Source organism: Salvia splendens, chromosome 15 (assembly GCF_004379255.2).
Source record: "Salvia splendens isolate huo1 chromosome 15, SspV2, whole genome shotgun sequence".
Taxonomy (NCBI): domain Eukaryota; kingdom Viridiplantae; phylum Streptophyta; class Magnoliopsida; order Lamiales; family Lamiaceae; genus Salvia; species Salvia splendens.
Window position 1 is genome coordinate 11,512,463 of NC_056046.1, and position 60,274 is coordinate 11,572,736.

A 60,274-nucleotide genomic window follows, 5' to 3' on the forward strand; every position below is an offset into this window, starting at 1 on the left:
GGTTGCGAGGGGTTTTACTCAGGAACATGGGATCGATTATGATGAGGTTTTTTCACCTGTAGTTAAGCACACTTCAATAAGGATTCTGCTGGCCATAGTAGCAAGAAGTGATTGGGAATTGGAGCAACTAGATGTGAAAACAGCCTTCTTACATGGTGAATTGAAGGAGACTATCTACATGGCTCAACCCAAGGGTTTTGTGAAACCTGGAGATGAAGATAAGGTTTGCCTATTGAAGAAGAGTATATATGGCTTGAAACAGGCTAGCCGGCAATGGCATATAAAATTCAGTCAACACATGGTTAAGAGTGGTTTTCTGAGATCACTTTATGATGATTGTGTTTACATCAAAAGTGTAGGTGGAGTCTCTGTGGCTTACTTGCTGTTATACGTTGATGATATGTTGTTGGCTGGGATCAATACAGAGGAGGTCCAGAAAGTTAAGCATAATCTCAGTGAAGTCTTTGAGATGAAAGATCTGGGGCCGGCTAGAAGAATCCTGGGAATGTCCATAGAAAGGAATAGAGGCAGCAAGCAGATATATCTGACTCAGTCTGATTATGTACTGAGATTACTGAGAAAGTTCAAGATGGACAATGCTAGAGGAGTGGCAGTGCCAATGGGTCATCAATACAAGCTGACAGCAGAACAGGGGCCAAGGAGTGATGATGAAGTAAGGGAGTTGCAGAATATACCGTATGCAAATATTATTGGCAGCATAATGTATGCCATGATATGCACACGCCCTGATGTAGCTCAAGCCATATCAGTCACAAGCAGGTACATGAGCAACTATGGAAGAGAACATTGGTCCGCACTAAAGTGGCTAATGAGATATCTGAAGGGAGCCAGTAGTTGTGGGATTTTATTTGATGGAGGAAGTCAGTGCAAAGGAGATGCTCTAATAGGGTGGAGTGACTCTGATTTTGCGGGAAACTTGGACACAAGGAGATCCCAATCAGGTTATCTATTCACTTTATATGGCTCGGTGATAAGCTGGAAGAGCAGCCTCCAATCAGTAGTTGCTTTGTCAACAACGGAGGCCGAGTTCATGGCATTGACATCCGCAGTAAAGGAGGGTTTGTGGCTGAAAGGAATATTGAGGGATTTTGGTGTGATTCAAGAAACAGTGAGCATAGGGTGTGACAATAACAGTGCACTTTGCTTATCCAAGCACCAAGTGTATCATGAACGGAGTAAACACATTGACGTGCGTTTACATTTTATTCGGGAAAGAATTGAAGATGGAGAAGTAAAGGTCTTCAAGGTTGATACGGCTGAGAATCCGGCCGACATGTTAACTAAGCCGATTCCAAAGGCGAAGTTAGAGCTGTGTATGGAGTTGGTGAACCTCAGGAGTGACAAACTCATAATTTAGGATGGTGTTGTGGGTAATGAGATGGTGATTTTGATGATTTAAGGTGTTTAATTTAGGTTTTTATCCACACATACACTAATTAGTGTTTTGACGAGTTTGTCGAGTGTTTGGAGCTAAAACAGGTGAAAATGACTTGAAAACGAGCTTGAAGGAAGAATCGCCCACTATATTATTCAAGTCATCCGCGCTTCAATGCGCGACTTTCGTATAATAGCCATAACTCTCTCATCCGGACTCCGATGGGGGCGTGCAAGATACTCACGCGAAGCCCTTTCGAAGACGAAGACAATGCTTTTGGAGGATTTCAGAGGAAACGCCCGACCGGGTGATTTTTATGGGAAAACGCCCGACCGGGCGTTTTAGTCGCGAACTCCAGAAAGTTCGCCCGACCGGGCGTTTTGGCGACTTAAAATCGCCCGACCGGGCGATGTGTTCTGCGAGGCTTTACGTCTGTATTTCCACCCCGGGTATAAAAGAGACCGAGGGTTTTCGTCTCCCACATCTCAGAGCCCCAATCCTCCTCCCTCTACACATTCTTCCACTCCATCTCTCACACATAACTCATCCATCTTCCATTGGAGCGGAGCTCTGCAGATCCAGGCAAGAAACGATTGAAGATTGAAGATTCAACCTTGGGTTCTATCGATTTCTTTCATATCTAGTGCTATTATTCTTGTTTTTACTACTTGTCTATGAGTAGTTAAACATCATTTGTAGATTTGTTTGGTGAAAATTATTATGAATATGTTTTGATTGATTGAATTGAACCTTTTCCTAGCTCTTGTGATTATTTTGCTTGTTCTTGTGCTTTTATTGTTCTTTTGTCTGGCCAACTTTAGAACTATGTTCGTTAACTAGATTAATCGAGAGATAGCTAGTTTTACGTGGTAAAAGGAACGAGTACAACACATAGGTTTATCTGCACTCGAGAGAGGGGACCCTTTGTGAGGGCTTGAGTCTTAGGAACCATAAGGAGTTAGAATCTAATCTATTGGAAGGAGACTTTGATAGTTAGAGTCTAATCTACTGGATAAGTGCACTAGAGAGAGGGCTTATCTTAGAATCACGACTTTCCTAATAATCCTGGAGACACTTATAGGTAAAGGTTTTGTGAGATCAATCATCACTAGGTCGTAGTAGTCGTATCCTAAAACTCTACATTCTTTAGCCTGCTTTGTCTATTTTATTTTATTTTTATATTTGTTCATATTTATGTCTAGTTTATAAAATCAAAAACAAAATTCTCCGTGTCTCTAAATAGTATATGACGCTTAGTATATGATAGCCAGTTGCAATCTTATTCCCTGTGTTCGATATCCGGTACTGACCTTTAGCTATACTAGATCTACCCTGTATGCTTGCAGGTATTTTTAGTGCTAATAAATAGTGCAGTCAAGGAGTAAGTTAGATGTGAAGCAGCCGAATCATCAAGGTGGAGATTGTAAGATTGATGATGAATCGCTGCATCAGGAAGGTGAAACAAAGCAGAAAGCTGAAACTCTTCAGCAGCCGTCCGATTGCGCACAATAGAGGAAATTAAATCATGGCCGTTCGATTCATTTCGACCGTTGGAGAACTGTAGCTTTAAATAGTCAGTTGATGAGTTTGTTGTAGTTAGTTCAGCTCATTTTGTAATTCTCTCTCGATTCTTCAATAAAGTTTTCTCTCAAGTTCTCACGCACGATTCAGTCCAAACACACGCACAAATCAGCTCATAAAGCTAACATATTTATCATTGATTGTGAGTAAAATGTTTGTTAACAATCGAAGTATATTTTACATTCACAGCTATTAATATCTAATTCCTTACCTAATCAGAAGAATTTTAGGGCTTGAGCAAAACTAGGTGTACCCACAACATATATTTGGGCCTCTACGGTCCAATATTATGGGCTTCAAATGGGCCTATATGACTTCAGGAAAACTATGCTAGATTAATTTTGTCTGTGTGATTAGATCTTTTTTTATAGTCAAAAAGAGAAATGACTCAAGTAACTAGGGACAATCCAAAATGAAATACGACTCAAATAACGTGGGACTGAGGGAGTATGCTTTTATATAGAAATTTGAAAAGTATGAGCACAGCATATGATACTACCAAATACGGATATTGCATGCATAGCATTATCTACTTTAAGCACAAATGATTATCAGATAATACTACTATTTTCTAAAATAAGTGTAGATAAAATCTCCCCACTTATCCAAATTGAAATTCTTTTGCCAAAGTTGTATAAATTGAGCTAGGCATAAATTTATTGTTGTTGACCAAAACATTATAGGATTCCACATTTGCTATGATTCAGGTTTGGTGCCATAAGATGGTTGGCTTTGAAATAATTAAATAAGACAAAATCACCTCTCAAGTGGCAAGTCAGCTAGTAAATTACTGCTAACTAGTCAAAACATTATTATTATAATATAATAATAATAATAATAATAATAAAAGAAAACCATCAACGTTAATAATAATAATAATAATAATAAAAGAAAACCATCAACGTCAGCAATGAATTATCAATGGTCTAGATATTTCAATACAATAGCGTATGTTTTTCGCACTTAAAAAAAATAGGGAAAGGTTTCAAAAAAAACTAAGACGGCGGACTTGCAAGACATAATTCTGCAGACATGGCTACATACACATAATCTCCATCAATTCAAATCAACACGCTTAACTCGATGGTTAAAGTTGGATTTTCAGCTTCATTTTGAAGTCTTTAAGTGAATCTCATCTTCATCAATTTAATGAGTAGTAAATTCTAAAAAAGAATGTAAATTAAAAAAGATAAAAAAAAAGTAAATTCCAAAAAAAGAACGGTAAATTTTTAGATTGAAGATGGTATAAAACATATCAAATAGTACCGTTCATGTTTGAGCATGCGTTTTTTATTAGAATCGTGCTTAGTCAAACGACTTTGACTAATAATAAATGTGACATAGCATTTAATTTTGTGAAATTAAATGCAATAGCATCGATCTGCTTTCCGAGTAGATGACCGTAGTATATTCATTTTCTCAAATCCGATTCCCGGTGAGTGAGAAATAATATATTAAAGTTGGTCACAATAAAGCTAGAAATTAGCTATAAGAAAAACTAAGAGATTAATTAATTGAGGGTTAATTATCCCACATCAGGGATGATAAACTTCTTTGATGAAGTATTTAATAAGATGAATTATTATGTGTAATAATTATCGTGGAATAAGGAAGGTGATAGAACCCACACGCGCGCGCCGCCGCCGCGACCCGTACATCGGTCGTCGGGTGCCTTGTGCTTTGGCAATTGGTCTTTGGGCTATTCTTTGGAGCTGGTCGTTGATCGGGGTTCAAGCCCTACATATTCTTTTTAGACCAACTCAAATTCCAAGCTGTCCCCGATGGACCCCGATGCATAACGGGAGACCAAAGGTCCCCGATGGTCCATGGTGTATCTCGTCGTGTAGTGTGTCCAGATGCATCGTGTCTCTTCAACTCCCAACGGCTAGTGCAACAGTCAGTAACCCCCGGCGGTTGCGGTCAATGGCCTACATATTCTTTTTAGACCAACTCAAATTCCAAGCTGTCCCCGATGGACCCCGATGCATAACGGGAGACAAAAGGTCCCCGATGGTCCATTGTGTATCCCATCGTGTAGTATGTCCAGATGCATCGTGTCTCTTCAGCTCCCAACGGCTAGTGCAACAGTCAGTAACCCCCGGCGGTTGCGGTCAATGGCCTTGATGACTGACATTATGTCTTTTGACTCCACCAACCCCTGCGGGTGGACTTGGCCTATAAATAGGCATGCATCCCTGCAATCTACACATAACAAACTTAAGCATTCTTGCATACACGCTCTCTCCCTCTCTGCATAATATTCCCGTCGAAGCTCTGCCCTCGCCTACTCCCGTTCGCCAGAGCTCTGCTACTAGCGGTGCTGCTACTTCAGAAATGGAGCCGTTTTATATTTGGGAACGACACATCAAACCGAGAGCACTAACGGGGCGTATCTGGTCTTGCGAAAAGAGGACTCCTCGACTCGGCTTACCGTTTTCCATAAGTTTTTCCGTGTAATTTTTCAGTTGTTTCCGTGTATTTTTTTCTCCTTGTTTTTCTGTGTGATTTTCGCCCCGCAAGTTTGTATCTTCGTATATAAATACTATAGTTATTTCTCTTTTTCATTCTATTTATCTTTGGTTGAAGTTGCTCTAAGGTAATTGAAGTGGAGAGATAATGATAAGATGCCCGAAAGTAACATCTATTTTTTATTCTTAGATTATATTTTTCTGTGGAATATATTTAAAAGTGGTTCAATTTTTTAAAAAAATTATAACCCTATCATAATTAAAAATTTAACAATTATATCTACCCATCACAATTGCAATTTATTTACGATTAAAAACACAGGTAGAGAGAGAGAAATAGTAATGAGTTTTAGTTTGATTTGAAATGGTAAAGAAGGGGACAAGAGCTATCTGGGAAAATCCTGAAATTCGATTCAGTTTACTTTAAAAAGTGTGCTATGAACATATCCATCGCACTTACCACACTCGCTATCACATTACAATAATATTTTCGGGCCCCCAATTAAACAATGTGAACTCAACCACATCAAACTGGAGACTGGAGTACACTGAATCCAGAATTGGGTAGCTGTTTCCTTGCTAATATTTTACTTGTGTTGAGAAGAAAGCAGATGAGGTGGTCAAAGATGAAACCTTGGGTAGTTTGAGTTTGCGTGGGGTAATATTTTAAGGGAGGGAGGGAGGGCAGAGAACGTGCTTTGTTTTGTCTGGCTCTTCTTGAAAATTATGTTCACGCTTCAAGAGAAAATCTATGCATGATTAGGTCCCTTATTCTTTGGTTGTTTTTAGAGAGAGAAGGGGGTTTCTTTTTTTCTTTGGAATTTGGGGAGGGTTTCGTCTTTTGAGGTCTGCAACAAGGCCATGCTTTGCTCCTCCATCATGGCATTGTGATTTGTGAAAAGAAATAATATTAAACTCTTTCTTTGAACAAAATTCCTACAACTTTAGGCTCTTCTAGTTCTGGGGTTTGTTCAAATCTCCTCTTGGTGTAAAATGCGGATGGTGCTTGTACCACACCACAATATTGATGTAATGATTCACCTTGAGCCGACGAAAGGCCTCTTCTTTAAATTGTTGTTGCAGGAACAGGCTAGTCTTGAAAAGTTGTAGCAAAAAAGCTCATGAGTGTGTGTACTTGCGTGTCTTTTCTTGAACTCTTAGACTCCCTTTGTATTTGGGGGAGGGTGAGGATTCTTAGTTGAAGTGAAAAATAAAAGGGGGGGTTTTGGAAGATGAGTGAGAAAAGGCAAGGGTGCCACACAGTGGCTGTGAGAGTGAATGAAGCAGCTGGTACTAAGACTAAGAGAAAGCATTCTGCTCTTCTGAGTTACTGTTCGAACCGTGGGGTTTTGGGAATCTTGATCTTGCTAATGTTATTTTTGAGCAAGAATATTTATGATCATATGGATGATGAGCAGCAGAAGAGAAGGAAGGAAGTTCTTGTAGGCATGTGTGATCAGAGGGCTAGGATGTTGCAAGATCAATTTAGTGTCAGCGTTAATCATGTTCATGCCCTTGCCATCCTCGTCTCCACTTTTCACTTTTACAAGAATCCCTCTGCAATTGATCAGGTTTGTGGTATTCAACACTTTCTTTACCATAGAATTTACAAGAATCTTTCTGTAAGGACTTTGGTTTGTGTTATAAATATGAAATTTGATTTCGTTGATATATTATGGCATTGCCTATGTTGGTTGTTTATCTTGCCTCGGTTATTTGTTATATCTAGTGTAACTGACCTAGGTCTTCGTAATGCTTCGAGTGAGTTACTTTATTAGTTGAGAGTTGAAACATAGTAAAACTCAGTTTGATCTCACACTTTGTTTCTAATTTTGAATTCGTTGCTTGTATATGAGAAAAATTATGACGGTGGTAAATGCAGGAAACCTTTGCCGAATACACAGCTAGAACAGCTTTTGAGAGGCCTTTATTGAGTGGGGTGGCCTATGCTCAGAGGATTCTTAATTCAGAGAGGGAAGAATTTGAGAGGCGGCATGGATGGACCATTAGAACAATGGAGGAAGAAGAACCTTCCCCGATTAGGGATGAGTATGCTCCAGTAATATTCTCTCAAGAAACTGTTTCCTACATTGAATCACTTGATATGATGTCAGGGGAGGTAATTGAATACATTTTTTGATGATATAGTTTTTGGTTATGGCTTGTGAGGATTTTCATCTTCTGACTACTAGTTCCTTTTGTCAACACAGGAAGACCGTGAAAACATACTGAGGGCTCGAGCTACTGGTAAAGCAGTACTTACTAGCCCATTTAGGTTGCTAAACTCGCATCATCTTGGGGTTGTTTTGACCTTTCCGGTTTACGATTCCAAGCTCCCCCCTAATCCCACTGTGGAAGAGCGGATTGAAGCAACGACAGGGTAAGCAGTTGCTCTGTCTATTTGAATTGACAAATGCAGCACTCTTTCATGTTCTCCTAGTGAATATTTATACTACTATGTACTGTTCCATTTAGATTCTTTTCCTTAATTCCATGTGTGTTGTAACTAAACGGATTACATTTGCATCCCTTTCAGATTCGAATACCATCTAAAGTAGCTTGTTTTCAGCTATCTTTTATAGTACTGAAGTAAATATTGTGAGGTATATAATAAGCTAAGGAGTTATAATTATTGAACAATAAAAACAACAATTTCTTAAAACTTGTACAGCTGTCTTCTTTATGAATCACACTTGCATCCCATTGTAAGTTTCAGTTTCCGGTACCATCAGAAGTCACATTGTGTTAGCTACAGCTCTTCTATAATAAACCTGATGTAATTACTATGTCTTTGATGAAAAATTGAAATCACAATTATTTAACAGCGGGAATCATACTTTCTTGACTCTTCTAGATTTGTCAAATTAGTGTTTCTTGTGTACCTCTACATTTACCAATCTGTAATAAAATATGATATGGAATTCAATTCATGCATGTCCAAGTATGCAATAGAAATAGTGACTCATGATTTGTTTTATTTTTTGTAGATTTATTGATTGAAGTCTGTGTAAGCACTTTCACTGAGTTTGGAGACCAATATCTCAATATCTAGTTCTCCTCTCTGAATAGAGATAGTAGGAAAGCATGATTCTTATTTCTGCTTCATTTGAGGTTCCTCATATCATACTAGTTTCTAATCTAACTACAATGCAAACAGTGTTTGCTCCGTGCCTTGCATTCCTTAACTGGTGTTAATCCAACACTAATTTCATTTAGGTACCTAGGCGGGGCCTTTGATGTCGAGTCCCTTGTTGAGAATTTGCTTGGGCAACTTTCTGGGAACCAGGGGATTGCTGTTAATGTATACGATGTTACCAACTCTTCTGATCCTCTGATCATGTATGGCCATCAATCTCTAGAAAGTGATATGTCACTTAAGCACATGAGCAGGCTCGACTTCGGAGACCCATTCCGCAGGCATGAGATGATATGTGGGTATGTGCTCAAAACCCTTAAGTCATTTCTTAGTAAGTTGATTGTACAGAAAGATATAAACAGAAATGAAACTTGATTCTTCTTATTTGTAGGTACCTTCAGGAAGCTCCAACATCGTGGATTGCGCTAACAACATCATTCTTTGTTTTCGTGATTGGCATATTAGTTGCATATATGATATATAGCGCCGCAATCCACATTGTTAAAGTTGAAGATGATTTTGATAAAATGGAGAAACTGAAAGCTCGAGCAGAAGCGGCAGATGTAGCCAAATCGCAGGTTTTTCATTCAGTACTTGCTCTTCAAATTATGTCAATCTGCTGCTTCTCGATCTTAATTGGCTTTATTTAATTTTCTATATTTTTGCAGTTTTTGGCTACTGTGTCTCACGAAATAAGAACACCTATGAATGGAATCCTAGGTATATTGTTGTCTTCTGAATTCTGATTCATAATGTTAATCTCATTTTTGACCGGTAATTGGGATAAGTAACTCAGTTTTTGCCATTGCAGGAATGCTACAGTTGCTATTAGACACGGAGCTGAGTTCAACACAAAAGGACTATGCTCAAACAGCTGAAGCTTGTGGAGAAACACTGATAACCTTGATAAATGAAGTGCTTGACGCATCGAAGATTGAAGCTCGCAAGTTGGAGCTTGAGGCTGTTCCATTTGACCTTAGGACAATTTTGGATGATGTTTTGTCCTTGTTCTCTGAGAAATCTAGGCAAAAGGGTGTCGAGGTTAGTCTGGAAATTTGTTAGAGTCGAATTTATTGCCTCTCTTTTCTTTACTTTCGTCTTCTTCAGCATCTTATTTGTTTAGAACTTTTCCATGCAAAATTATGTTATTAACTGGAGAGTGCAGTTGAGTGTTTTTGTATCAGATATAGTACCCGAAGTTGTTGTCGGGGACCCCGGAAGATTTAGACAGGTCATTACCAATCTTGTTGGGAACTCAGTAAAAGTAAGTGTCATGATCAAAGCTTCTAACTTCCACTCACTGTGTATTTGAATTCTCAGTCTTGAAAAGTTTGTTTTTTTTATGAACAAAAAATAAAATTAAAAGCCATCTCTGTTGAGCTGAAATGGCCCTTTTGCTCATGTTCTTTATTTAAATATTTTGACAGTTCACTGAGCAAGGGCATATCTTTGTTCAAGTCCTCTTGGCTGCACAAGCAAAATCTGTTATGGATGTGAAGACTGAAAGCTGCACGAATGGAGAATCTGAGTGCAAAGTGCAATCTTTTGTTCGGCAGTTCAATACCCTTAGCGGCAGACAAGCTGCCGATGATAGGAGCAGCTGGGAAACGTATAAATATTTAGATAACGAATCCAGTGATGCTTCGAGAATTGTGATGAACTGTGATGCTTCTCATAGTGTTGCCTTGATGGTATGTGTCGAAGACACCGGAATTGGTATCCCTGAACAAGCACAAAAGCGGGTGTTCACGCCTTTTATGCAGGCAGACAGTTCTACTTCTAGAAATTACGGAGGAACGGGCATTGGGCTGAGCATTAGTAATTGTCTTGTAGAGCTAATGGGCGGTCAAATGGACTTCAAAAGCCGTCCCCAAATAGGGAGCACCTTCTTTTTCACTGTTGAGTTTCTAAGCTTTAAGAATAGTTTAGTTATAGATCTGAAGAAATCTTTTCTTGATGATCTGCCTAATGAGTTTAAAGGGATAAAAGTACTTATAGTTGATGGCAAACCTGTTAGAGCAGCTGTTACAAAGTACCACTTGAAGCGACTCGGCATTAAGCCTCAAACTGTGTGTAGCATCGCAAAGGCAGTTGCCGTTTTCGGAAAAAATGGCTTCCTGGTTTCTAGGTAAGCACTTGTATTACTTGTTTTTCTAGTAGGGTATTCGCTAAATATCACTATATATCCTTTGTTTTGGCTATGAATCTTCTTGCTGTGTGTACATCTCTCTGTTTTCCGACGAGGATAACCTAGCAATCTAAGTTGTTGTTTCCTTTGTTTTGTGGGGCAGAGATGAAAGGCCGCCAGATGTATTACTAGTTGAGAAGGATTGCTGGATTTCCGGTGAAGAAGATGACACGATGCTGTTATTGAGCTGGAGAAAAAATGGTCACTCATATAAGCTACCAAAGATGGTCCTTCTTGCAACCAACATTACAGCTGCCGAGTGTGAGAAAGCAAAGGCGGCTGGATTTGAAGATAGCGTCCTCATGAAACCTCTGAGAGCGAGTATGGTGGCTGTGTGCTTGCAGCAGGTATTGGGGATCAGCTGGAAAAGCCAGCACGGAAAAGATACACTGAACAAAAGTATCGGTAAATCTGGCTTGCTATCTGGAAAGAAGTTGTTGGTGGTCGACGATAATGTGGTGAACCGCAGAGTTGCTGCCGGTGTCCTAAAAAAATTTGGTGCAGAAGTGCACTGTGTTGCGAGTGGCCAAGAGGCTCTGAAATTGCTTCAAATACCACACGAGTTCAGTGCCTGCTTCATGGATATTCAGATGCCTGAAATGGACGGGTGCGTGTCGCTGTCTCTCCTATGCTACGAGCATGGAACATGTATATCTAACATCTTGCTTCCTCGTGCTGCAGGTTTCAGGCGACTACTCTTATTCGGGAGATGGAGCATAGTGCCAATACACAAGCAAACAGAGTGAAGGGTGAGTGGCATATCCCGATATTGGCGATGACTGCTGATGTTATACATGCCACACTGGAGAAATGCTTGAAGATCGGCATGGATGGATACGTGTCTAAACCTTTCCAGGAGAAGAGTCTGTACGAGGCTGTGGCAAAGTTCTTCGAACCAAAAGCAGCAGTAAATGCTTCTTGATTCATCTATCCGACAGTGCCAGTGATTTTTTTTCCTTACTGTGTCGCCAGTGGATTCGCTGAATGGCAGGTAAGGGCAGTCGCCTTGACTCCGTTGGCAAGGCGTGGTTGTATGTATATTGATTAGGGAAGATGTAAATGTTTGAGGGGGTTCCACGAAATGTGAGTCTTGTCTAGGTAACGAAGTCTCTGTAGAAAATCATCATTTATGTATGTTATTGTGTTGTAGTAGAATTTAAGTATGTAAGCGATAGTTGTTGCCATTCATAATCATAACCTCTTTCATCTTCATTATTAGACCATCCACAATAGGCGCCCAGCGACCGCCCAGCCGAGCGCCGGCGCTGGGCGGTTCGCTGGGCGGTCTATTGCAGCCGCCCAGCGGCTGAGTGGAGAGAGAAACCGCGCAGCGCTGGGCGGTTATGTGGCGCTGGGCGGTCGGCTGGGCGGTCCGTTCGGCGCTATTGCAGCGCCCGGATCGCCCAGCGCACCGCTTAGCGCGAAAAAATAATTTTTTTTTTCGAAACACTATATATACGCGCTTTGTTCGTCATTTTCATTCGCACGACTTGTTTTAACGAGTATTCTCTCTATCTTAATTTCTGTTCAAGATCAACAACGCAAAATGAGTAATGCTGGTGGTAGTAGTGGTGGTAGCTGAGGGGATGCTGAGGAGTACGAACGTCGAATGGCCGAGGCGTTGGACGCCTATACGACCAACGCGATAAACCAATGGATGGAAAGGGCCTTGCAGCCGGCGATACCTCGACCTCCCCCAGTGGTCCACCGCCGCAGTGTGATTGATCGGGATCACGTAGCTGCACATCAGCGCCTATACGAAGACTACTTCGCACAGGAGCCTCGGTTCAACGCCAACCTTTTCAGGCGTCGTTTTAGGATGACCAGGAACCTGTTTATGCGTATTGTCAACGCTTTGGAGTCTCGATATCTGTATTTCCGCTTCAGACACGATGCGTCTGGCAGACCCGGCCACACACCTATTGAAAAGTGCACTGCGGCAATCCGGCAGTTGGCCTACGGAGGCGCGGCAGACATGTGGGACGAGTATCTCCACATCGGTGAGACGACTGCCTTGCAATGTCTGAAGAATTTCTGTCTGGGAGTGATAGAAGTATTCGGTGATCATTATCTGCGAAAGCCTACCCCCGAAGACTGCCAAGATCTGTTGCGGATGCACGGGAGTCAACATGGGTTCCCGGGTATGTTAGGCAGCATAGATTGTATGCATTGGGACTGGAAGAACTGTCCCGCAGCCTGGAAGGGGTTCTACACGTCCGGCTACAAGGGAAAGAATCCCACGATGATCCTGGAGGCCGTAGCTGATTACCGGCTTTGGATTTGGCACGCGTATTTTGGGATAGCTGGTCCGAACAACGACTTCAACGTCCTCAACTCGTCGCCACTTTTCAACGAGCAGTGTCAGGGCGTCGGTCTGGCCATCAGTTTTGTCGCCAACGACAACCAACATGATATGGGCTACTACTTGGCGGATGGGATATACCCTAGGTGGCCCGTCTTTGTGAAGACGATCCGATGCCCAGGAGATGCGAAGAAGGCCTACTTTGCGGCACGGCAGGAGTCGGCGCGCAAGGACGTGGAGCGCGCATTTGGTGTGCTCCAGTCTCGATGGGCGGCAATTAAGGGTCCAACTCGTTTGTGGGATGTCCAATGCATTGCTGATATCATGTACGCATGTATTATCATGCACAACATGATTGTCGAAGATGAAGGTGGCGAACTGACCAATTGGGTCAACGACGATAATGAAGCCGGTCCAAGCCACGGCGTGGCCGCCCCCAACGTACGGAGTGGGGTACCTCACGATGAAGCCGGCCTCTTACAAGCACACGCCGACATGCGCCAAACGGCGGCTCATATTCGACTCCAAAAGGATTTAATTGAAGAGTTATGAGCACGGAGGATTGACCGCCATTAGTTTTTTTTAATTATGTAATTTTTTTTAATTAATGTACTTTTTTATATTTTATTAATATTAGTGAATTTTCTCGTTTTTGTGTCGTAAATTTAATTCCGTATATTGTGTGATTTTTAATTATTTCATTTTGTATATATTTGTTAATAATGATGTGGATAGTATGTGGCTGGGCTATGGCTGGGCTATTGCTGGGCTATTTGCTTGTTTTGATGATGTGGCAGGAGGATTTTTAGTGCTGATGATGTGGTAGTGGCTGGGCTATGGCTGGGCTATTCCTATTGTGGATGGCCTTAGACCATCCACAATAACCGCCCAGCGACCGCCCAGCCGAGCGCCGGCGCTGGGCGGTTCGCTGGGCGGTCTATTGCAGCCGCCCAGCCGCTGACTGGAGAGAGAAACCGCGCAGCGCTGGGCGGTCGGCTGGGCGGTCCTTTCGGCGCTATTGCAGCTCCCGGATCGCCCAGCGCACCGCCCAGCGATAAAATTAAATTTTTTTTTTCCGAAACACTATATATACGCGCTTTGCTCGTCATTTTCATTCGCACCACTTGTTTTAACGAGTACTCTCTCTATCTTTCTTTCTGTTCAAGATCAACAACGGGAAATGTATCTCAACAACGAGCCTAGTTCCGGGAGTAGCGGGTCACAAACTCCGTCGATCCCTGTGGGAAGTGGATGGGGTCAGGTGCCCGGGTACTACAACATGTACCCATGGCAGCAGATGATGCCCGGGGCCCCAATGGGGGGAGTCCGCCGGGTTTGTACACCAACGCACTCCGCATGATGAGCAGTGGCCAAACGGAGGATGACTGCAGGAGAATAGCGGAGAAAGCCTTCCCACTGAAGGGTTTATACAAGGACTTCACCTACTGGAACTGCTATCTTGTACTGAGCGAGTCCGAGAAGTTCCGAGTAGGTGTCGACTCTGGCTGGCCGAAGAAGCAACGACTGAACTACACCGGCGATTACAGCGGCAGCAGCGGAGGTTCCCACGACCTCCCCGAGACGACGCAGGAGTTCCCCACGCCGCGTTCGGTCGGTGGCCGACCTCGCCCGATTGGGCGCAAGCGCGCTCAGCAGGCGGCGAGAGGGAACGCCGGAGCTTCCCAGGAGGTCCAGTCGGCATCCCCCCTTGGCCAATCCACCCAGGAGCTCAAATTCTTCGCTCGCGCCCAAACGCGCGCTCAGTTGATCAAGACGATGGCCGAATGGCGGGTGGCGACGGATCCCGTGGAGAAGAGCGTGCTTCAAACCTTGCTCATGAGCCTGCAGGACGAGTTGGAGGCTATACGGAGGGAGACCGGTGGCGGCGGCGGCGGCGTAGGCGGCGGAGGTGACGGCGATGGTGGCGGCGGCGATGGTGGCGACGGAGGCGACGACGACGGAGACGAGGAGTGAATTGTCACTCTTTTTTATTAATGTATTTTTTTTTTAAATTAATGTACTTTTTTTAAATTATTGTACTTTTTAAAATTTTAATAGTATTATTAAACTTTTCCCGTATATGTCTCGTAAATTAAATTTCGTATATTGTGTGATTGTTAATTATGTCATTTTATATAATTGTTATTAGTGATATGGCTATTGATGTGGCTGGGCTATTTATGATGTGGCTAGGCTATGGCTGGGCTATTTATGATGTGGCAGGAGGATTTTTAGTGCTGATGATGTGGCAGTGGCTGGGCTATGGCTGGGCTATTGCTGGGCTATTCCTATTGTGGATGGCCTTATAACCTCCCGGTCTGTATGTATGTATTTTGGACAAATGCATTAATTTATACAGTTCACTCAGAAAAGGAAAAGTGATAATCAAATCCGTACATGATTAGGTCTTTAATACAGAAAGCTGAAAGGGACAAACCTTAGTCCAATATACAGCTTATGACAGCTAGAAAGCCATACTTAAGTACTACAGAGAGACAATACTATAAGATATAACTAACCTAGCAAATATTACACTGCTAAATTTGACGTGGAAACAACTATATTACACGCAAAAGCAGACAATTGAAGGACATACAGAATAATTAGACTTTTTCTCTAAATCATGGAACTTTACTTGCAGGTAGACACTTCCACGAAATTCATTTTCATGGCCAATCCCATAAGCTATACAAACAACGAACCACGAGATCAAGAAAAGGGTCGATTATTAGACACTCTCCGCTGTCTAGCGGTGTGTGGCACCTAAAAGAGCCAGAAGGAATGTTCTGTAATGACTTGATGTTTCTGAGTGCACTGCATCGTTGAGCGACTTCCCGTATTTCTTTTGGTACTCTGCCTTTATATACTGCAGATCAATCTCAGCTCTTGTCACTATCACTCTGGTAATAGTTGTATCATCACTTCCCATACCCTTCATTGCCTTGTGCAGCATCTGTATTTCAAAGTGAAACTTGCAGTCATTACACATTCATCATGAATCATGATGACATATGGCAAATCCTGGAGAGAATATAATTAAGACGGATCGTAGTTTACCTTTGCAAAATACTTCCCAGGGTTTTCAGCACACTGTAATACAGTCAAGAGACCAAGCTCAAAGTTCCCAGACGTTTCACTTTTTATGGCCTGCAGAATGAGTCATAGATGTTTATTCACCCAACAGACAGTTTCTACACGCAAGAATTACAGTCTTTAAAGGAGAGAGTACCTTTTTAAGCGAGCTTCCATACATGCTATGATAAGCAGAAGAAACAGCAGCCAATTGCGCCCGGCTTCGTTCAGCAAAAATGCGTATGAAAGTGTCCTCATCAGTTCCAAGCTTCTTCTCACCAGCTTTAAAGAGAGACTTAGCATCATGCTCTGCTGTTGCCCTGTCTACCTCCGGACCTTCATAACGAGGAGCACTAGCATATGCAAGTAGCAACTGTAGTGTAGAGCAGGGAAGGACATAAGCAAGGATTTTAAGATGAAACTCTTTGTCATGAATATATTCATAGATTGTGAATATTTTTTTCACATCTTTGTATTATTATGTGCTACACTTGTATGCATATGTTGACCATTATTTTGCTGACTAATGAGCATTTCCCATTTGATAATTTTTTTTTGTTTGTCAGTATAGCTGATGAGTCTACAATTCTTTTAGAAAAATTAAAACAAAACGAAAATTGTGCCAAATTTAAGCAAGTCTTGTGAGAATGAATCAAAAGAAAAGTAGACAAGGAATTTGATGGAATAAAACCGGGAGGCATCTTAGATAAGACTCAGTCACTCAGTGGTTTATTGACAGAAACAGCCAAGCATACTCAAAACAAAAACAGAGAAAAGTGTCAAGTGAAAGTGAAACACCATTTTATCCATCTGGATTTCGTTGACGTGTTAATATGTGCATCTTATGTGTGTGTGTGTGTGTGTGTGTGTGTGTGTGTGTGTGTGAGGGAGAGAGAGAGAGAGAGACTGGACCTTTTTTAGATCACCGGTTGCTTGGAATTCAATATCATGCTCAAGGTAAGCATGAAACTTGGCATGGTAGATTTGTTTGAAATGTTGTATTTGTGTTGAAGTACGCGAACAAATGACTTCAGTAGCAGCTTTCAGGTCAACGAAATCACCAGTCAAAGCTTTCCTTACTACCGTTGCATCACGTACAGCTGGATCGGGCATCCAAAGCAAAATCGCTCTCTGATAACATTTCGAAATACAAACATGTAGATTGGTTATAAAATATAAGCTGTTGGAAAGACAATTCTATAAGTTTGTGTTAGTGATAGCTTATGAATGGAGAAAAAAGTATGGATAATCCCCCTTTGTACCTCAATATCACCCCTGAGTTCTGAAGCCAGTCGTTTAGTAAGTTCTTCAGAATATATAGTTTTGTACTCTTGCTCGATGAGAGCACGTTGCATTGCATTTCTATGAGCAAGAATATTAATAACTTCTGCAGTGTTGCACCCAAAACCTGAAATTTGCAATCATCTGTTAGACCTGCTAGTAGATTTTCTTTTCATCTCTAACATATAATGTATAAATATCTCAGATGCTCCTATACAACATCAAGATAAAACAGAATCTCCAGCTTATTAGCAAAATGGTAAGAAGCAATTCAAGGGCAACATTGTTTACTGGTGGTGAACTACGTCGTGCTAATGTCATGAGCTTCACGACAGCTGATCTAATCTATAATGTACTTATATGATAGGTTTCCTAAATGGTTGATTAACTACGAAATTTATAAACGATCGTCTCTTATGACCCCCAAAAAATAGTATTTCTGAATAGCTTATTCTCAAACGCAGAGTAATTAACTCCGTTTCTGGAAACATTCTCTCTAAAAGCTTTTCGCATTCTATTAGTCACCTATGTACTGTCTTTAATTTTTTTTTTTAAGTCCTGGCCAGCATTTGGAGATGGAATCAGCTTGCTGATAAACGTTCGTTGTTCAGGTTGCAAGTCACTTGCAGAATATCAAATTTCACGAGAGGATTACGACATATTATAACACTAGGCATGTCCTCTACAATTCTTCTACCTGCTTTCCTCACACCTCCATACAGAATCACGAAATAATTGAAAATGACATGACAAATTAGAACCTAATTACAGATCGAGACTGAGACCTAGAAAAGTAGAGTGATAGGAAGAGCTAAACCCCCAAAATGCTTTACATTTGGAAATTATTACGTCTTACGACGTAAAGCAGAAAGGAGATGGATGAAGAAGAAGCAGTTACCCTTGAAAGCGCGGTAGAGTGCCATAGCATCATCGCGAGGCGAGGTCAGCACTGGAGGAACGCTCAATGTCGCCATCTTTGATTCTTTCTAATAATTATCTCCCCTAGTCAATTCACTTTGATAATGAAGCAGAGACTATGAGTCTCCACTATAGGCGGAACATCCTTTATAGCCCGCCCCTTTTTTATCTACTGCCCCAGTTTTTTGTTAACAACTCCAAAAATTTATTTCCGCTACTATAATGGACACTTACAATAGCTCCAATCTTTTTTTTCATTTATGTTAATTCAATTATATTTAAATTTATCGGACTATACGTAATTAGAAGAAAATGACCATACGTGAAGAAATTAAAATTAAACACTAAATTTTCGTCGTATTAAAGTACACGAAAAATTATACAACGAAAATATAATCTAGTGCAAATTACAAAGGTGTTCACACTGCGCCGCTTCCCCTACATCCCCAAACTTTTTCAATCAAATCGACCTGGAGTGTGGTATGTGTTGTGGTCCTGCGCATATCAGTAAAACGTTGGATCAAATATTCATTGCTCCGTGGTACGCCCATCTGGATCGGCGCGGAGGCAACACCCTGACTTGTACTTGCGCCCTTTTCCGGTGCCCAGCGCTCTGCCACAAATCCTTCATCTTCTATTATCATATTATGCAATATGATACATGCTAACATAATATTCACGACATCATCTTCGTGCCAAACTCGTGTCGGGCACCATATAATGGCCCACCGCGATTGGAGGACACCAAAAGCCCGCTCAACATCCTTCCTAGCACCCTCTTGTTTGCGCGCAAAATATTGTTTCTTCGGTCCAACCGGTTGGCGAATTGTCTTGACGAATTTTTACATAGATAATCCCCTTTTCTCCAAGCTTCATAGTCCGTCATGACTTTGAGCCTAGTCTCTTGGTCGCTTGGCGCGGGCGGCTCGTTTTCCGTGAGGAAGTTGGCGACGCCCAATGTTGTCAAGTAGAACAACATCTTTTGGTACCACCGCTTGAAGTCAGATCCTCCAAACTTTGGTGGCTTCTCGGCAGGTGGCATCATTCTTGGTGCCATTGGTGCCTGATTGACCCCATGGAAGGAGCCTATCCCGTTGCCCCCGTAGGAGCCAACAGTTGGGTTGGGCATAGAACCCCCCAAGTTCGTGTTGGGCATAGTGCCCCCCACATTCGTGTTGATCCCGAAAGATCCAACACTAGTATTGAGCCCGAAGGCACCAACACTCGATCCATTAAAGGATCCGAAGGAACCACTAAAAGTGGAACCAACCGAACCACCAAAGGTGGAACCAGTGGACTGTAACACCCCTTACCCGGTAGGTAAACCAACCGAATACGTGATGTCACGTTTCAGTATCGAAAACCCGTGCTGAAATTTTCCTTTTTCTTTTTAGCTTAAAAGCATAATAAAAATCTATTACATTTAAATACATAACATTTATCCAGCGGAAAGTTAAAGATTAAACTATTACACAACATGCCACGACTACTAAACTAAGTTGACCACCAGTGACCCGCCAAAGATGCAAAACTGCTCAACACCAATGACACAATATCAACTCTAACCTGCAGGGGGAAAAAAAAGGGGGAGTGAGCTCGAAAGCCCAGTAGCAATATCCAAACTACAGAATCCAACCCTCTCAGCTAAGACAATAGTAACTACATTATTTCCTTTTTAATCTTTTGCTGGTTTTCATTTTAATTTCACAAATTTCCAAAAATTACTTACAATCTCACTATATCAAACTTATCTGTATTTTCGTCATACAACTTTTTCATATATTCTTACTTATGTCTCTTCAGATATTTCACATATCATCATATATTATTTCTTCCGCGTGAGATTCGATCAACAATCATATCATATATCATATTTCACAAATCACATATCACAGATCCTTTATTCAGAAGTCGTCAGATATTATCTTATCTTATCTTATCATATATCACAGATCACAGATTACAGATTCTTATTCAAAAGTCGTCAGATATTATTTCATCTTATCTTATTATATATCACAGATCACAGATAACAGATTCTCATTAAGAAGTCATCAGATATTCATATGAAATGTCAAGTGTTCCACATGATATCCACACATCAACACAGACATATCACAGACGTCATCACACGTATTAACATACCCGTACCAGTAGTCAAATCTTCGTCCACGACTTCAAATTTCCAAACTATGTCATCAGAAAGGTATAATAATACAAAACTTCACATATGTCATAAATTATGTCTACAAGTCTCAGATTTTTAATATTTATATCAAAACTCTCAACAGAACCATGTAACAGAATTTGTCTTCACGTATAAGATATTATCATATCAAACTACAACAGATGTTTCACATAATCTCACATTATAACTCATATATTATCATACATGTATTGTCACATATATCATCACGAATATTTTGATCAACACTAACACATAATTTCACGCATGGCCCCTTAATGTGCTTAGTGACAGACTAGGGTACGCGGATCAGATCAGAATCAGAATCAGAATCAAACACAGAAGCGGATTTTGTCCTTGAGAGGACTCCGCACAGACCACCCATTTAGGGTGCAGACAGATGATCAGACCACCCATTTGGGGTGCAGACAGATAATCCCGGGAACAAACCACCCGTAGGGTGTATATCAGACAGATCAGATAGCAGACGATCCTCGCTTCGGTTATCCAGAAGACGAGTGATCACATATAATGCAGCGCTGCTGTCCTATGGCATGCCAATTGTACCCACAGAACACACTCAAGCACGGGGCGTAAACACAATTAAATCTACTCATTTTCATCTCAATACATATTCTCAACTATTTCTAATATAACACATCAACAACTTATTTTCACACCATATCATATCGAATTTATAGATTAAATTTCGACATTCTCAAAACTATCCCAGATTCCCAACAACACAGACAGATCATACCTCATCACATATAGATAGATAGATAGATCAAGCATCACCATATTAAACCATATTTGTATACATCTCATCAACATATATCATTTATCATATCTCCTTAATGCTCATTTCCACATTATCTACCGTCACAACCATATTCTTCATTTCCACATTATCTACAGTCACAATCATATTTTCATGTTTTACTTCATAAGTCTTTTATCACATAATTACTCATAATCTACTAAGATAATAAAACATCAACACAGACAGACAAATCAGACCTCATCACATTTAATCACATTTATTTCCGTCACCTCAACATATACTCTTTTCACATATTTCATTATCAAATCAATCAACAATCCACATATTAAATTATAAACATATTTAAGCACATTATTTAATAACATCTCACATATAATCACATTATAGCACACATCATCTCAACCAAAAGAATCGAAAACCATAGAGAGGATACGCTACCTCGCAGGCTTATGAACATAAGCCTATTTCACCTTGACACTTCTCTACCCTCTAAATCCACTTCTTTGTGATCAAAACGCACTATATGCTCATTCGCTTTATGCATAGTATGAATAGCGTACCAATTAATAACTCATATTTACCCATGATCATGTTTTCATCATTAAATCATCAAAATAAATTCATTTGCTATATTAACTTAATATCCTCTTATTCTTTAACTTTCTAATATACAACTGCACTGGACTGATTCGTCATAATAATTCTATATTCATTCGGAAGGATTTAGAGGCTTGACCTAATATTTTTAAATACCCAAAGAAGTATAGTTTATAATCCAACAAGATTCATTCAAAAATTCTTAATGGTTTGAGAGATATTCTCCTTTTACCAGGGACTAACAAAATCGAACAGTTTCTGGCAACCTTTTCTACACAATTTTTATAAATAGTATTTATACTCTTTAATTAGTCACAAAATCCAGAGAACAACAAGACACCCTATAGTTAATTTAGAAATCATGAAATCAAGTTTTCATCGACTTTAAATGCCCTGAATAATTCGGATAAAACATACTAAAATATGGCAATTTACCACAATTTTGACAGTTTCCGGCGGTATTGTCTTAACAATTTATACATACAGTAAATGAACTTCTAAATTCTCCATAAAATTCAGGGGGACTCAAGACTAAATATAGTTATTTTTAAAATTGTTAAACCAAAGTTTTCACATTTCTTAACATGCTTAATAGTTCAAACTAGGAGGCGGCAGATTAGAGAGTTTGATTCTTCTCTAGCTTTTATCTCAAACCCAACCATCCCACATCAAATATCATCAATTCAGCTCTTCCCCTGTTCAATATTCATCCAAATTCACATCCATGTAATCAAACTTCTAATTCGAATATCAAACAACGACAAATGAAGGCCTATGATCGCGTAAACGTCAATATATCGAAATTTAATCGGTTAGTTTTTCCTACCCCCGAGTGAATGAAATTTCAGCCCTTCAACAACAACATATACTCAAGTTCAAGGTATAAAAATAGGATAGGAAGAAAGGGCTACCTTGATTTGTTGGCGGATACAAGATTACCCGATCGATTTACCGATTAAATGACAAATAATTGGAAATGAAAAAGCTTAAGCTTCTGGTCTTCAATGGAGAGGGGAAGGACGTGTATATGGCTGGAATGGGGTTTTGGAGTTGATGATAAACATAATTTCCTTCTAGAGGATTCTATTTATTATTAAATTATTTAGTTAGTTTTTAAATAAATTAATTATCTTGTAACATTTTATTGCCCTATCATATGATATCACATTTAGGAACTCTTTATATCATCATTTAGCATTTAAATTCTAGTTTAAGGTAAAATTATTCCCGTCTATATCTTCAAAAGTTTCGCCGATCGTTTTCGCTAAAAACTGAAATAATCGGCGATAAAAATTTTAATTACCTTCAAACTTCCCAAATCAACTCCTCATATTATTTACATACATTTTAGGTCATTTTCCATAATTTATAAAATTATTAGCCTGAAATTTTGATTTACGATTTTACGTGGGCAACGAAAATTGTCGATAATCGGTTGAACGACTTCTCGTCTAAATTTTCTAACAAAGGGTCCGACTTAACTACTAATTCACTTCACATATCTAGACATTTTGATAAGCCCTACAATCCAGGATACTACACAAATCCTAAGAATTTCCCAATTTAGTCATCGAACAGCCTTAATCGACGACTTTTCTCAAGAACGTACCAAAACTCCCTAAAACTCAATTCTTTGCTCACATATCTTTTCTAACACTTATTTAAGACTTATATTTCATTATTCCATGATTTATTGAATATCAAAATTTATTTTGTTATTTATTTTGAATTAATCCCCAAAATCCTAATTTCGGCGATTTACATCACCAAAAATTCATTTTTCCGTCTAAGGTGGATTTTGGGGCATTACAACTCATCCCCCCTAAAAAGAATTTCGTCCTCGAAATTCCATCGAATTTTCTTACTCCTGAAGCGTCATGGTTTCTCTTATGTCATTTCATGGCATTAAGTCATTTCCTATTCGTAGCGTATCCTCATTTTCCGCATCAAGCCACAAAATCATACTTAAAATCACATAATCCACCTTTCACATATAATGACACATAAGTTCATATTTCACCCTAATATATCATATTAAGATTATTAGTTCCATCATGTCACAGATTCAATAATATACATAAGCATAATTATCAAATTATATCGCATACTTCTTTACATTTTATTATCTGACAGATTTCAGCATAAGTTCCAATGTGAAATTCATAGCTCATATTCCAACAATCATTCATCAAATAGCATATAAAATCACATAATCAGCATTTTCACATTCAGATTCCCCATTCGCATTCACATGACAATGCTACCATTTTTATTACTCATTTATCTCGTACACCATTCTAGTTCATTTTTAACTTATTCATGTTGTCCTCTTATATCATATCAATTTACATACCCTTTATCATACTACATACTTCCACCTTGATTCACCACATATTGCATATTGTTTCTATTATAGTCATCATCTCTTGTTATTATAATTCCGTAGTTGATTTATTCAATTAGTTTCTAACAAAATGGGCAGCATCCCCCCTAAAATGGAGCATGCCCAAAAACCAACAGGATTCAAATTCAAACACAAAGCATCCAGACAAATTAATCATCCACAACAAAGTTCAAATATCTCCCAAATAATCAACAACAGTTCACATTATCACCAAATACCATATTTATTGTAATTTCTCAGCACACATCAATTATTAACACAATTTGCATAAATGTCAAATACCACACTCATTTTCAAATTCCATTTCATATCTAAATCTTCATTTAAATTTCCATATTCACTTAGCTCGTCTTCGAGCGCACACATAGTTCTTACGGAGTTCACATTCTAATCAGATCACCTTTTGTATCACATATCTTATATCACATCACATCATATTTCCTATTGCCCAATTTTGAGTACACATATAATACATACAGAATTCATACTTCCATTCACATCATATAGCCCGATCTTGAGCGCTCATACAACCCATTCAAGGGCACACAGATTCAGATCATATCATTTTCCCTATAACCAACATCTTATTTCGACATATTATCGAATACTATAATTGAAGCTAATCTCAATTCTTACATTAGAACACACTTTTCAACAACAGTTTCAGACACATCCTCCCTGCACTTTTTTTTTAAAGTCTTTTACACACACTGACGCTACCGATATTCGAGCTATATAGGGTGGCCAGTCCCATATAACATCTTTCTCGGTCACACGGGAAACTATGTCCCGTACTTTGTTAACTTCTTTCCACTTTAGACCTAGGCAGCTGCATCGAGTCACTGGTACTAACAAACATTTACTCCTATGTGGCATGTTTCTACACATTTTATTGACTCACTTTTATCCAGAACCGCCTAAACCTAGGCTCTGATACCAAAACTTGTAACACCCCTTACCCGGTAGGTAAACCAACCGAATACGTGATGTCACGTTTCAGTATCGAAAACCCGTGCTGAAATTTTCCTTTTTCTTTTTAGCTTAAAAGCATAATAAAAATCTATTACATTTAAATACATAACATTTATCCAGCGGAAAGTTAAAGATTAAACTATTACACAACATGCCACGACTACTAAACTAAGTTGACCACCAGTGACCCGCCAAAGATGCAAAACTGCTCAACACCAATGACACAATATCAACTCTAACCTGCAGGGGGAAAAAAAAGGGGGAGTGAGCTCGAAAGCCCAGTAGCAATATCCAAACTACAGAATCCAACCCTCTCAGCTAAGACAATAGTAACTACATTATTTCCTTTTTAATCTTTTGCTGGTTTTCATTTTAATTTCACAAATTTCCAAAAATTACTTACAATCTCACTATATCAAACTTATCTGTATTTTCGTCATACAACTTTTTCATATATTCTTACTTATGTCTCTTCAGATATTTCACATATCATCATATATTATTTCTTCCGCGTGAGATTCGATCAACAATCATATCATATATCATATTTCACAAATCACATATCACAGATCCTTTATTCAGAAGTCGTCAGATATTATCTTATCTTATCTTATCATATATCACAGATCACAGATTACAGATTCTTATTCAAAAGTCGTCAGATATTATTTCATCTTATCTTATTATATATCACAGATCACAGATAACAGATTCTCATTAAGAAGTCATCAGATATTCATATGAAATGTCAAGTGTTCCACATGATATCCACACATCAACACAGACATATCACAGACGTCATCACACGTATTAACATACCCGTACCAGTAGTCAAATCTTCGTCCACGACTTCAAATTTCCAAACTATGTCATCAGAAAGGTATAATAATACAAAACTTCACATATGTCATAAATTATGTCTACAAGTCTAAGATTTTTAATATTTATATCAAAACTCTCAACAGAACCATGTAACAGAATTTGTCTTCACGTATAAGATATTATCATATCAAACTACAACAGATGTTTCACATAATCTCACATTATAACTCGTATATTATCATACATGTATTGTCACATATATCATCACGAATATTTTGATCAACACTAACACATAATTTCACGCATGGCCCCTTAATGTGCTTAGTGACAGACTAGGGTACGCGGATCAGATCAGAATCAGAATCAGAATCAAACACAGAAGCGGATTTTGTCCTTGAGAGGACTCCGCACAGACCACCCATTTAGGGTGCAGACAGATGATCAGACCACCCATTTGGGGTGCAGACAGATAATCCCGGGAACAAACCACCCGTAGGGTGTATATCAGACAGATCAGATAGCAGACGATCCTCGCTTCGGTTATCCAGAAGACGAGTGATCACATATAATGCAGCGCTGCTGTCCTATGGCATGCCAATTGTACCCACAGAACACACTCAAGCACGGGGCGTAAACACAATTAAATCTACTCATTTTCATCTCAATACATATTCTCAACTATTTCTAATATAACACATCAACAACTTATTTTCACACCATATCATATCGAATTTATAGATTAAATTTCGACATTCTCAAAACTATCCCAGATTCCCAACAACACAGACAGATCATACCTCATCACATATAGATAGATAGATAGATCAAGCATCACCATATTAAACCATATTTGTATACATCTCATCAACATATATCATTTATCATATCTCCTTAATGCTCATTTCCACATTATCTACCGTCACAACCATATTCTTCATTTCCACATTATCTACAGTCACAATCATATTTTCATGTTTTACTTCATAAGTCTTTTATCACATAATTACTCATAATCTACTAAGATAATAAAACATCAACACAGACAGACAAATCAGACCTCATCACATTTAATCACATTTATTTCCGTCACCTCAACATATACTCTTTTCACATATTTCATTATCAAATCAATCAACAATCCACATATTAAATTATAAACATATTTAAGCACATTATTTAATAACATCTCACATATAATCACATTATAGCACACATCATCTCAACCAAAAGAATCGAAAACCATAGAGAGGATACGCTACCTCGCAGGCTTATGAACATAAGCCTATTTCACCTTGACACTTCTCTACCCTCTAAATCCACTTCTTTGTGATCAAAACGCACTATATGCTCATTCGCTTTATGCATAGTATGAATAGCGTACCAATTAATAACTCATATTTACCCATGATCATGTTTTCATCATTAAATCATCAAAATAAATTCATTTGCTATATTAACTTAATATCCTCTTATTCTTTAACTTTCTAATATACAACTGCACTGGACTGATTCGTCATAATAATTCTATATTCATTCGGAAGGATTTAGAGGCTTGACCTAATATTTTTAAATACCCAAAGAAGTATAGTTTATAATCCAACAAGATTCATTCAAAAATTCTTAATGGTTTGAGAGATATTCTCCTTTTACCAGGGACTAACAAAATCGAACAGTTTCTGGCAACCTTTTCTACACAATTTTTATAAATAGTATTTATACTCTTTAATTAGTCACAAAATCCAGAGAACAACAAGACACCCTATAGTTAATTTAGAAATCATGAAATCAAGTTTTCATCGACTTTAAATGCCCTGAATAATTCGGATAAAACATACTAAAATATGGCAATTTACCACAATTTTGACAGTTTCCGGCGGTATTGTCTTAACAATTTATACATACAGTAAATGAACTTCTAAATTCTCCATAAAATTCAGGGGGACTCAAGACTAAATATAGTTATTTTTAAAATTGTTAAACCAAAGTTTTCACATTTCTTAACATGCTTAATAGTTCAAACTAGGAGGCGGCAGATTAGAGAGTTTGATTCTTCTCTAGCTTTTATCTCAAACCCAACCATCCCACATCAAATATCATCAATTCAGCTCTTCCCCTGTTCAATATTCATCCAAATTCACATCCATGTAATCAAACTTCTAATTCGAATATCAAACAACGACAAATGAAGGCCTATGATCGCGTAAACGTCAATATATCGAAATTTAATCGGTTAGTTTTTCCTACCCCCGAGTGAATGAAATTTCAGCCCTTCAACAACAACATATACTCAAGTTCAAGGTATAAAAATAGGATAGGAAGAAAGGGCTACCTTGATTTGTTGGCGGATACAAGATTACCCGATCGATTTACCGATTAAATGACAAATAATTGGAAATGAAAAAGCTTAAGCTTCTGGTCTTCAATGGAGAGGGGAAGGACGTGTATATGGCTGGAATGGGGTTTTGGAGTTGATGATAAACATAATTTCCTTCTAGAGGATTCTATTTATTATTAAATTATTTAGTTAGTTTTTAAATAAATTAATTATCTTGTAACATTTTATTGCCCTATCATATGATATCACATTTAGGAACTCTTTATATCATCATTTAGCATTTAAATTCTAGTTTAAGGTAAAATTATTCCCGTCTATATCTTCAAAAGTTTCGCCGATCGTTTTCGCTAAAAACTGAAATAATCGGCGATAAAAATTTTAATTACCTTCAAACTTCCCAAATCAACTCCTCATATTATTTACATACATTTTAGGTCATTTTCCATAATTTATAAAATTATTAGCCTGAAATTTTGATTTACGATTTTACGTGGGCAACGAAAATTGTCGATAATCGGTTGAACGACTTCTCGTCTAAATTTTCTAACAAAGGGTCCGACTTAACTACTAATTCACTTCACATATCTAGACATTTTGATAAGCCCTACAATCCAGGATACTACACAAATCCTAAGAATTTCCCAATTTAGTCATCGAACAGCCTTAATCGACGACTTTTCTCAAGAACGTACCAAAACTCCCTAAAACTCAATTCTTTGCTCACATATCTTTTCTAACACTTATTTAAGACTTATATTTCATTATTCCATGATTTATTGAATATCAAAATTTATTTTGTTATTTATTTTGAATTAATCCCCAAAATCCTAATTTCGGCGATTTACATCACCAAAAATTCACTTTTCCGTCTAAGGTGGATTTTGGGGCATTACATGGACGCCCCAAAAGGGTTGTCCCAAACCCATGGGACAGTTGATGAGGCGGCAGGGAAGCCAAGGGTCGACATCATGGAAATGGTGGATGCATTGGCAGATGCACCGGTGGATGGAGTGGGAAGAGTGACGGCGGCGTTGGATGCGGCAGTGGCCGGAGCCCGGAGTGGTGGCAGAGATGGTGTTGACGTTGGTCGACATTTCCAGCAAAGGTTTAAGTTTCGAAAGTTTTTAATTCGTTTTCTGAAAGTCTAATGTCTTCAGTAATGTATATCTCGTCTTGCGATTGTTGGAGATATAGCTACAAAAAGCAACACTAACCGGGCGTAATACAACCCGAGAGAAAAGAAAAGAAAAACAGAAACGAAAATTACAATGGGAATTCGAAACTGTAAAGAAGAACTTAGCCGAGTCGAGGAGGCCTCTTCCCGCAAGACGAGATACGCCTCGGTAGTGCTCTCGGTTTGACGTGTCGTCCCCAAAGGTAAAACGACTACGTCTCTGGTGAAGCAGCACCGCTATCAGCAGAGCTCCGGTGAACTGGATGGAGGAGAGGGCAGAGCTTCGACAGAAAGACAATGCAGAGAGAAGGAGAGAGCTTATGCTTGTGAATGGTATATCCTAATGCATTGGAATGACTAGCTTATTTATAGGCCAAGCCATGAAGGCTCATCATGGCAGATTCGTAACCGTCGGCGGTTACAAGCGTGTGCTTTTCTCACGTGTCAGCTTTGACTGTGCCACGCTTGACGACGTGTCAAGCCACTTGGATTGCTGACTCAGTGGTGGTCTAAAAAGATTATTACGGGTCCAGACCCGAGCCCAAAGACCAATTGCCAAGATCAAGATCAAGATCGGGATCAGGACTGGGCCCGCGACCACGGGCTCGGGCGGGCGGGCGGCGGCGGCGCGCGCGTGCGCGCGCGTGTGGGCTCTTTCACCCATCTTGGTCCACTATAATTATTAAGTAGCATAAAGTCACTTAATTTAAACACATTAAAAGATGTGTTACTTCTCCAATGTGGGATAATTAACACCAGTTAGTTATTTCCTAAGCTCAAACTCAAAGCTTTAATTAAAAGCTAATTATGCCCAACTTTAATCCACTATTTCTCACTCACCGGAAATCGGATTTGAGAAAATGAATATACTATATTTATCTACGTAAAATGTAGATCGACGCTATATCATTTAATTTCACAAAATTAAATGTTTCGTCACATTTATTATTTGGTCAAAATCCATTGACCGGGCATATCTAATCCATGATTTTTACAAATAAGTCATAAAATATTAGGATGATTTAACTTCATTCCAGTAGGTTTTTTACTTCATTCAAATAGGATTATTACTTCATCCAAGTACACACATGTTTCGCGGGAGACGTCAAGACCATCCTGTCGACGTTGATAGTCCTAAAATTCCAGCTATGACAACAAAATGAAGTGATAGCCTAATTGAATGGTGTAATAAGCACATTGAATGATGTAATACACTATTTGAATGGAGTATACGTAGAAACATTTGAAGTCCCACTATAATGAAGTAAAATATTAGGATGATTTAACTTCATTCCAGTAGGTTTTTTACTTCATTCAAATAGGATTATTACTTCATCCAAGTACACACATGTTTCGCGGGAGACGTCAAGACCATCCTGTCGACGTTGATAGTCCTAAAATTCCAGCTATGACAACAAAATGAAGTGATAGCCTAATTGAATGGTGTAATAAGCACATTGAATGATGTAATACACTATTTGAATGGAGTATACGTAGAAACATTTGAAGTCCCACTATAATGAAGTAAATATCTTGTCCAATGAAGTAATAACATTTTTTAATGAAGTAATAAACCTACTGGAATGAATTGTATTTTTAAAAGTGAATAAAGTAAAAACACAGTTTAATGAATTCGAATGAAGCATGTGTTGAATCTTTTCAAAACCTACTGGAAGTAAGTAAAAACATATTATAGTTTCAAGGCATCACGTACCAGACCAGAATGATTTAATAAACCTGCTAGAATGAAGTAAATTGGCTTTGTAATGACGATCGAAATAATTTACATATCAGCGAATTTGATAAAAACAACTAGATCTAATGATCCTAATTTGATCTCTAGTTCGATCTTTAAAATTGATTCGACAATGATCACAACTCCTAGTATTACTATTATTTAGAATACATATAATTGTCAGGCTCAATTAAAATTATCACACCTTCTCGTCTCACAACTGTATAGTGTTAGTATATGGTAATTAGTTGAACATATTTAATATAATAATAATGAGTAATGACAATGTTGGATATTTTTATTGCATGCCATGAGTTTTATGCATTCCTTATTATTGTGTTATTGTATTGATGTCATTACTTCAATTTTAGTAAGTAAAACTATTTTATTTTTGTCGTTAATCGATTTCAATAAGTTTGGGCTCGGCCCAAAATGAAACGTTCGAACACCACAGTCGAACTAAACGGCCCCCACTACAAAAATTCGATTAGATTTAACAAATAAAAACAGAAAATTAATAAAAGCCCTAATTCATTGGTTGCGCCGCTATACATTCACAGTAATTTTTATATTCTTCACTATCCTTCATTCTTTCGATATAAAAAAAAACCAGTGCTAGGGTTTTAGCTATCCCTCAATAATTTTTTGCAGCGGCTTTCTGCTTTGCTCTCCAGGTTTTTCGATTTGTTTGTATTGTGCTACTTTCGATTATTGCCTGGCGTTTCTTCAGTTTTATTTTTATCGGTTTCTGGTATCGATTGTTTTTGTATGTTGTTCTTCAATTGTTGCTTGCTTCCGTTGTAGGTTTGCGCGGCAGAATTGTGTGAATTCTTAATTTTATTTCCGCGCATCGTGAGCTAGATTGTTCGTGGTGTTATTGTACATTATTGCTTCCTTTGTAGAATTGTTGAAAGCATTAAGTATCAATAATCTCAATAAATATCTTCAGTTTTAAATAATTTGTATACACTAGCATAGCTATCCAATTAGAATTAGATTAACCTAGATTAGGATACTGGACGCATTCCTCTACACGGGAGCAAGTATGTGTTTTGTTTATGTGTGTCCTAATCTATTTACTGTTTTAGGAAAATAACAAATTGGCTTAATATCTCCTACAAGAATCTTCTGTTTTAGTAAAAGACCAAATTAGCTTACAATCTGGATGTTTATCCTTTAGCAGGATGGAATCACAAATCAAGCATGCTGTGGTTATCAAGGTCATTGGGAGGACTGGATCTCGTGGGCAGGTAACTCAGGTCAGGGTGAAATTCATTGATGATCAAAACCGTTTCATAATGAGAAACGTCAAGGGACCCGTTAGGGAGGGTGACATTCTCACCTTGTTGGAGTCTGAGAGAGAGGCGAGGAGGCTCCGTTGATTTCTCTGCGCCGTTTCTTGCTGTGGCAATACCTTTTTGAAATTTTATTATGATGTAGGCTGTCTCTGGATTTTGGTAAACATTTTAGATGCAAAATATCACCTCAAATGCGAGCACTTATTGCTGCCTTTGTTTCTGAATCCGCCTTGTTTTGATGTTTGCCACAATTGTGTGTTTAATATATTGATGTTTGCCACAATTGTGTGTTTAATATATTGATGTTTGCAATTCCTTTTCTGAATTTAGCAATTTATATAAGTACATGCCTTGATTTCCAAGTTAAAGAATTCAACTTAGAGTGGGTGATGATATGCGAAGTATTTGCTCTTATTAATGATTTGCTATATTTTGAAATTGGTATCTTGTAATGAAATAGGAGTTGAATATGCATATATGTCGATATTAATGCAAAGTCTTTTTCTTTTAGCTTTGGTCTGAATGTTTTTTATGGTCAGAGCAATAAGCCACTGCAATCCAGGATTGTTTGTTTAAACTTTGATCACCGGTTTAATTTGACTGGCAATTTCGTTTCTGAAATAGTAACAATCCGCGGTTTTTGTTGAGCTACTTTTCTGCTCAAATTGACGATTTTTATGTTCTCCACGAACTAGAACATACTCCTACAACTTAATCATTTTAAGGTACTTGATATAATATTTATGGTGGTTGAATGTTTTTTATGGTTAGACATCAATCTTCGTATCGCACTATTGACAAAGCAAATATTCGCCTAGATTGTAATTATGTACTATCATAGTATTCATAGTTCTACTATTTGACAATATATAGAATATGCCTCATTTTTCAATATTATTATGTGTATTTGGGCACACATCATTGGGACATGTTGATTCTGTGTGGAAAATGTAAGAACTCATGATTGGAATTGTAAATATTAAAGTGTCTCAGCGTTGTTCGATTGTGGTTATTGAGATAACCGCAACAATTTCTTATTCCGTAATACTTTGATACTATTAGGACCTGTTCGGTCTTCCATATTTTCACTTTGAAGAAATAAATGTGGTCATATTTAAATGTTGATGACCCCACTATAATGAAAGTCAATTGCATCAATTGGTGTACAAGAAAAGAGTGTCAGAATTTGATGTGATGGATTTGTTTGACTACTATTGTAGGCGTGATTGACCAATATTGCCCCTGTCATTCCACACAAATCCCACCGACTACCCAATCCTATAAACCGTGCCAACACCAAAATGTCAAATTTCACTGGTCAAATTGGTAATCTGACACACGATTATCGATGCACTGTAGCGGAGCAGTTTTCAAATATCAAGTAGGATGCCATAATTATATACGCCGAACCATCATTATTCACCTGTTTTCACACCAATTCTGCCCATTTAGCAAACATCAAACTAGCCCTTAATATATTTATCTTCTCCTATATTTTTCATCTCAAATTGACTTGACAACCATACCCTTACTTATGATATGACTACACCTTTTTGTTGTTGCATACAAATATCATGTCATTCACGTAAAGTACCAAACACTATTGTGCTACCACTATACTTTCGAGTTTGGATTGCAACAACTTTCATGGGTGAATAGTGTGGGCCTTGGCCTTTTATAGGTCTTGCAAATTATAAAACTATGAAGGTGAACACAAAAATTTCCAAGAATTGACCAATTTTTGGTATATCTATAAAGTTTAATCCTAAAAATGAAAAATTGTCCCAAACCTAAGAACCTATCACGTTGTCTCAAAATTCTTCCGCTACTACCAAGCTCAAATATGTGTGTAGTAAAAAAGATGATAATGGTGCAATTCATAGTGATGGCAGCTCGCATTTCGTTGAGAGCTGCTAAAAATCAAGCAAGAATTCATTATACAGCTTATCGATTTGCTGCAATTTAACTGGAAGTCAACTACCTGAATCCATGATTTTCTTCCCAGGGGTATATTTGTCCCGCAGAACTACAATTAGAAAAAATAAAAATAAAAATAAAAATAAAAATAAAAATAAAAATAAGAAAGAAAAAGAATCCCTAAAATAAAACCAGAGCCGCCACCCGCTCTTCTTCTTTGCCTTTTTTTCTGTACCGCCACTTCTTCTTCGCGAGAGAGGAGGACAGAGAGGCCTGCAGCGATGGGTAAGAGAGCGAAGAGTTCAAGGAAGGGAAAGAAAGAATGGAGGGCAAACATAAGCACTGAAGACATTGAAGATTATTTTGAGAAAACCACCAAAGACGCTCTTTCCGGTGGCTCTTTGGCTGATGTGCCTAGCGATTCTCTTTTCTTCCTTGATAAATCCAGAGGTATGAAACTTGTTTTTGATTGTTACACTGAATACATAAAAACTCTGGGGAACCTCTTTCAAATTGATAGATTATTTATTCAATTGAACTTTCATCTTTAGTAGGGTTTTAGAAATTTAGTAGCTATGAAGTCTTTTGTTGGGTTCTAGAAATTTAGTAAGAAAATGTAGTACTTCCAAGAGATATCAATATCACGATTAAGAATTTTAGTATGCTTTGAATTTGAATTCCAATTCAGTTAGTGAAACTTAACAAGAGAGGGTCTTTGATGAAATAAGCTCTAAAGTTATGTACTTTTTCTCAGAGAAGTCTACTGAATGTTGTAATCTGCAATGGGACTGGTGGATGTCATGAATTGCTTTATAAGAGTTCTCTACTGATATTGGATTTTATAATTTATAGTTTGAGCTTTCCTATCCGAAACCAATTATTAATTTATGATACAATTTTGTTATTTGATAGCTCTCATTCACTTGTATTTTATCTTATTTCTTAGTGAACTGTTTGGAAGTATAATTTCCATATAACTATAGGCTTTGTTGCTATTTTATTTCTTAATGAACTGTTCAGAACTGATATGTAGCTACAAGCCTTGTTCTGGCCTTCTTGAGAATCATGATCATTTTAGAATGCAACCAACTGGAGATTTTCATTTGCAGATCTTTCTGTTAAGCGGAAGATTGAGAAAAACAGAGAAAAAGTACTGCGATGTGATAGTGTTTTGCAGAGAAACCCTTTTATCAAAGCTATTCCGTCCTCTACACAGAATAAGAAAAAGTCAAATAGAAAGGGTAAAGCTGTACCAACACCAGTAGATGAAGATGTTGCACAGGGCAGTCTGAAGGTTAGTTTCGTCTGGAGTTGCTTCAAAGTGATTCTTCAAGTGAATTAGGGCAATTCTTATATTTCTAATTCAATCATTTCAGGATGAAAGTACACACGATTCTGGTGTTCTTGACTTGTGGGAAGAGAAAGGTAACTCCATTTGTGTGGGTGCGCGCGTGTGCGCATATATGCATGTGTATATGTCTATTTCTTTCTACTTTTGTTTGCGACAACCATTTGTTATTCATAATAGATTTTTGCATTTCACTTTTGCAGGAGGAGTCGAGGCCAAAATAAAAAAGGTATAACATTATTTAGCATGCATATTTGGTGTCTGCATGTGTAGCCAATTATATTGTTTAAGGAATCATTATGTGATGGGTTTGCATGCTTGAGATTCTGATAGTTTCTCAGTTGTCTGTGTCCAGAACTTTTTGGGAGTGCAAATTTAGTACTGAGCAATATAGTTCACTAGACATAAGTTTTTTTTAATCCATTGGGGTTAATTAGCTGTTAATAATGACAGAAGCCCAAGACTTGCATTATTCCTGCTGTCGAGGTTGAACATCCTGGATGTTCTTTCAATCCTCATCCCGAGAGCCATCAGGTTGGTAGCTATCTTTTATTTATGTACTTTCATCATTTTCCCTTTTCTTTCCATATTAATGGTTAATCCTTGAACTGTTATTATAGGATGCTTTAGCTCGTGCTGTTGCAGATGAAATGCAAAAAATTTACCAACATGAATTGGGGCCTCAGCCCATCCCTTTAGTTGTCCCTGGTGAAGCTATTGATGAAGAATACGTACGTACCTCATCCCAAACTTGTTACTTGAAATGTGCTTTAACAGTTTCACTTATTTACTTATGAAATTGTCATGCACTTCCATCTTAAATGCATCAGAAATATTTCCTTGAGGCAGATGCGGATGATGGAACTGATGATGATGAGCAAAATGAAAATCAGGATGATGACGGAGATGTGGATGCAGAAAAGAGGTGAGAGTCTTTATTGGACTTTGTTTCTTTTGATCATTAAATATATTTGTTTCCCTTTTCTGCACGGATAAGTGGAATAGTAGCTTTGCTTTGCAGAATTATGGTTTCTTGTATATGGTGTGGTGTCCATATTGATTATTGAGTATCTCTCTATTGGTTTTGGACTGTTGGTGGAATCAGTTTTCAATGTTAAATTGATTGATCCATATGATATTTATATTCTCAAGATAAGTTGTCAAAGAAAGTTGAATATCACTGGTTGTGATGGAAACTATGCAGTTCTCAGAAAACCAAAAGGGTGACACGGGTGGAGTTCAACCGGAGGGCTAGACGGAAAGAACAGTTGAGAATTGAAGCAGAAGCCAGAAAAGTGAAGGGACTTTCAAAAGACATAGACAGGTAAAGAATTAATACATCTCCAATCCAAGATAATCGTGCTTTACTTTAAATGCACTAAGTTGGTTCTCTGGTGTGAGTAGTTTATCAGAAATAATGCAAGAAATAGCGAAAGAGGATGAAGAGAAACATAACAGACATCTTCGGCGGATTGTTGCTAAACAAGAAAGATTGAAAGCTCGTCCATCTCGCTTGGGAAAGTACAAGTATGGCGATAGATTATAGTGCATTTTTATGAACTTTTATCTTCCATCCATGTGAAGTTCTGTTGAAATAGGGAGCAACCACAGTGACATAGATCAATTACTTATCTCTTATCTTTCATATCTTCTATTGAAGTGTTAATATCTAGGATGTCATATGTATCCCGTGTTTCAGATTCGAGCCTTCTCCACTCCAAGTTCTATTAACTGAAGAGAAAACTGGTTCACTTCGGCAGTTGAAGGTTTTTCATTTGACTTTTGTCTTTTCCTTTCCAGAACTATCACCTCAACTTAATTCTCTAACAACATTTACAAGTGAAATTGACTTTCTTGTGTTGTTTTTTTGGGTGTATCGCTTCCGGAAATAGGGCTGTTGTACGCTAGTCAGAGATCGTTACAAGAGCCTGGAGAAAAGAGGCCTGATTATCCCAACAAGGAAGGGTAGCAGGTTAGTTCAACTCTCGTATTAGCCACAATTATTATACATTCTTTTCTTTTTTATATATATTTTTGAGTTATACAGTAGCATTATAAGAACTCGTACACATACACGAATGCTAAATGCTTCCGTCCCAATTATTGCAGTGAATATATCTCCTCATAGATCCGTCTTGTATATAAACTTCTAAACGGGTTTCCATTAGGATTTAATTTTAGATTTTCCGCTGCAGATTGTAATTTGTAATGCCTAACAATTGTTATGATTTTGATTCCTCTGAGCAGGAGGTAGGAATGGTTTCTACGTGAAGATGGAGTGGGATATTTAGAGAGAAAGTGAAGCTGTGCTTCATTGTTTTGCAGTCGAGTTCTTTCTATCGTTTGAGTAGCCGGAGAAATTACCAGTCGAGTTCAGTCACATCAAATATTTGTTTTATTTGTTTTAATGTTTGCGAGACTGATATATGTAATGCATGCTTTACTTGGTTATTCGGATGATTGAATGATAAAGACGAGATCTTTGGAGTTTACTATGAGCATAACTGTCAAAGGTGCATGTCACTTTCGTAGTAAGATTAGTCATATCATAACATTAAAGAATTAAAAAATGTGCTTATCCATCTATCAAATAGATTCGTGAATCAAAATTAATGTTTTATCTCAAAAGTAGACTACTTAACTTTTATTATTGTTTAAGTAACTTTTTTCTCTCGTATTTAATCAATTTTGTATTACTCATATTTTAGCAATTCGGCATATTTAATCAATTTTGTATTACTCGTATTTTAGCAATTCGGCATTAAAATTTGTGCTGCATTATTAAAACTAATATATGGAGCATTTAGTTATATTTTATCAATTTAGTATTAATATTTGGACCGATCATTATTAATATTATTTTGAATGAGTACTAGTGGTTTCTGAATAGCCCATTATTCGATAAAATAAAATAATTTTATTAACTCGGCCAATATTAAAAAATTTATACAATGGGCAATTTTAATTGTTTATTGATTAATGGGGGATAGCCAATCATTTGGGTTATAGTGGGGAGTGATATCAATGTCCCATCTGCAGGCGTGCCAAAACAAATGTTAAGGTCTTCATTTTCAGCCTACGAATTTGCTTTTGCAACCAAAGCCCCACCAACACAATTATGATATAAAAAAAATATTCCCCTAAATTCGTGAAAAAACAAACAAATTATTTACTTATTCAATATTCAAAATGAGCATAGTCTACCACTATGCAGTTTCAATAATTGAACAAGTAGAAAGTTTGATATTTGGTAGCGTCGTTTTCTTAAAGCAATATTTTGACTACTCGAAATAGCCATCAAATTTGGTTGACTCCCACAATTATTATTGGCGTGAAAAAAATGTCCTTTTCACTGTGGAGTTGAAATCATTTTGTTAATGATAACGAATAATTATAAGTGGATTAGTCACAAGAATATATTGTGCTTTATGTATTCCAAAATTGGAGTGTTTTATGAGTGTGATTCGAACATAATTAAGAAGTCCAGCTAACTAGGTTTGCAATTAGAAGGGAATCGCATGCTAATGCTAATGCTAATGCTATATTATGTTTTCCAATAATTACAGTGGCCGTCGTTGAAATTGAATAGGGTGTGGTGTTGACACCCTATTGATATTAGTAAAATATTAAACAAAATTAGTCATGCATATATGTGATTAATTACATGATCTAATTGTAACATGCTGAAAATAAATAAAACCTTCGTAGATTACGCTTTAAAATTTTCCACTCTTGTAATATGAATAATAATGAGACATGATGAGACCGGTTACGATGTCGTTTCGCATATATTTGTCCGGTGTAGAGTGGTCACATCAACATGTATGAAAATATTTTGTTTGAATTGATTTATATTTGTAGTCTAATATGTAAACAAAATTGATATGGGCTGTGCTGTGCTGTGCTGTGCTGTCTTCGCCACAAATCAATATATACTCCATTTTTTTTGTAGAGAATCCTCTAAAATGACTCCGTTCTATTAACATTCCTACTATTTCCAATAAATGGATGATCATGACTCCTTTATAAATAAGTGAATAATCCTCGTTCTTGAATGATCCATTTCTAACCAGTTTTAATATTGATAGTAGAATAGCAGGGGGTGTTCGGTTTGCAAGATTGTATCCGGGATTAAATTTGTAGTGTGTTTGGTTCATGAGATTCAACCTCGCAACTCAATCCTAGATGGGTAATCATGGGATAATTAGGGGGTGTTCGGTTTGCAAGATTGTATTCGAGATTAAATTTGTAGTGTATTTGGTTCATGAGATTCAACTCCACAACTCAATCCTAGATGGATAATCATGAGATAATTAGTCATAGCTAACCCCCTATGACTAAAATAATCTCACAACTTAATCCTAGATTGTATCTTGGTATTATTTTATCTTGAAAACCGAACATCACCTTAGTCATAGCTAACCCCATATGACTAAAATAATCTGGCAACTCAATCTAGATTGTATCTTGGTATTATTTTATTCTAGAATCCGAACACCACCTATATTACTTCCGCCCCAGATATTAATCTTATTTTTTCATTTTATTCATCCCACAAGATAAATAGAAAATATATAGAACGTGCAATCATTCACTAATTGGCAAAGTAATCATCTCTCACAAGAGCGTCTAGTGCATGCCTTGGCACTAGATGACGCTATTCACGTAATAGATGTATTATGTCCTATATTTCATATTTGTGTGTTATCTTGACACACACTCTCTCACACATATATATAGATAGATAACACACACACATAGTATTACTATATCAATAATCCTTCTCTGTGTGTCTGATTCAATCTATCAATATGGGCCCTAAAGTTGCATTTACAACTGATTCCAAATCAGAGCAAAATAGAGAAATCTATACCAAGAATAGTAGTAGTTTATAGTAATCAAGAACACTGATGGGCGACCAGATAGGAAAGGTTGAGCTTTAGTTTTGAATCTTTTGATCCAGATGGGGTTTGAATTTTAGAATAGAGTAAAGGTCAAAACTGGTCCTGAACATATGCCTATTTTATGATTTTGGTCCTATACTTTATCTTTTGAATTTTTGCATCCTGAACATTTCAACTCGGATCACAATTGGTCCTACACTAACAATTCCGTCAAATTTTAAACGGTTTTAATCCGATTTGGACCGAATTTTAAACGGTTTTAACCCGTATAGGACTGTTAAAACCATCAAAATCGGGTTAAAACCGTTTAAAAATTGACGGAATTGTTAGTGTAGGACCAATTGTGATCCGAGTTGAAATGTTCAGGATGCAAAAATTTAAAAGATAAAGTATAGGACTAAAATCGTAAAATGGACATATGTTCATGACCAGTTTTGATATTTAGTCTTTTAGAATATAAAAAAAGGTGAAAATACAGACTTATATAGTTCACACACAAACACTAAAATAAGAAAGCAAACGGTGTGGTGGTGAGCATGATAAAAGGAGCAGAAATAGTTGGTGGAAATGAGGCATCATCATCATCATCATCCCCTAAGCCTTTACATACAACACCTCATTTATATATGGGATTCATATCTATTTTTTTAATTCTTGGTGGCCATCATTTTGTATTTTCATTAACTTTGTTACTTGCATCAAACTAACCACCACTACCATGAATACCATCATACTCTTGAGAAAAGCAAATTAAAGTTCTATTCTATATATCAACTGAGCTTTTTTTTTCTTTGAAAAATCTGCAGGATAGAATGAATGAATGAATGAGAAAATGGATCATGTTGTGATGAGTTATTGGACTTGATTGCAAGATATCATTTGTAAAAGCATTGTCATGAGTACTTTACTTATTCCATACATCATTTTGCACTCTACACATTGTGGAATTTATGTGTATTTCACTTACTTATTGAGTTGTGTGAGAGAGAGAGAGTGAGTGAGACTACATATCAGGCCAAATTAGTACTCCTAATAAAGATAGTACTACCAAACTTAGTTGTTAATAGAGTTAAGATTGTGTAATTAACTAGTATTATTCCAATGATTCAATAAGAGTCAAATAAAAATTTCCAACACCACCCGAATTACGATTTTTACATTAAAACGTCCCCAAAGCATCTCAGGGGAAAAAGGGGTATAGTAAGTAAAAAAAAAAGACATTGGTCCAAAACCAAGTGCAAATAAGATAAGTAATTATTAGATTTCTTATTCCGGTTGATGCTCAAATATAATTAGAATGAGTGCGATTTCGAAAGTTAAAAGAAATAAAAAATCACAGCTTTCTCAACTTCAAAACACCCCTTTTAATTTTAACTTGGTTCTGTACTTTATACTACTAGTATAACATAATCATCTTCACAACAATTAAAAATCATTCAAAATTTTATTATAGTCACCTTAAGCAAACACAATCTATTTTAATTTCTAAATTACACTGTACTCTGATTCACCAGCCTATAAATTTACTACCATCAGGCAACAGTGCAACAATATTTTTCATAATAATTGTAATTAATTATGTGCATGCTTGTAATCATGGAAACCTATATATAAATAATAAATGATCATGATTAAATTTCAGATTTGTTTAGACCTTTAATATAAGAATATGTTATTACTTAATACTTATAAAATCCACTGCATTAAGTGTAAAGTTATGGTTAATCCAATAGTAATATTCAAAGTCGGATTATATGGTTTGGCCAAGTATATATAGACAAGTCACTGACATCAGCTATCATTTTTGCCCTCTCCTTTTCTGCCATTGGAGGGAACATTCTCACGCTTCTTGACAGCAACTCATTCTTGGATCAAACACTAGCATTAATTCTTCAATTTTCGTACATGTTGATAAATAGCTTTTATCAACAAATGCAAAAAATTCTCAATATAGTGTATGCAAAATCTTAATATAATGTAGGTAAAATATCAATAAAACTGTGTTGATATTTTCTTGTACTTGTGTTGATATTCTCATGTCATATTGTTGATATTTGTAATACACTATGTTGATATAAAAAAACACCCACGAAAATGATCATATGATAACATAATGACGATATTACCCTTTTGTTGATATTTTATCTACTATTTATTGATATTTTTTATTCAATCTCAGTCTTTGATTTTTGCATCAAAGGGTCCATATTCAATCTCAATTTGGGATTAGAGCATCCACAGTGGGGCGCCCTAAAGCCCGCCTTATGCACCGCCGTGCTTGGAGCACACCAAATGCCCGCTCCACATCCTTCCGCGCCGCCTCCTGCTTTTGCGCAAGTAAAACTCTCTTCTCACCTATTGGGCAGCAGATCGTCTTCAGAAAAACAGGTCACCTTGGGTATATGCCATCGGCCAAGTAGTACCCCATGTGGTATTGGCGCCTGTTGGCAGTGAACTCGATGGCTGGGTCGTTTCCGTTGCATTGCTCGGTGAAGAGGGTGGATGAGTTGAGGACGTTGATGTCATTGTTCGACCCGGCTACACCGAAGTAAGCATGCCAGATCCAGAGCCGATGGTCAGCGACGACTTCGAGGATCATCGTCGGGTGGCTGCCCTTGTATCCACTAGTGAATTGGCCTCTCCACGCCGTCGGACAATTCTTCCAGGCCCAGTGCATACAGTCGATGCTCCCTAGCATCCCAGGAAAGTCGTGCGCCGTCTCGTGCATTCTCATTAGGCCCTGGCAATCTACAGCTGTCGGCTTTTGCAAATATGTGTCGCTGTAGGCCTCCACAACTCCCCTACAAAATCTCTTCAAGCACTAGCGGCCTGTTGTATCCCCGACGTGGAGGTACTCGTCGAACATGTCAGCGCTGGTGCCGTAGGCCAACTGACGGAGTGCAACTATGCACTTCTGCAACGGCGTAAGTCCGGGTCTGCAGATGCCATCTTCCCGATACTGGAAGTATTCATCACGTGACTCCAACGTCTGGACAATGCTGAGAAAAAGGTAACGAGACATTCTAAACCGACGGCGGAAAACCGTCGGGCCCCACCGTGGTTGCTCGGCAAAATAGTCTGCAAATAGATGTTTGTGAGCTACGTCGTGTTCGCGTGGGACAATGTCCGACGTCGAATAGGCCTGCAGATATGCTCCGCCGCTGCCGCCTCCTCGCGTTGCATTATGGCTAAGCATTCCGCCATTGCGTCGTGCACGGCTGCATTTAAGGCTCGAGTCAAGGTCGGACTACCGTCCTCCGAGGAACTCCGGTCGTCGTCGTGGTTCATTTTGGTTTGTGAGAGATGGAGAAATGTGAGAGATGAGAGAAATGAGAGATGCGAGAAATGTTCGTATGAAAAATAGAATGACAATCGAGGTTTAAATAGATAAATTTCGAATTAAAAAAAATAAAAACGCGTTGCATCGTCCGTGCCATCGTCCGCCACTGTTCGAATTAAAAAAAATAAAAACGCGTTGCATCGTCCGCGCTATGCCCTATCGTCCGCCCCACCGTGGATGCTCTTAAGGGTAAACTCAGTTGAATACGACCGTATCCACGTATTATCTCTTTCTTATAAAAGTTGCTGCGTTAAGATAAACTCATAAACCCGTCTGTGGGCTTTAATTTCTTTGACCAATTTTCACGTTTTTTTGGGTCCTCTAGATTTGGTTTAAACATCATTAAATTCTTTAATAAGATATTCTTGTCCGAGACTAAATAAAATCAATCTCCATTAATTATCGATTTTACCCCCACTAACCAATTTCATACTCATGTATATAAGATGAGAGGGTAAGAGTCATTTTAAATTTAAATAAACTTTCATCAAATCCACCTCTCAAATTATTGTTCTACTTCTACTAGAGACTACTACTTATTATTGATTCCCACTTTCCCTCCCTTTTTCATTATAAAAACATACGCATATATAAGAACTAAGCTTTTTTGTAAAAGCTCACTCACTCCCTCCCTCCTTCACACAAAGGAAAACTCTCTTCTCAGTTCTCTGGGAGTTATCCATCCGAGTTTAATGAATAGAAATGAAGATGTTTCTACCTCACCTAGCTCTTCTCCTACTCTTAACAGCCGCCACCACCGCCGCTCCGACCTCATCACAGACCGATAAACTCGCCCTCCTCTCATTCAAAAAGATGATCCAACAAGACCCCGACGGCGCCCTCTCCGACTGGCAGCGCACCAGAGACCCATGCACATTCCACGGCGTCACCTGCAACGATCACCGCCGCGTCACCGCCCTCGATCTCGCCCAGTCCAATCTCGTAGGCCAAATCTCCTTCTCTCCGCTTTCCTCACTCGACATGCTCCTCTCCCTCAACCTCTCCGCCAACTCCTTCGTCGTCAACGCCAACTCTTCTCTCCTCCAAATTCCATATTCCGTCAAGGAGCTCGAGCTCTCCTTCTCCGGCGTCATCGGCCACTTACCGGAGAACATGTTCGCCAATTGTCCCAGTCTTGAATACGTCAATCTTGCCTTCAACAACATCACTGGATTTTTACCGGAGAATCTCTTCCTCCACATTGATAAGCTGAAATATCTCGATCTATCCTACAACAACGTCTCCGGCGCCATCTCCGGTTTGAAGATTGAAAAATGCAGCTCCCTTTCTCACCTTGATTGGTCCGGGAATCAGATTTCCGGATCGCTACCGCCGTCCTTCTCCAATTGCACCAGCCTCGTGGAGTTGATTCTGCCGGAGAATTTCCTCTCAGGCGAAATCCCCTCTGCTTTTGGCGCGCTGAAAAATTTACAAACCCTAGACCTCTCTCACAATCGCCTCACTGGCTGGATTCCGCCGGAGCTCGGCAACACGTGCGCCTCCCTCACCGACCTCAAGCTCTCCAAAAACAACATCACCGGATCGATCCCCGCCTCCTTCGCGTCGTGCTCGTCTCTCCAAACGCTCGACCTCTCCAACAATAATTTGACCGGACCTTTCCCTGATTCGATTCTCGAAAAGTTAACATCTCTGGAGATCCTCCTCCTCAGCGGCAATTGGATTTCCGGTGAATTTCCGGCGTCAATTTCCTTCTGCAAGAACCTAAAGGTGGCGGATTTCAGCTCCAACAAGTTGTCAGGGATCATCCCGCCGGATATATGCCCAGGCGCCGCCTCGCTGGAAGAGCTCCGGGCGCCGGATAATCTCCTCTACGGCCCGATCCCGGGCCAATTGTCTCAGTGCTCACAGCTGAAGATAATCGACTTCAGCATCAATTACATTAACGGATCAATTCCAAATGAATTAGGAAATCTGGAGAATCTGGAGCAGCTGATAGCATGGTACAATGGCTTGGAAGGAAGCATACCGCCGGAGCTGGGGAAATGCAAGAAGCTGAAGAATCTGATCTTAAACAACAATCATTTAAGCGGCAAAATCCCTACGGAAATCTTCAATTGCGCTAACATAGAGTGGATTTCCCTCACCAGCAACGCCCTCACCGGCGAAATCCCCAAGGAATTCGGTTCATTATCTCGCCTAGCCGTTCTGCAACTCGCAAGCAACAGCTTAAGCGGGAAGATTCCGAACGAGTTAGCGAGCTGCACCAGTTTAATATGGCTAGACCTCAACAGCAACCAATTAAGCGGCGAGATCCCGCCGCGGCTAGGGCGACAGGTCGGGTCGAAGGCGCTCACCGGAATTCTATCAGGAAACACACTAGTCTTCGTCAGGAACGTAGGGAACTCGTGCAGAGGAGTCGGAGGCCTTCTCGAATTCGCCGGAATCCGCCCCGAGCGGCTGCTGCAGGTTCCCTCGCTCAAGACCTGCGATTTCACCAGGCTCTACTCCGGCCCTGTTTTGAGTCTCTTCACGCGGTATCAGACGCTCGAGTATCTCGATCTCTCTTACAATCAGCTCCGCGGCAAAATTCCAGATGCGTTTGGGGAGATGATAGCTCTACAGGTTCTGGTCATATCGCACAACCAGTTATCCGGCGAGATTCCGGCGACGCTAGGGCAGCTCAAGGATCTCGGCGTGTTCGACGCTTCGCACAACAGACTGCAGGGGCATATTCCGGAGTCCTTCTCGATGCTGTCCTTCTTGGTGCAGATTGATCTGTCTTATAACGAGCTCACCGGCCAGATTCCGCAGAGAGGGCAGCTGAGCACTCTTCCGGCGAGCCAGTACGCTAACAATCCCGGCCTCTGCGGCGTCCCGTTGCAGGAATGCCAGTACACTCAAGCCTCTTCCAATCCGGACGACGACGAACAGGGGCGGAAGAGCGGGAGGAGTTCCCCGTGGGGTAACAGCGTGGTGATGGGGATACTGATATCCGTAGCCGCCGTGTGCATCATGATCGTGTGGGCCATCGCGGTCAGGGCGCGGCGGAGGGAGGCGGAGGGGGTGAAGATGCTGAGCAGCCTTCAGGCCTCGTACGCCGCCACCACGTGGAAGATCGACAAGGAGAGGGAGCCCCTCAGCATCAACGTCGCCACGTTCCAGCGCCAGCTGAGGAAGCTCAAATTCTCCCAGCTGATCGAGGCCACCAACGGCTTCTCCGCTGCTAGCATGATCGGCTCCGGCGGCTTCGGGGAGGTGTTCAAGGCCACGCTCAAGGACGGCTCCAGCGTGGCCATAAAGAAACTCATCCGCCTCAGCTGCCAAGGCGACAGGGAGTTCATGGCAGAGATGGAAACGCTAGGGAAAATCAAGCACAAGAATCTAGTCCCTCTGCTAGGCTACTGCAAAATTGGAGAGGAAAGGCTTCTCGTGTACGAGTTCATGGATCACGGCAGCTTGGAGGAGATGCTCCACGGGCGGTCGAGGAGGAAGGAAGGAGGCGGCGGTGGTAGGTTGCTGAGGTGGGAGGAGAGGAAGAAGATCGCGAGGGGGGCGGGGAAGGGGCTCTGTTTCCTCCACCACAACTGCATCCCGCATATCATCCACCGCGACATGAAGTCGAGCAACGTGCTGCTGGACAACGAGATGGAGGCGCGGGTGTCCGACTTTGGGATGGCGCGGCTGATCAGCGCGCTGGACACGCACCTGAGCGTGAGTACCCTGGCGGGGACGCCAGGGTACGTGCCACCTGAGTACTACCAGAGCTTCAGGTGCACGTCGAGGGGTGACGTGTACTCGTTCGGGGTGATCCTGCTGGAGCTGCTGACGGGGAAGAGGCCGACAGATAAGGAGGACTTCGGGGACACGAATCTGGTGGGGTGGGTGAAGGGGAAGGTGAGGGAAGGGAAGGGGATGGAGGTGATCGATGCGGAGCTGAACAAGGCCACGGATGAGGACGAGGCAGAGCAGGTGAAGGAGATGGTGAAGTACTTGGAGATCTCGCTGCAATGTGTGGACGACTTCCCCTCCAAGCGCCCTAATATGCTGCAGGTTGTGGCCATGCTCAGGGACCTTGGATCTGCTCCCAATAGTGCTTGATCATATCATCTTCACCTCTCTTTCTCATAAACTGTAATATCACCTTTTTCTGTCAAACTACATGGCTGTAAACTACATGTAATTGTAGAGTATGGGCTGGCTTCTCAGTTCTCAGTTTTGTCCAAGCCATATGGAGCAATATATATGTGCTGGCAGTGCTGCCCTCTTACTTGATATCAGTTCTCTAGTAGTAGTAGTAATTTAAACTGTCTCATGGAATACATATTGCCGAATCTATATATAGAGGTCATAAGCATAGCACAATATGATGTTCATCAAACACAATAATTAGGCACGAAACACATGAGAAATTTAGGGCCATATTTTTAAATATTTGCATTGTTGTTTTATATCTCATGTCCTATCAAAAGTTAAATTTTTTTTTGGCCACGAGTTTTAAGAGATCGATGTTTAAAAAGTTAAGTACGTAGAGTAACATAAATGAGACTAAATCCGTTTTTCCTTTTCATTCGAGAATATGACCATCTTGAGTGGGATGGAGGGAGTATATTCTATATTGCTGCTGCGCTTCACAACATATTGTGAACGAAGTGCAACACAATTGTACCGATAGCAATTTACATTCAACAAAATACTTTTATTTATTTTTTTGTGGTTGAATCATATTTTTGTAACAAAATATTTTTGTTTTATCGTACTATATTTTTTCTCTTCTCTCCTTGAAATGAAATACCTCAACTAATTTGAAAAATGAAAAATTTATGTTGTTTTGCTCCACAAAAGTTAGGTAATCTGATCTATATGGGCAATTTTAAACATATGTAGGGGTTGATACATATTTTACAGGAAGTTGGGGTGCTAATTTAATAAACGGACGAAAGTTGTTGCCTGAAAAAATAATCCCAGATAAGAAAAAGGAAAAAGAAAGGAATATGATGATGAAAAAAGAAAAGAAAAATAGTGTGGGAAATTTGAACAATTGCTGCAAAGTAAAACTCAACAATGGCGATGCAGACGGGCGTAGCTGCTTCTAAGGTCCTCATCCTCGTCGGCGCAGGTTCTCTCTCCCTCTCTCCTATCACTTCGTTAGCGGGCGCAGTTTAATTTAATTTTGCGGACAGAGTTACTTTGATTCTATTTATTTTTTCTTTGGATGATCAAATTGAATTGGTTGTGTGTGAAAGTTCAAAATTGATATTGAATCCTATTTAGATGGTTACAATTGACTTTGAGCTTGAAGTTTGTTTGATGATCATATCTCGTTGGTATACTAAATACTCCTATTAAACAAAATCATCAGTATTAACCTTTTATCCCCTTTTGTCTGCCATTTAGTGGAGTTCGGAAATAAGCGGAGTGATGTTTGAGATTGAATAATTGGAAACCTTAGACTATTTTAGGAGTAGTTATTAGAGCAAAAAGATACCTTCTTTGATTGTAACTCGGAAAATGGATTTCATGGAATTATTATTAACAACATCAGTGCAGGCTCTCAAGTTCAGCTTAGAAGTTTATCAAACATGTAATTGGCTATATGGTATTCTACCTTTTTGGAAACTTCATTTGTCTTGAGAAATTCTGTGGTTCTCAACACATCATGGCAACATGGTAATTGGCTCTGAATATAAGGACATAAGATTACTATTGGCTTGACTTAATCATGAAAAAGATTAGCATGTGTTTGAATAATGACACTTATCAGCCAAAAATGAAAATGTTATCTTTCATCTGGTCTGATGTATGGTTGTTTGGACATATTTAGAGTTTAAGATCACTGAACATTTCAAAAAAATGGGGTAACAAGTCTTACAAATTACTTGGATATGAACAGGTGTTACTGGATCAGTCATCTTGAGGAGTGGACATTTGTCTGAATTGATTTCCCATCTTCAGGAGTTGATAGCTAGGATAAATGAAGCTGAAACGGCACCTGGGAAATATGACGCCGCTCTTCTCGCTGCTCAGGTAAGATAGGATCCATTATGTGCTTCCCCAGTCCAATTCATTGTTGATCATTCTAGATTTTATAAGAATAAAAAAGAAATATATTTGCTGATTCTGCACCCCTCAGTTCTACCTTGGGTGTATAGTTTTTCAAGAATACTAAAGCATCATAGTTACTGATCTTGAAAATTTACATTCAATCTGATGGATTTCTTTATATACCTAGGGCTTAGCCATGTCTTGCAAGGAGCTGTGAAAATAATATTTGCATAATGTTTGATTATTTATGGTTGCATAGTTCTATTTGGTTTAACATGGGTAGGCAGGAGGTGAGGAAGTTTCTTAAAGCTCAAACTTTGCCACATCGATGTTTAATTTTTTTTCCAAGAGTTGTAGGTATAGTCCTTTCAGAAGCTTGTCCTCCTACTCAAAAGACAACTAACATAGTACATATTAATGATCAATTGGTAAAGCTCTCTAATTAATTAAGTTGGTACATAAATAATAGGTATAGGTACCGTACCTCTGTATATTGCTACTTATTACGAGAAAAATGTCAACATGGAGTCTGTAATCAAAGTTTGCCAAAGAATCCAGATTTCCTATACTAAGAACATATAATGCCTGGATGGCTGTGTGCTTCGTTGTATGTTGATGATTTTGGCTGAACAAGTATATGCAGTTCTGGACACTGTAACTTACAAAGATAATGATATCGATTACTAGGAATGGAAAGGATGGTGATTGGATCCAAGTGATTGCTGATTTCTAGGCATATTGCATTATCTTTGATTTAGTTTTTAAATTAAGAAAGTTAGGATTTCATGGGATTTGAATAAATTAGGGATTGATTGAATAATTGAATTAATTAGAGCAAATTTGGTGGGATTATTGTCTACTGCACTCCTATATATTCCATAGGGGAGTTTGAAGAATGTATCCAGAGAGATCAAAGCTATTAGACGGTGAAAACCGAGGCTTCGGTGAGAGGATTATTATCTATTTTATTTCCAAGTTCTGTTGGTTCTTGTTTACAAAAGCTTGAGAGTTATTTTCTGTTCTTTATCCTTGAGTTGTTTATCCATTAGTTATTACTGTCTTATCACTCCATAACAGATAAGGCTAAAATATGTCCAATACTTAATTTTTTGTTTCTTACGATATTTAGGAGGTATTCACTGCTTTACTTTATAAAGTTGAAAGACAAACATACAAAAGATTATAAACAAAACAATGTTCTTTAAGTAAGTGCAATGGAAGCTATCAAATCAAAAGATACTATGGTTGTTGTATTCCAAAACCTGATGAATCACACACGATTACCAGATTCTTTTGGGCATCAAAATACGTAAACTTTCGGAAGAAAAATGTCCAGCATGCAGAAAACCATGTTTATGCCTCCAAAACCCTAAAACACGGAAATAAATGGAAAATTTCAAAATGGCCTCTATAGTAGTGGTAAATAAACTTCTGATCCCCAAACTAGCTTTCTGACAATGTATTTTGGGCTCAAAACTGGAAATTTTTGGCAAGCCCGGACAACGACGCTTAGATCTCTAAAGATCTCTTCTAGTTGAAAATATACTTTAAACCAAGTGCAAAGTTATTGGCCTCTAGAAGAGGACCTCACCATGGTTCATGATCCATTGAATGATTCAATCTAGAAGTATATTGTGCAACCCGCATCAGAATTGTGGCCTCAGCTGCACAAGAGTTGGAATATTTGATGCCGTGTTTGGTTTTATTTCTTTCCTTTTGGGGTCAAGTTATTCTTGGAGAATTACCTTACAGTGTGGTGTAACAATTAGTAAAGACTAAAGAGTAAATATCTTCGTATATTTTTCATAGGCAAGTGTATATATGCTTGGGTGATATTTTTTACTAGGGAAGTAGGGATGTCTAGCCTTGTATTATTGTTTTTATGTGGTTAGTGGAGGTTATTTTAGATCCATAGATATCTTGTAAAGAATGACTTATAGACTTATAGTTAGCAGCATATTATAGAATATTGTATTTTAAAATATACTCCCTCCGTCCCACTTCTAAGTGATACATTTTTCTTTTTTGGATGTCCCAGTCTAATTGGCACATTTCCCTAAAACGAAGCATCTTTATCTCTACTTTCTTCTTTCTCCACTCAACTCACAAAACAAAACATCATAAAATCCCGTGCTATATAGGAGTATATGATAATTTATCTGTTGCAGTTACTACTCTTGCACAGAATGACTTCCTGTTTGATATTTATATGCTTCAAAAATATGCTACAATTCATTCAGATTTACTTTGTTTAATGGTTAATTGTCTGCCTTCAGGTTCGTCAATTGGCTAAAGAGATCAAGGAGTTGAGTTTATCCAATCCAGTTACCATCTTTAATGGGAATACATCATCATCTGGTATGTGTGGTTTTCTTCGACTCAGTTCCTACTCTTTCTTTCTTTTTTTCTCTCTCCTTTCTTTTTTCCCTATACTCTTAAAAACTTCATGTTTTCTTTGTTATGTTTTGGGTAATAATTTTACACGAACTCCAACCAAAGAAGAAAAAGTTACAATTTTCAAAGTATATATAAGTGATATTTCTCTTTTCGGTAACGAACTATCTAGCCAAATTTTAGGGTTTGGATAGAAAAAAGGTGCTTGGAATAATCATTGCTCACTAACATAGGCTACTATTAGATGACATGCCAGATCATAATATTTTGGACCTACACCTCCATTGATTGGTCCTTAAGCTACAACAGGTTCTCAAATGCTTAATGAAATTTATTATTCAGATATTTTATCAAGAAGCACAGAACTGAGTGCTGAAATTATGTTGAAAGTCACCTTCATCAAGTGTAGGGTCTGTAGACCACAGGAATTTTCAGCAGCCTGCAGCTTCATGCTCTTTGTAAGAAGAAATAGTTACTCGTAAACTGATAAAACCTGAGGAATAATTAATTGGAATTTCAGAGCATTTACCGATCCAAATTCAAATAAGAACATTTCAGTCAATGGACTTTGTATTTCCTCTCCATTGAACACAGTATACTGCAGAAACATTGACTTCTCTCATAGACATTAGTTACAATGGCTACCTTGACCAGGTCTTACATTTTCAGCATCATTTGTTTTATTTTGATGGCTAAGAATCTTACTTTTTCTTTGGTTCCACAGGAAGTTATGCTTCATATATACTTCCTGCAGCAGCTGCCGGTGCCATGGGCTACTGTTACATGTGGTGGAAGGCAAGATTCAATATTGACACTTGAGCCCATTTAGCCTATTGGATTACTTCATTAAGGGTTACCCTTCCGTATGCCATGATTATGCTTGCACTTTTATGTTATTGATTTACTTTTCATCATTTAGTTTTATCCCCCCCTGTAAATTAATAACTATAGGAATGGCAGAAAATATAATAATTTGGAAGTGTTCTTCACAATTTCAAGCATAGCTAAAGGAAAAAACCATCTGAATAGCTTCTAAGACAGAAATATAACCTGATCATCGGCTTTTATAGGTTGATTAAAGATTCGTCTGTTGTTTATACTTCGACCTCTTTCTTGATGCAGGGATGGTCATTCTCTGATATGATGTATGTTACCAAGCATAATATGGCAAATGCTGTTGCATCTGTGTCAAAGCAGTTAGATAATGTTACTGACACATTGGCTGTAAGTAAATCACGAGGAGATATAAAGAATGTTTTACTATCCCCACCAAATGTATTGTTTCCTTAACAACCTTTTGTATCTACCTTTGCAGTCAACAAAGAGGCATTTAACAAAGAGACTGGAAAACCTAGATTGGAAAGTAGATGAGCAGAGGGAGATTTCCAAACTTATCGCCAATGATGTATGCTTCTTCTTCTTTTTTTCGCCCTTAGCTAACACTTTTACTCGGATAAAAAATGCTATGGGTTTTAGATCACTTAGTGTTTGTCAATATTAATGAATTTCCATTAATGAGCTAAGGATGCTAGTGCTGAATTGATGAGAAGCTTTCAATGTAAATTATTTTCAATCTCTGATTACTGCTTGACTCAGTTAATAAACTCCGTATGTCACTACTGGGTAACTTCTACATGGATATACTCATACCCTATCAGGAATGCACTTCTTCATTGTCGATATGATTTATACTTTCTTGATTTTGTTTCTTTCACCAGCTGAATTTGCCAATGATAGTTATGGGCATATAATTCCACCAGATAAGGTGTACAATCTCTAATACTTTGCTTATGCTGTAGGTATCTGATGTGAGATCCAATCTTAACCAGATAGGGTGTGACATTGGCTTGATCCATGAGATGGTATCTGGCTTGGTAAGTAATTATAGTTTCTTGACTACATCATTTTTAGCTTTTAAGATGAGATGATCGGACTAATTACGTGTTGGACTCCCCCGTTGCTCAACTTGTAGGAAGGAAAACTTGATCTACTTGAAAGCAAGCAGGTAAATTCGTAACTTTTGATTTTATGTCACTTTGTAAAAAAGAGTTTCCAGCTTGGTTGGGATGGCCTGTTGATATGCCCAGTGGACAGGATATGACAAATTCTGGTTTATGGTATCTATGCCAAGTGGCCGATAATATTAAAGATGGGCAGACTTCTAAAGTCATCCAGGTTAGCAGTCTTAACCTTTTCCTATGTTTGTTTGTCATCCGATTTTTTAGTTTTTGAGAAAGTCTCTTTGCCTGAAATAATCTTTATGCAATTCTGTTGACTAAGATCTACAATATAATGTGACAGGATGTTGGAGCAAAGCTAATTGAAAATAAAACTATAATTCCAGAGAGTGAGCGCACAAAGGTGAGTGAGACGAATACTTCTCTACTGCAGGGGGTATAGTTTATATGGCTAACAAATGTGCATGCGTACCCTATGCAGGGGCTTCAGTTCTTCATAGGAACTGATGAATCAAGTGTGCTACAGAAAACAACTTCAGTTGTTGATGGAAAAGATGCTACAGATGTTGCTCCCGGAAAGGTGGTCCATTCCACAAAAACGAGGATCCACCGGTCTTATCCTGTTGGTTTATCGTTTGCTCGGGATTTTGTGAGCTAAGTTCATGATTCTGTCACGACCGCATTTTCTAAGGATAGAAAACACAGTTGATCGCGACTAGGGGAGGATTAAAGAAGCGGGGAAAGAAATAAGGGGAAAAATAAAATCAAGCATTGGTTGCGAGACATGACTAATTAAATGCTGATACATAGAAGAAAGATACTCGATCATGAAGACTCGAGTAATTGTTTGAAAAAAATTTCAAAATATTAGAGTTTTGAACAAAATAGACTTGAGTCTTTTAAAATGCACAACGGAAGCAAATGAACGCGGTTCCATGTATGAAGACATGAACCTCCGAGAGTCAAAATCTAACTGAATTAAATGTCTTGTCTCAATAGCACTTCCTCCACCACTTCGCTGCTCAACCTGCACATTTAGAAATATATGCAGGGTTGAGTACAAAAAGTACTCAGTGAACACATTGCCGAAAATTACACATATACATTTGAAAATATTGTCAAGCCATCATCACAGTAACACTCGGGGTGTTGTTGAAAAGACCCGAGCTTACTAAAAATATCACATTGGACTGCAGTCCCTTTTTCCTGTACTTAGCCATATCTGATCACATTGTGCCGTCGAGATGGTGTTCTCGCACGGTCACCTTCTCTGCCCATCATGTCAGAGGTATCCTTGTGCCGGGAAGGTGGCCACCTTCCTCGGTCACCTTCTCTGCCGTTCACGGTCAGAGGTTCCCAGTAGGGACACCACCCTACCAGGACTCAAAATCGAATCGATTCACATATATCATCATTCATAATTCACTTGGCCTTAACCAAACAGATAGGCATCATACACAAAAACATTTATGGCAAGACAACATCTTTAAAAATCACGAACATGTGTTCAAGTTTTCATAAAATAAAATTTGTATTTTTAGTATAAGAAAGCTCACCTTGATCGCTTAGTTTCCTTAACTTGAATCTTTCGTTCCGACTTTACTTGCGAACAAAACCTTTTTGAAAACTTCATGATATAATAATACACTAATTAGAATCAAAGACAAATCTACTTAAATTAGAATGCATGCCTCATAATAATTCTCATTTTCTTACTTCACTTATCTTTAAGAAATTTCTTAAACTCATATATTATTTGATGCGTCTTCATTCACTATTCGGGCTTCGATTAAATTGGATCTATGTATCTTTTTACTTTGAAAATTTTACTCTTAACCAAAACTCTAAAATAAATTGAAAGATCAATTATTTTCGCTAGTTATATTAATGGAAGAAATCATAAAAAATTAATTAAAGATTTAATTAATGAAATCTTATTTTAAAACTTAGGCTAAAAGTTAATATAAATTTTTGCTTTCAAAAGATATCATTCTCTATTTCTTTTAGCCCAAAAATAGTTAAATTTCGAAATAGGCTTAATATTTCCTATGCATTGCAGCCCCAAAATAATTTGAGGTAGTTGGGCTCTCATTTGTAGTTGGGCTCAATTAATTGTATAACCCATTTAATAAATTCATGAGCCCAAATTTAGAAAACCCACATTCAAAATACCCTACTATTGTCTTCCTCTATCATTTCATCAATTACGCAGCAGCCTCTCCTCTCTCACTTGGACTCCGCCGCCACCAGCCTCTCCGCCGCCGCTCGCCAGCGCCAGCCTCAGCACCACCGCCCGCCGCCGTCTCCTCTCTCTTCTCCCCCCTTTCTCTCTTTCACTCTTCTCTCCCTCTCACCGCCGGCATGCAGAGGCAGCGGCTTCGCCGCCCTCCTCCGGCAGTCCGGCCGTCTCCGGACAACAGAACGGTGCTCCCTTCCTCCTCGTCTCTCTCTCTCTTCGCCGTACCGTCGCCACCACCGCTGCGGATCCGCCTCAGCTGCCGTCGCCGAGAGCTTCCCCAGCCGCCGTCCACTTCCTCCAGTTGATAAGAAATTCATCCTAGTTTCTCTAAATTCTTACTTTGTTAATTTATACATATATAAGGATCTTGGTGTTTGAAACATGTAGATGGGTGAAAGTTACGATTTTGGTGGTCGATTTGGGGTTATGGAACTGTTTTTATCGACGACGGAGTGCCGAAGCTTGCTGCCGGAAGTCCGACAGATTCATCTTCTAAGATAAGTATTACTAGCTGTCCTTTGTTAGTTCTATTGTTCAACAGTTTGGGGAAAAACTTGGTTTTAGCTTGCTACTTGTAAGTTTTGGTGAAATTTGGAGCATTTGTTGTGTTATTGAGAGTCTTAGATGTAATATGTGGTATGGTGGTGCCTAGCATGTGTGTTTCCATTTTCATTCCTACTGTAAATGGATGTATATGCATAAAGAAAATGAAAGGAGGCTTGTGGTTACCTTTTTGATGTGGGGACGAAGAAGTGTTGTTGGATTGGGGAACTTGATCCTACAATTATCTGCAACTCTCCTTCCTCTATTCTATGTGGAAACTTTGGAAAGCTTGCTTGTGATGTGGGTGGTGAAAGTGATTGTGAAAAAGAGCTGCCGAATTTGCTTCCTCCTCTTGCTTCAGCTTTGTTGGGAGATTGATGTGGAGTAAAATGTTTGTGTGGGGGGTTTTGTGAAGGGAAAAATTATGACATCCGATGGTGATGTCTTATGGTGAAAGAAAGTGATTTGCATAAATGTATCTATACATAAAAGATTGCAAGTGGCGTATGTTGCAAATATTTTGTCAATTTCTACTGCAAATCCATTAATGCACATTTAATGTTGTATATGATAAGGTTCACATTTAATATTGTATATGATAAGGTTCATTAATGCACATTTAATGTATCCGATAAGGTTGATCCTCTAGGATCCGCCCTCTCCCTTTTAATTTTATTTTATTTGCTTATTAATTTAATTATTTGAGTACTTGTTTACTTATTCATTTAATTTGGTGTAGGAAAACAAATAACATTCATAGTCTTCCCTGATGATGTACCGGACTTTCTTGGAGTACGAGCACGACCGTTGAACGGGCTGCGTGAACTTTTCCCTAATGTACTAGATAGGGATTTTATAAATTTGTATAATAGTGCCGGACATTATAAATTTTTATTTGGTGTTATATTTTTTTTTTCTCTCTCTCTTTTTTTAGTTGTATTTGAAATATTCGTTTGAGAACGAAGCAATGATTATTTATAATTTATCTTTTGGCTAATAATAATAATAAGGTACGAAAGTTCGGGTTGTTACAGATTCACACCTCTTCTCTCCGATGGTCATGAATCGATTTTGTGATGAAATCACTTGAGCTAGTGGCCATTTTGTTTCGCTGCCTAAAAGAATTAGAGATTGGTATTTTTGGCTAATGCTTCAGCTGGCATAACATCACTTATTTGTGTGATTTATTCTTTAAAATTTGCTTGTGAATATGGATTGTGTTATTGACTACGACAAGTAAAAAATAAAAGCCTTTACGCCGTGGTTTCCCTGAAATACTAGCATTGAATGATGAATCTTCTCAGTAAAACATGAAGACATGAGCATAAGGCTTGACTTTGTTGTTGATGCTAAAGCTTTGTTTTTTTGGTTGAAGGATTTGAAATTCTTTGCAGCAAATCTATCTTGCTTGTTTCATTACAAGGATTGTTACTTAATTCTATGATGATCGAGAGAATTGCAACTATGTTCCTTGTTAACTATAGATAATTTATTTTTTTGAATGTGCAGTAAATTTACAAACAGTAAATGAAAGGTCAATAACGGTATCACACTATCCTAAATAAATCTTGCTTAATACTATATGTAATAAAATATAAGATCTATGAATAAGATAAAAAGTAAAAATTTCATGAAGCAACTAAAAGTACAAGATTTAAAAATTACAAAATTTTATAATAGTAGTACATAACTAAAAGACATAATTCATAGTATTAAAAAACACATAATTAAAAATTAGAAATAAATAAAATATGATTAAAAAATGAATAAATAAATCCAGTTTTAGAATTTTTAAAAAGAAAAAGAAAAGAAGAAACATAAATAAAGTTGATTTTTCAAATTAAAAATAAGTGACATATAATACTAGTACATAATCATAGATAGTCTTTTCTACGTATATGTGTAAACGTAAAATCAATGTGTGCCGCAGTTGTTCGAATTGTCGACTGCAATAGTAGTTTGATATTGTCAGCTTTGAGTCACTCCTAAAAAGGTCTCAAACTAATCGGGGTTGAACAAGAATTATATACACATTTTAATTTCCCTCAGACACTTTCGATGTAGGATGAGTTTGTACCGTTGTGTTGTATATATGTGACAAAATCCGAGAACATGATGACACACAGCATAAGTATTGCCGCGTTGAATATTTTGTTCTCCCATTCGCTAGGCTGTAATCCATCTTTTCATATTAGTTGTTGCCTTCGTTTCTATCGAAATGAAGATCACTACTCGCTTGTCCTAACTGATTTGAATAAATTATTAAGTACATTGTTTATTTATAAGTTACAACGTCAATAATGCCAAAAACTAGTGCGGTTATTTATATAAATGGCAAGCAACGAAGATCAAGCATCGAGATATATATAGATCATGATCAACAATGTTTAAGAAAAAATAAAATGTGGAAAAATCAAGACGTTGAGGCGGGTGAGATTAATGTTTCCAAGTGTGGCAAGCTTTCAGGAGCAGTTGTGAGAGCTAGAGCTGTGACGACGGCTTCTCTCACGGCCTGCATTGCAGTTCTTCTGACCAACGAGGCCACCTTGGTCCGCGGCTACGTCTTTACTTACAAACATGTTTTCTCTTACAGTTACAAGTAAGTACTAACACTTACACTAGTCTGCATTTACATTTCATTTATCCTCTTCAATTGAACATACTTTTCATAATTCATATGCAGGTACATGTTTTATGTAGCTTTGTTTGGGATTGCTGCAAATTTCCTTTGCACAATGCACTACATTCTCACGAAGAAACGTGTCATTAATAGCTATACACTGCTTAAGTTGTGCATCTACGTGGATAAGGTATATATGTAAATGTAATGAATAGTTTAATAGGAGTATCAATAATCTATTTTAATGATAGTGATATTTGTATCAGATGACGACGGTGGTGGTAGCAACAGGAGGTGGAGCAGCATTCTGCGCGACGGTGGATTTGAAGAGGGAGGAATGGAATGAGTATAATTGGAAGA

General features: G+C 38.4%; 5 protein-coding genes and 1 long non-coding RNA gene across 6 annotated transcripts; 4 read left to right on the forward strand and 2 right to left on the reverse strand.

Annotated features, from left to right (window-relative positions):
* Window positions 1-5,868: 5,868 nt before the first annotated feature.
* On the forward strand, window positions 5,869-11,981 carry LOC121768336 (histidine kinase 4-like). Its single transcript, XM_042164806.1, has 11 exons — window positions 5,869-7,016; window positions 7,328-7,564; window positions 7,656-7,825; window positions 8,662-8,880; window positions 8,973-9,159; window positions 9,250-9,301; window positions 9,393-9,622; window positions 9,747-9,845; window positions 10,009-10,709; window positions 10,873-11,376; window positions 11,451-11,981. Exons 1-11 carry the CDS (start codon window positions 6,678-6,680, stop codon window positions 11,689-11,691), a joined length of 2,979 nt encoding a protein of 992 aa, XP_042020740.1. The 5' UTR covers window positions 5,869-6,677; the 3' UTR covers window positions 11,692-11,981.
* A 3,469-nt stretch (window positions 11,982-15,450) lies between these two features.
* On the reverse strand, window positions 15,451-18,475 carry LOC121766382 (annexin D5-like). Its single transcript, XM_042162673.1, has 6 exons — window positions 18,323-18,475; window positions 17,406-17,551; window positions 17,056-17,274; window positions 16,301-16,516; window positions 16,129-16,218; window positions 15,451-16,024 (listed from the first exon to the last, which is right to left on the reverse strand). Exons 1-6 carry the CDS (start codon window positions 18,396-18,398, stop codon window positions 15,818-15,820), a joined length of 954 nt encoding a protein of 317 aa, XP_042018607.1. The 5' UTR covers window positions 18,399-18,475; the 3' UTR covers window positions 15,451-15,817.
* Window positions 18,476-19,709: 1,234 nt separating this feature from the next.
* On the reverse strand, window positions 19,710-29,316 carry LOC121769193. The gene is made up of 3 exons (XR_006043479.1): window positions 28,436-29,316; window positions 22,820-25,524; window positions 19,710-19,908 (listed from the first exon to the last, which is right to left on the reverse strand). It is a non-coding gene; the product is annotated as an uncharacterized LOC121769193 (long non-coding RNA).
* Window positions 29,317-34,773: 5,457 nt separating this feature from the next.
* Window positions 34,774-38,405, forward strand: LOC121769100 (ribosome biogenesis protein NOP53-like). The gene is made up of 12 exons (XM_042165787.1): window positions 34,774-35,015; window positions 35,675-35,859; window positions 35,942-35,990; window positions 36,117-36,142; window positions 36,367-36,447; window positions 36,534-36,644; window positions 36,744-36,838; window positions 37,118-37,237; window positions 37,318-37,440; window positions 37,613-37,679; window positions 37,806-37,885; window positions 38,161-38,405. Exons 1-12 carry the CDS (start codon window positions 34,847-34,849, stop codon window positions 38,165-38,167), a joined length of 1,113 nt encoding a protein of 370 aa, XP_042021721.1. The 5' UTR covers window positions 34,774-34,846; the 3' UTR covers window positions 38,168-38,405.
* Window positions 38,406-44,657: 6,252 nt separating this feature from the next.
* Window positions 44,658-48,390, forward strand: LOC121766333 (serine/threonine-protein kinase BRI1-like 2). The gene has a single exon (XM_042162598.1). It carries the CDS (start codon window positions 44,860-44,862, stop codon window positions 48,214-48,216), a length of 3,357 nt encoding a protein of 1,118 aa, XP_042018532.1. The 5' UTR covers window positions 44,658-44,859; the 3' UTR covers window positions 48,217-48,390.
* A 686-nt stretch (window positions 48,391-49,076) lies between these two features.
* LOC121768120 lies at window positions 49,077-58,569 on the forward strand. The gene is made up of 12 exons (XM_042164494.1): window positions 49,077-49,234; window positions 50,009-50,142; window positions 52,437-52,518; window positions 53,279-53,349; window positions 53,677-53,778; window positions 53,870-53,959; window positions 54,354-54,428; window positions 54,527-54,559; window positions 54,649-54,729; window positions 54,856-54,915; window positions 54,994-55,177; window positions 58,329-58,569. The coding sequence occupies exons 1-11, from the start codon at window positions 49,180-49,182 to the stop codon at window positions 55,168-55,170; spliced, it is 960 nt and encodes a 319-aa protein (XP_042020428.1). The 5' UTR covers window positions 49,077-49,179; the 3' UTR covers window positions 55,171-55,177; window positions 58,329-58,569.
* Window positions 58,570-60,274: the final 1,705 nt, after the last annotated feature.

Coding starts and splice junctions, on each gene's coding strand:
- LOC121768120 (XM_042164494.1), top strand. CDS start 49,180: ATGGCGATGCAGACGGGCGTAGCTGCTTCTAAGGTCCTCATCCTCGTC. Junction 49,235..50,008: donor CCTCATCCTCGTCGGCGCAG/GTTCTCTCTCCC, acceptor GGATATGAACAG/GTGTTACTGGATCAGTCATC. Junction 53,779..53,869: donor ATGTTACTGACACATTGGCT/GTAAGTAAATCA, acceptor CTACCTTTGCAG/TCAACAAAGAGGCATTTAAC.
- LOC121766382 (XM_042162673.1), bottom strand. CDS start 18,398: ATGGCGACATTGAGCGTTCCTCCAGTGCTGACCTCGCCTCGCGATGAT. Junction 17,275..17,405: donor AACTCAGGGGTGATATTGAG/GTACAAAGGGGG, acceptor AAATGTTATCAG/AGAGCGATTTTGCTTTGGAT. Junction 16,219..16,300: donor ATGGAAGCTCGCTTAAAAAG/GTACTCTCTCCT, acceptor CTCATTCTGCAG/GCCATAAAAAGTGAAACGTC.
- LOC121769100 (XM_042165787.1), top strand. CDS start 34,847: ATGGGTAAGAGAGCGAAGAGTTCAAGGAAGGGAAAGAAAGAATGGAGG. Junction 35,860..35,941: donor TTGCACAGGGCAGTCTGAAG/GTTAGTTTCGTC, acceptor CAATCATTTCAG/GATGAAAGTACACACGATTC. Junction 37,238..37,317: donor CTTTCAAAAGACATAGACAG/GTAAAGAATTAA, acceptor TGGTGTGAGTAG/TTTATCAGAAATAATGCAAG.
- LOC121768336 (XM_042164806.1), top strand. CDS start 6,678: ATGAGTGAGAAAAGGCAAGGGTGCCACACAGTGGCTGTGAGAGTGAAT. Junction 8,881..8,972: donor AGGCATGAGATGATATGTGG/GTATGTGCTCAA, acceptor TCTTATTTGTAG/GTACCTTCAGGAAGCTCCAA. Junction 10,710..10,872: donor AATGGCTTCCTGGTTTCTAG/GTAAGCACTTGT, acceptor TTTGTGGGGCAG/AGATGAAAGGCCGCCAGATG.
- LOC121766333 (XM_042162598.1), top strand. CDS start 44,860: ATGAAGATGTTTCTACCTCACCTAGCTCTTCTCCTACTCTTAACAGCC.